This window comes from Salminus brasiliensis, chromosome 13, assembly GCF_030463535.1.
Source record: "Salminus brasiliensis chromosome 13, fSalBra1.hap2, whole genome shotgun sequence".
NCBI lineage: Eukaryota > Metazoa > Chordata > Actinopteri > Characiformes > Bryconidae > Salminus > Salminus brasiliensis.
The window spans coordinates 19,032,177-19,104,265 of NC_132890.1; positions in this window are offsets into that span (position 1 = coordinate 19,032,177).

Consider the following 72,089-nt stretch of genomic DNA (forward strand, 5'->3'; position numbering starts at 1 on the left):
TTCACTTTGAAAAGACGTTTCCACTGCTTAGAAAGCAGTTAAAACGCTTTCCATTGTATTTCTGCACGGATCAAGACTATACAAACAATGTAAACGAGTTCTTTTTCACAAAAGTGCATCTTTGTTGTTTTTTGTTCAGGTAATATTGTTAAAAGTGTGATAAGATGCTTTGTTGCAGTGTGATAAGGCGTTTCTGCAAACGACAAAGTTGTTCAAACACGTTACATTAGTGTTAAATTTAACAAACCAGCATTTTGACATAAAACATCTATATAGTCTCAAACCTGACTTTATTCACATTACAATATTGTTTTGAACAACGGATCAACACTTAAACATCAACATTGATGTAGTGGGTTCATTAGTCTTCCTTTGCGTCTCTTTCACTTTGAAAAGACGTTTCCACTGCTTAGAAAGCAGTTAAAACGCTTTCAATTGTTTTTCTACATGGATCAAACTATCTAAACAATGTAAACGAGTTTTTTTTACAACAGTGCATTCTTGTAGTTTTTTGTTCTGGTAGTATTGTTAAAAGGGTGATAAGATGCTTTGTTGCAGTGTGATAAGGCGTTTCTGCAAACGACAAAGTGGTTCAAACTCTTTACATTAGTGTTCAATTCAACAAACCAGCATTTTAACTTAAAACCACTATATAGTCTCAATCCTGACTTTATTCACATTACTATATTGTTTTGAACAACGGATCAACACTTAAACATGTTTAAAGCAACATTGATGTAGTGGGTTCATTAGTCTTCCTTTGCGTCTCTTTCACTTTGAAAAGACGTTTCCACTGCTTAGAAAGCAGTTAAAACGCTTTCAATTGTTTTTCTGCACAGATCAAGACTATACAAACAATGTAAACGAGTTCTTTTTCACAAAAGTGCATCTTTGTTGTTTTTTGTTCTGGTAATATTGTTAAAAGGGTGATAAGATGCTTTGTTGCAGTGTGATAAGGCTTTTCTGCAAACGACCAAGTTGTTCAAACACCTTACATTAGGTTGAATTTGTTGAATTCAACAAACCAGCATTTTGACATAAAACATCTATATAGTCTCAAACCTGACTTTATTCACATTACTATATTGTTTTGAACAACGGATCAACACTTAAACATCAACATTGATGTAGTGGGTTCATCAGCCTTCCTTTGTTTCTCTTTCACTTTGAAAAGACGTTTCCACTGCTTAGAAAGCAGTTAAAACGCTTTCCATTGTTTTTCTGCACGGATCAAGACTATACAAACAATGTAAACGAGTTCTTTTTCACAAAAGTGCATCTTTGTTGTTTTTTGTTCAGGTAATATTGTTAAAAGTGTGATAAGATGCTTTGTTGCAGTGTGATAAGGCGTTTCTGCAAACGACAAAGTTGTTCAAACACGTTACATTAGTGTTAAATTTAACAAACCAGCATTTTGACATAAAACATCTATATAGTCTCAAACCTGACTTTATTCACATTACAATATTGTTTTGAACAACGGATCAACACTTAAACATCAACATTGATGTAGTGGGTTCATTAGTCTTCCTTTGTGTCTCTTTCACTTTGAAAAGACGTTTCCACTGCTTAGAAAGCAGTTAAAACGCTTTCAATTGTTTTTCTACATGGATCAAACTATCTAAACAATGTAAACGAGTTTTTTTTACAACAGTGCATTCTTGTAGTTTTTTGTTCTGGTAGTATTGTTAAAAGGGTGATAAGATGCTTTGTTGCAGTGTGATAAGGCGTTTCTGCAAACGACAAAGTGGTTCAAACTCTTTACATTAGTGTTCAATTCAACAAACCAGCATTTTAACTTAAAACCACTATATAGTCTCAATCCTGACTTTATTCACATTACTATATTGTTTTGAACAACGGATCAACACTTAAACATGTTTAAAGCAACATTGATGTAGTGGGTTCATTAGTCTTCCTTTTTGTCTCTTTCACTTTGAAAAGACGTTTCCACTGCTTAGAAAGCAGTTAAAACGCTTTCAATTGTTTTTCTGCACAGATCAAGACTATACAAACAATGTAAACGAGTTCTTTTTCACAAAAGTGCATCTTTGTTGTTTTTTGTTCTGGTAATATTGTTAAAAGGGTGATAAGATGCTTTGTTGCAGTGTGATAAGGCTTTTCTGCAAACGACCAAGTTGTTCAAACACCTTACATTAGGTTGAATTTGTTGAATTCAACAAACCAGCATTTTGACATAAATCATCTATATAGTCTCAAACCTGACTTTATGCACATTACTATATTGTTGTGAACAACGGATCAACACTTAAACATGTTTAAAGCAACATTGATGTAGTGGGTTCATTAGTCTTCCTTTGCGTCTCTTTCACTTTGAAAAGACGTTTCCACTGCTTAGAAAGCAGTTAAAACGCTTTCCATTGTTTTTCTGCACGGATCAAGACTATACAAACAATGTAAACGAGTTCTTTTTCACAAAAGTGCATCTTTGTTGTTTTTTGTTCAGGTAATATTGTTAAATGTGTGATAAGATGCTTTGTTGCAGTGTGATAAAGCGTTTCTGCAAAGGCAAAGTGGTTCAAACTCTTTACATTAGTGTTGAATTCAACAAACCAGCATTTTGACATAAAACATCTATATAGTCTCAAACCTGACTTTATTCACATTACTATATTGTTGTGAACAACGGATCAACACTTAAACATGTTTAAAGCAACATTGATGTAGTGGGTTCATTAGTCTTCCTTTGCGTCTCTTTCACTTTGAAAAGACGTTTCCACTGCTTAGAAAGCAGTTAAAACGCTTTCCATTGTTTTTCTGCACGGATCAAGACTATACAAACAATGTAAACGAGTTCTTTTTCACAAAAGTGCATCTTTGTTGTTTTTTGTTCAGGTAATATTGTTAAAAGTGTGATAAGATGCTTTGTTGCAGTGTGATAAAGCGTTTCTGCAAACGGCAAAGTGGTTCAAACTCTTTACATTAGTGTTGAATTCAACAAACCAGCATTTTGACATAAAACATCTATATAGTCTCAAACCTGACTTTATTCACATTACTATACTGTTTTCAACAACGGATCAACACTTAAACATCTTTAAAGCAACATTGATGTAGTGGGTTCATTAGTCTTCCTTTGTGTCTCTTTCACTTTGAAAAGACGTTTCCACTGCTTAGAAAGCAGTTAAAACGCTGTCAATTGTTTTTCTACATGGATCAAACTATCTAAACAATGTAAAGGAGTTTTTTTTACAACAGTGCATTCTTGTAGTTTTTTGTTCTGGTAGTATTGTTAAAAGGGTGATAAGATGCTTTGTTGCAGTGTGATAAGGCGTTTCTGCAAACGGCAAAGTGGTTCAAACTCTTTACATTAGTGTTGAATTCAACAAACCAGCATTTTGACATAAAACATCTATATAGTCTCAAACCTGACTTTATTCGCATTACTATACTGTTTTCAACAAGGGATCAACACTTAAACATGTTTAAAGCAACATTGATGTAGTGGGTTCATTAGTCTTCCTTTGCGTCTCTTTCACTTTGAAAAGACGTTTCCACTGCTTAGAAAGCAGTTAAAACGCTTTCCATTGTTTTTCTGCACGGATCAAGACTATACAAACAATGTAAACGAGTTCTTTTTCACAAAACTGCATCTTTGTTGTTTTTTGATCTGGTAATATTGTTTAAAGGGTGATAAGATGCTTTGTTGCAGGGTGATAAGGCGTTTCTGCAAACGACAAAGTGGTTCAAACACGTTACATTAGTGTTCAATTCAACAAACCAGCATTTTAACTTAAAACCACTATATAGTCTCAAACCTGACTTTATTCACATTACTATATTGTTTTGAACAACGGATCAACACTTAAACATGTTTAAAGCAACATTGATGTAGTGGGTTCATTAGTCTTCCTTTGCGTCTCTTTCACTTTGAAAAGACGTTTCCACTGCTTAGAAAGCAGTTAAAACGCTTTCAATTGTTTTTCTGCACAGATCAAGACTATACAAACAATGTAAACGAGTTCTTTTTCACAAAAGTGCATCTTTGTTGTTTTTTGTTCTGGTAATATTGTTAAAAGGGTGATAAGATGCTTTGTTGCAGTGTGATAAGGCTTTTCTGCAAACGACCAAGTTGTTCAAACACCTTACATTAGGTTGAATTTGTTGAATTCAACAAACCAGCATTTTGACATAAAACATCTATATAGTCTCAAACCTGACTTTATTCACATTACTATATTGTTTTGAACAACGGATCAACACTTAAACATCAACATTGATGTAGTGGGTTCATCAGCCTTCCTTTGTTTCTCTTTCACTTTGAAAAGACGTTTCCACTGCTTAGAAAGCAGTTAAAACGCTTTCCATTGTTTTTCTGCACGGATCAAGACTATACAAACAATGTAAACGAGTTCTTTTTCACAAAAGTGCATCTTTGTTGTTTTTTGTTCTGGTAATATTGTTAAAAGTGTGATAAGATGCTTTGTTGCAGTGTGATAAAGCGTTTCTGCAAACGGCAAAGTGGTTCAAACTCTTTACATTAGTGTTGAATTCAACAAACCAGCATTTTGACATAAAACATCTATATAGTCTCAAACCTGACTTTATTCACATTACTATACTGTTTTCAACAACGGATCAACACTTAAACATGTTTAAAGCAACATTGATGTAGTGGGTTCATTAGTCTTCCTTTGTGTCTCTTTCACTTTGAAAAGACGTTTCCACTGCTTAGAAAGCAGTTAAAACGCTTTCAATTGTTTTTCTACATGGATCAAACTATCTAAACAATGTAAAGGAGTTTTTTTTACAACAGTGCATTCTTGTAGTTTTTTGTTCTGGTAGTATTGTTAAAAGGGTGATAAGATGCTTTGTTGCAGTGTGATAAGGCGTTTCTGCAAACGACAAAGTGGTTCAAACTCTTTACATTAGTGTTCAATTCAACAAACCAGCATTTTAACTTAAAACCACTATATAGTCTCAATCCTGACTTTATTCACATTACTATATTGTTTTGAACAACGGATCAACACTTAAACATGTTTAAAGCAACACTGATGTAGTGGGTTCATTAGTCTTCCTTTGCGTCTCTTTCACTTTGAAAAGACGTTTCCACTGCTTAGAAAGCAGTTAAAACGCTTTCAATTGTTTTTCTGCACAGATCAAGACTATACAAACAATGTAAACGAGTTCTTTTTCACAAAAGTGCATCTTTGTTGTTTTTTGTTCTGGTAATATTGTTAAAAGGGTGATAAGATGCTTTGTTGCAGTGTGATAAGGCTTTTCTGCAAACGACCAAGTTGTTCAAACACCTTACATTAGGTTGAATTTGTTGAATTCAACAAACCAGCATTTTGACATAAAACATCTATATAGTCTCAAACCTGACTTTATTCACATTACTATATTGTTGTGAACAACGGATCAACACTTAAACATGTTTAAAGCAACATTGATGTAGTGGGTTCATTAGTCTTCCTTTGCGTCTCTTTCACTTTGAAAAGACGTTTCCACTGCTTAGAAAGCAGTTAAAACGCTTTCCATTGTTTTTCTGCACGGATCAAGACTATACAAACAATGTAAACGAGTTCTTTTTCACAAAACTGCATCTTTGTTGTTTTTTGATCTGGTAATATTGTTTAAAGGGTGATAAGATGCTTTGTTGCAGGGTGATAAGGCGTTTCTGCAAACGACAAAGTTATTCAAACACGTTACACATTTGTTGAATTCAACAAACCAGCATTTTGACATAAAACATCTATATAGTCTCAAACCTGACTTTATTCACATTACTATATTGTTTTGAACAACGGATCAACACTTAAACATCAACATTGATGTAGTGGGTTCATTAGCCTTCCTTTGTGTCTCTTTCACTTTGAAAAGACGTTTCCACTGCTTAGAAAGCAGTTAAAACGCTTTCCATTGTTTTTCTGCACGGATCAAGACTATACAAACAATGTAAACGAGTTCTTTTTCACAAAAGTGCATCTTTGTTGTTTTTTGTTCAGGTAATATTGTTAAAAGTGTGATAAGATGCTTTGTTGCAGTGTGATAAAGCGTTTCTGCAAACGGCAAAGTGGTTCAAACTCTTTACATTAGTGTTGAATTCAACAAACCAGCATTTTGACATAAAACATCTATATAGTCTCAAACCTGACTTTATTCACATTACTATACTGTTTTCAACAACGGATCAACACTTAAACATGTTTAAAGCAACATTGATGTAGTGGGTTCATTAGTCTTCCTTTGTGTCTCTTTCACTTTGAAAAGACGTTTCCACTGCTTAGAAAGCAGTTAAAACGCTTTCAATTGTTTTTCTACATGGATCAAACTATCTAAACAATGTAAAGGAGTTTTTTTTACAACAGTGCATTCTTGTAGTTTTTTGTTCTGGTAGTATTGTTAAAAGGGTGATAAGATGCTTTGTTGCAGTGTGATAAGGCGTTTCTGCAAACGACAAAGTGGTTCAAACTCTTTACATTAGTGTTCAATTCAACAAACCAGCATTTTAACTTAAAACCACTATATAGTCTCAATCCTGACTTTATTCACATTACTATATTGTTTTGAACAACGGATCAACACTTAAACATGTTTAAAGCAACACTGATGTAGTGGGTTCATTAGTCTTCCTTTGCGTCTCTTTCACTTTGAAAAGACGTTTCCACTGCTTAGAAAGCAGTTAAAACGCTTTCAATTGTTTTTCTGCACAGATCAAGACTATACAAACAATGTAAACGAGTTCTTTTTCACAAAAGTGCATCTTTGTTGTTTTTTGTTCTGGTAATATTGTTAAAAGGGTGATAAGATGCTTTGTTGCAGTGTGATAAGGCTTTTCTGCAAACGACCAAGTTGTTCAAACACCTTACATTAGGTTGAATTTGTTGAATTCAACAAACCAGCATTTTGACATAAAACATCTATATAGTCTCAAACCTGACTTTATTCACATTACTATATTGTTGTGAACAACGGATCAACACTTAAACATGTTTAAAGCAACATTGATGTAGTGGGTTCATTAGTCTTCCTTTGCGTCTCTTTCACTTTGAAAAGACGTTTCCACTGCTTAGAAAGCAGTTAAAACGCTTTCCATTGTTTTTCTGCACGGATCAAGACTATACAAACAATGTAAACGAGTTCTTTTTCACAAAACTGCATCTTTGTTGTTTTTTGATCTGGTAATATTGTTTAAAGGGTGATAAGATGCTTTGTTGCAGGGTGATAAGGCGTTTCTGCAAACGACAAAGTTATTCAAACACGTTACATTAGTGTTCAATTCAACAAACCAGCATTTTAACTTAAAACCACTATATAGTCTCAAACCTGACTTTATTCACATTACTATATTGTTTTGAACAACGGATCAACACTTAAACATGTTTAAAGCAACATTGATGTAGTGGGTTCATTAGTCTTCCTTTGCGTCTCTTTCACTTTGAAAAGACGTTTCCACTGCTTAGAAAGCAGTTAAAACGCTTTCCATTGTTTTTCTGCACGGATCAAGACTATACAAACAATGTAAACGAGTTCTTTTTCACAAAAGTGCATCTTTGTTGTTTTTTGTTCAGGTAATATTGTTAAAAGGGTGATAAGATGCTTTGTTGCAGTGTGATAAAGCGTTTCTGCAAAGGCAAAGTGGTTCAAACTCTTTACATTAGTGTTGAATTCAGCAAACCAGCATTTTGACATAAAACATCTATATAGTCTCAAACCTGACTTTATTCACATTACTATATTGTTTTGAACAACGGATCAACACTTAAACATCAACATTGATGTAGTGGGTTCATTAGCCTTCCTTTGTGTCTCTTTCACTTTGAAAAGACGTTTCCACTGCTTAGAAAGCAGTTAAAACGCTTTCCATTGTTTTTCTGCACGGATCAAGACTATACAAACAATGTAAACGAGTTCTTTTTCACAAAAGTGCATCTTTGTTGTTTTTTGTTCAGGTAATATTGTTAAAAGTGTGATAAGATGCTTTGTTGCAGTGTGATAAAGCGTTTCTGCAAACGGCAAAGTGGTTCAAACTCTTTACATTAGTGTTGAATTCAACAAACCAGCATTTTGACATAAAACATCTATATAGTCTCAAACCTGACTTTATTCACATTACTATACTGTTTTCAACAACGGATCAACACTTAAACATGTTTAAAGCAACATTGATGTAGTGGGTTCATGAGTCTTCCTTTGCGTCTCTTTCACTTTGAAAAGACGTTTCCACTGCATAGAAAGCAGTTAAAACGCTTTCCACTCTTTTTCTGCACGGATCAAGACTATCTAAACAATGTAAACGAGTTTTTTTTCACAACAGTGCATTCTTGTAGTTTTTTTGTTCTGGTAATATTGTTTAAAGGGTGATAAGATGCTTTGTTGCAGTGTGATAAGGCGTTTCTGTAAACGGCAAAGTGGTTCAAACTCTTTACATTAGTCTTCAATTCAACAAACCAGCATTTTGACTTAAAACCACTAAATAGTCTCAAATCTGACTTTATTCACATTACTATATTGTTTTGAACAACGGATCAACACTTAAACATGTTTAAAGCAACATTGATGTAGTGGGTTCATTAGTCTTCCTTTGCGTCTCTTTCACTTTGAAAAGACGTTTCCACTGCTTAGAAAGCAGTTAAAACGCTTTCCATTGTTTTTCTGCACGGATCAAGACTATACAAACAATGTAAACGAGTTCTTTTTCACAAAAGTGCATCTTTGTTGTTTTTTGTTCTGGTAATATTGTTAAAAGTGTGATAAGATGTTTTGTTGCAGTGTGATAAAGCGTTTCTGCAAACGGCAAAGTGGTTCAAACTCTTTACATTAGTGTTGAATTCAACAAACCAGCATTTTGACATAAAACATCTATATAGTCTCAAACCTGACTTTATTCACATTACTATACTGTTTTCAACAACGGATCAACACTTAAACATGTTTAAAGCAACATTGATGTAGTGGGTTCATTAGTCTTCCTTTGTGTCTCTTTCACTTTGAAAAGACGTTTCCACTGCTTAGAAAGCAGTTAAAACGCTTTCAATTGTTTTTCTACATGGATCAAACTATCTAAACAATGTAAAGGAGTTTTTTTTACAACAGTGCATTCTTGTAGTTTTTTGTTCTGGTAGTATTGTTAAAAGGGTGATAAGATGCTTTGTTGCAGTGTGATAAGGCGTTTCTGCAAACGACAAAGTGGTTCAAACTCTTTACATTAGTGTTCAATTCAACAAACCAGCATTTTAACTTAAAACCACTATATAGTCTCAATCCTGACTTTATTCACATTACTATATTGTTTTGAACAACGGATCAACACTTAAACATGTTTAAAGCAACACTGATGTAGTGGGTTCATTAGTCTTCCTTTGCGTCTCTTTCACTTTGAAAAGACGTTTCCACTGCTTAGAAAGCAGTTAAAACGCTTTCAATTGTTTTTCTGCACAGATCAAGACTATACAAACAATGTAAACGAGTTCTTTTTCACAAAAGTGCATCTTTGTTGTTTTTTGTTCTGGTAATATTGTTAAAAGGGTGATAAGATGCTTTGTTGCAGTGTGATAAGGCTTTTCTGCAAACGACCAAGTTGTTCAAACACCTTACATTAGGTTGAATTTGTTGAATTCAACAAACCAGCATTTTGACATAAAACATCTATATAGTCTCAAACCTGACTTTATTCACATTACTATACTGTTTTCAACAACGGATCAACACTTAAACATGTTTAAAGCAACATTGATTCATGAGTCTTCCTTTGCGTCTCTTTCACTTTGAAAAGACGTTTCCACTGCTTAGAAAGCAGTTAAAACGCTGTCAATTGTTTTTCTACATGGATCAAACTATCTAAAAAATGTAAACGAGTTTTTTTTCACAACAGTGCATTCTTGTAGTTTTTTGTTCTGGTAATATTGTTAAAAGGGTGATAAGATGCTTTGTTGCAGTGTGATAAGGCGTTTCTGCAAACGACAAAGTGGTTCAAACTCCTTACATTAGTGTTCAATTCAACAAACCAGCACTTTAACTTAAAACCACTATATAGTCTCAAACCTGACTTTATTCACATTACTATATTGTTTTGAACAACGGATCAACACTTAAACATGTTTAAAGCAACATTGATGTAGTGGGTTCATTAGTCTTCCTTTGCGTCTCTTTCACTTTGAAAAGACGTTTCCACTGCTTAGAAAGCAGTTAAAACGCTTTCCATTGTTTTTCTGCACGGATCAAGACTATACAAACAATGTAAACGAGTTCTTTTTCACAAAAGTGCATCTTTGTTGTTTTTTGTTCTGGTAATATTGTTAAAAGTGTGATAAGATGTTTTGTTGCAGTGTGATAAAGCGTTTCTGCAAACGGCAAAGTGGTTCAAACTCTTTACATTAGTGTTGAATTCAACAAACCAGCATTTTGACATAAAACATCTATATAGTCGCAAACCTGACTTTATTCACATTACTATATTGTTTTGAACAACGGATCAACACTTAAACATCAACATTGATGTAGTGGGTTCATTAGTCTTCCTTTGTGTCTCTTTCACTTTGAAAAGACGTTTCCACTGCTTAGAAAGCAGTTAAAACGCTTTCCATTGTTTTTCTGCACGGATCAAGACTATATAAACAATGTAAACGAGTTCTTTTTCACAGAAGTGCATCTTTGTTGTTTTCTGTTCTGGTAATATTGTTTAAAGGGTGATAAGATGCTTTGTTGCAGTGTGATAAGGCGTTTCTGTAAACGTCAAAGTGGTTCAAACTCTTTACATTAGTGTTAAATTCAACAAACCAGCATTTTGACTTAAAACCACTAAATAGTCTCAAATCTGACTTTATTCACATTACTATATTGTTTTGAACAACGGATCAACACTTAAACATGTTTAAAGCAACATTGATGTAGTGGGTTCATTAGTCTTCCTTTGCGTCTCTTTCACTTTGAAAAGACGTTTCCACTGCTTAGAAAGCAGTTAAAACGCTTTCCATTGTTTTTCTGCACGGATCAAGACTATATAAACAATGTAAACGAGTTCTTTTTCACAAAAGTGCATCTTTGTTGTTTTCTGTTCTGGTAATATTTTTTAAAGGGTGATAAGATGCGTTGCTGCAGTGTGATAAGGCGTTTCTGCAAACGACAAAGTTGTTCAAACACGTTACATTAGTGTTAAATTTAACAAACTAGCATTTTGACATAAAACATCTATATAGTCTCAAACCTGACTTTATTCACATTACTATACTGTTTTCAACAACGGATCAACACTTAAACATGTTTAAAGCAACATTGATGTAGTGGGTTCATGAGTCTTCCTTTGCGTCTCTTTCACTTTGAAAAGACGTTTCCACTGCTTAGAAAGCAGTTAAAACGCTGTCAATTGTTTTTCTACATGGATCAAACTATCTAAAAAATGTAAACGAGTTTTTTTTCACAACAGTGCATTCTTGTAGTTTTTTGTTCTGGTAATATTGTTAAAAGGGTGATAAGATGCTTTGTTGCAGTGTGATAAGGCGTTTCTGCAAACGACAAAGTTGTTCAAACACCTTACATTAGATTGAATTTGTTGAATTCAACAAACCAGCATTTTGACATAAAACATCTATATAGTCTCAAACCTGACTTTATTCACATTACTATATTGTTGTGAACAACGGATCAACACTTAAACATGTTTAAAGCAACATTGATGTAGTGGGTTCATGAGTCTTCCTTTGCGTCTCTTTCACTTTGAAAAGACGTTTCCACTGCTTAGAAAGCAGTTAAAACGCTTTCCATTGTTTTTCTGCACGGATCAAGACTATACAAACAATGTAAACGAGTTCTTTTTCACAAAAGTGCATCTTTGTTGTTTTTTGTTCAGGTAATATTGTTAAAAGTGTGATAAGATGCTTTGTTGCAGTGTGATAAAGCGTTTCTGCAAACGGCAAAGTGGTTCAAACTCTTTACATTAGTGTTGAATTCAACAAACCAGCATTTTGACATAAAACATCTATATAGTCTCAAACCTGACTTTATTCACATTACTATATTGTTTTGAACAACGGATCAACACTTAAACATCAACATTGATGTAGTGGGTTCATTAGTCTTCCTTTGTGTCTCTTTCACTTTGAAAAGACGTTTGCACTGCTTAGAAAGCAGTTAAAACGCTTTCCATTGTTTTTCTGCACGGATCAAGACTATACAAACAATGTAAACGAGTTCTTTTTCACAAAAGTGCATCTTTGTTGTTTTCTGTTCTGTTAATATTTTTCAAAGTGGTTCAAACTCTTTACATTAGTGTTGAATTCAACAAACCAGCATTTTGACATAAAACATCTATATAGTCGCAAACCTGACTTTATTCACATTACTATATTGTTTTGAACAACGGATCAACACTTAAACATCAACATTGATGTAGTGGGTTCATTAGTCTTCCTTTGTGTCTCTTTCACTTTGAAAAGACGTTTCCACTGCTTAGAAAGCAGTTAAAACGCTTTCCATTGTTTTTCTGCACGGATCAAGACTATATAAACAATGTAAACGAGTTCTTTTTCACAGAAGTGCATCTTTGTTGTTTTCTGTTCTGGTAATATTGTTTAAAGGGTGATAAGATGCTTTGTTGCAGTGTGATAAGGCGTTTCTGTAAACGTCAAAGTGGTTCAAACTCTTTACATTAGTGTTAAATTCAACAAACCAGCATTTTGACTTAAAACCACTAAATAGTCTCAAATCTGACTTTATTCACATTACTATATTGTTTTGAACAACGGATCAACACTTAAACATGTTTAAAGCAACATTGATGTAGTGGGTTCATTAGTCTTCCTTTGCGTCTCTTTCACTTTGAAAAGACGTTTCCACTGCTTAGAAAGCAGTTAAAACGCTTTCCATTGTTTTTCTGCACGGATCAAGACTATATAAACAATGTAAACGAGTTCTTTTTCACAAAAGTGCATCTTTGTTGTTTTCTGTTCTGGTAATATTTTTTAAAGGGTGATAAGATGCGTTGCTGCAGTGTGATAAGGCGTTTCTGCAAACGACAAAGTTGTTCAAACACGTTACATTAGTGTTAAATTTAACAAACTAGCATTTTGACATAAAACATCTATATAGTCTCAAACCTGACTTTATTCACATTACTATACTGTTTTCAACAACGGATCAACACTTAAACATGTTTAAAGCAACATTGATTCATGAGTCTTCCTTTGCGTCTCTTTCACTTTGAAAAGACGTTTCCACTGCTTAGAAAGCAGTTAAAACGCTGTCAATTGTTTTTCTACATGGATCAAACTATCTAAAAAATGTAAACGAGTTTTTTTTCACAACAGTGCATTCTTGTAGTTTTTTGTTCTGGTAATATTGTTAAAAGGGTGATAAGATGCTTTGTTGCAGTGTGATAAGGCGTTTCTGCAAACGACAAAGTGGTTCAAACTCCTTACATTAGTGTTCAATTCAACAAACCAGCACTTTAACTTAAAACCACTATATAGTCTCAAACCTGACTTTATTCACATTACTATATTGTTTTGAACAACGGATCAACACTTAAACATGTTTAAAGCAACATTGATGTAGTGGGTTCATTAGTCTTCCTTTGCGTCTCTTTCACTTTGAAAAGACGTTTCCACTGCTTAGAAAGCAGTTAAAACGCTTTCAATTGTTTTTCTGCACGGATCAAGACTATCTAAACAATGTAAACGAGTTTTTTTTCACAACAGTGCATTCTTGTTGTTTTTTGTTCTGGTAATATTGTTAAAAGTGTGAAAAGATGCTTTGTTGCAGTGTGATAAAGCGTTTCTGCAAACGGCAAAGTGGTTCAAACTCTTTACATTAGTGTTGAATTCAACAAACCAGCATTTTGACATAAAACATCTACATAGTCTCAAACCTGACTTTATTCACATTACTATATTGTTTTGAACAACGGATCAACACTTAAACATCAACATTGATGTAGTGGGTTCATTAGCCTTCCTTTGCGTCTCTTTCACTTTGAAAAGACGTTTCCACTGCTTAGAAAGCAGTTAAAACGCTTTCCATTGTTTTTCTGCACGGATCAAGACTATACAAACAATGTAAACGAGTTCTTTTTCACAAAAGTGCATCTTTGTTGTTTTTTGTTCAGGTAATATTGTTAAAAGTGTGATAAGATGCTTTGTTGCAGTGTGATAAGGCGTTTCTGCAAACGGCAAAGTGGTTCAAACTATTTACATTAGTGTTGAATTCAACAAACCAGCATTTTGACATAAAACATCTATATAGTCTCAAACCTGACTTTATTCACATTACTATATTGTTTTGAACAACGGATCAACACTTAAACATCAACATTGATGTAGTGGGTTCATTAGTCTTCCTTTGTGTCTCTTTCACTTTGAAAAGACGTTTCCACTGCTTAGAAAGCAGTTAAAACGCTTTCCATTGTTTTTCTGCACGGATCAAGACTATCTAAACAATGTAAACGAGTTCTTTTTCACAAAAGTGCATCTTTGTTGTTTTTTGTTCAGGTAATATTGTTAAAAGTGTGAAAAGATGCTTTGTTGCAGTGTGATAAAGCGTTTCTGCAAACGGCAAAGTGTTTTAAACTCTTTACATTAGTGTTGAATTCAACAAACCAGCATTTTGACATAAAACATCTATATAGTCTCACACCTGACTTTATTCACATTACTATACTGTTTTCAACAACGGATCAACACTTAAACATGTTTAAAGCAACATTGATGTAGTTGGTTCATTAGACTTCCTTTGCGTCTCTTTGACTTTGAAAAGACGTTTCCACTGCTCAGAAAGCAGTTAAAACGCTTTCAATTGTTTTTCTGCACGGATCAAGACTATACAAACAATGTAAACGAGTTCTTTTTCACAAAAGTGCATCTTTGTTGTTTTTTGTTCTGGTAATATTGTTAAAAGGGTGATAAGATGCTTTGTTGCAGTGTGATAAGGCGTTTCTGCAAACGACAAAGTTGTTCAAACACCTTACATTAGGTTGAATTTGTTGAATTCAACAAACCAGCATTTTGACATAAAACATCTATATAGTCTCAAACCTGACTTTATTCACATTACTATATTGTTGTGAACAACGGATCAACACTTAAACATGTTTAAAGCAACATTGATGTAGTGGGTTCATTAGTCTTCCTTTGCGTCTCTTTCACTTTGAAAAGACGTTTCCACTGCTTAGAAAGCAGTTAAAACGCTTTCCATTGTTTTTCTGCACGGATCAAGACTATACAAAAATTGTAAACGAGTTCTTTTTCACAAAAGTGCATCTTTGTTGTTTTTTGTTCAGGTAATATTGTTAAAAGTGTGATAAGATGCTTTGTTGCAGTGTGATAAGGCGTTTCTGCAAACGACAAAGTGGTTCAAACTCTTTACATTAGTGTTGAATTCAACAAACCAGCATTTTGACATAAAACATCTATATAGTCGCAAACCTGACTTTATTCACATTACTATATTGTTTTGAACAACGGATCAACACTTAAACATCAACATTGATGTAGTGGGTTCATTAGTCTTCCTTTGTGTCTCTTTCACTTTGAAAAGACGTTTCCACTGCTTAGAAAGCAGTTAAAACGCTTTCCATTGTTTTTCTGCACGGATCAAGACTATATAAACAATGTAAACGAGTTCTTTTTCACAGAAGTGCATCTTTGTTGTTTTCTGTTCTGGTAATATTGTTTAAAGGGTGATAAGATGCTTTGTTGCAGTGTGATAAGGCGTTTCTGTAAACGTCAAAGTGGTTCAAACTCTTTACATTAGTGTTAAATTCAACAAACCAGCATTTTGACTTAAAACCACTAAATAGTCTCAAATCTGACTTTATTCACATTACTATATTGTTTTGAACAACGGATCAACACTTAAACATGTTTAAAGCAACATTGATGTAGTGGGTTCATTAGTCTTCCTTTGCGTCTCTTTCACTTTGAAAAGACGTTTCCACTGCTTAGAAAGCAGTTAAAACGCTTTCCATTGTTTTTCTGCACGGATCAAGACTATATAAACAATGTAAACGAGTTCTTTTTCACAAAAGTGCATCTTTGTTGTTTTCTGTTCTGGTAATATTTTTTAAAGGGTGATAAGATGCGTTGCTGCAGTGTGATAAGGCGTTTCTGCAAACGACAAAGTTGTTCAAACACGTTACATTAGTGTTAAATTTAACAAACTAGCATTTTGACATAAAACATCTATATAGTCTCAAACCTGACTTTATTCACATTACTATACTGTTTTCAACAACGGATCAACACTTAAACATGTTTAAAGCAACATTGATTCATGAGTCTTCCTTTGCGTCTCTTTCACTTTGAAAAGACGTTTCCACTGCTTAGAAAGCAGTTAAAACGCTGTCAATTGTTTTTCTACATGGATCAAACTATCTAAAAAATGTAAACGAGTTTTTTTTCACAACAGTGCATTCTTGTAGTTTTTTGTTCTGGTAATATTGTTAAAAGGGTGATAAGATGCTTTGTTGCAGTGTGATAAGGCGTTTCTGCAAACGACAAAGTGGTTCAAACTCCTTACATTAGTGTTCAATTCAACAAACCAGCACTTTAACTTAAAACCACTATATAGTCTCAAACCTGACTTTATTCACATTACTATATTGTTTTGAACAACGGATCAACACTTAAACATGTTTAAAGCAACATTGATGTAGTGGGTTCATTAGTCTTCCTTTGCGTCTCTTTCACTTTGAAAAGACGTTTCCACTGCTTAGAAAGCAGTTAAAACGCTTTCAATTGTTTTTCTGCACGGATCAAGACTATCTAAACAATGTAAACGAGTTTTTTTTCACAACAGTGCATTCTTGTTGTTTTTTGTTCTGGTAATATTGTTAAAAGTGTGAAAAGATGCTTTGTTGCAGTGTGATAAAGCGTTTCTGCAAACGGCAAAGTGGTTCAAACTCTTTACATTAGTGTTGAATTCAACAAACCAGCATTTTGACATAAAACATCTACATAGTCTCAAACCTGACTTTATTCACATTACTATATTGTTTTGAACAACGGATCAACACTTAAACATCAACATTGATGTAGTGGGTTCATTAGCCTTCCTTTGCGTCTCTTTCACTTTGAAAAGACGTTTCCACTGCTTAGAAAGCAGTTAAAACGCTTTCCATTGTTTTTCTGCACGGATCAAGACTATACAAACAATGTAAACGAGTTCTTTTTCACAAAAGTGCATCTTTGTTGTTTTTTGTTCAGGTAATATTGTTAAAAGTGTGATAAGATGCTTTGTTGCAGTGTGATAAGGCGTTTCTGCAAACGGCAAAGTGGTTCAAACTATTTACATTAGTGTTGAATTCAACAAACCAGCATTTTGACATAAAACATCTATATAGTCTCAAACCTGACTTTATTCACATTACTATATTGTTTTGAACAACGGATCAACACTTAAACATCAACATTGATGTAGTGGGTTCATTAGTCTTCCTTTGTGTCTCTTTCACTTTGAAAAGACGTTTCCACTGCTTAGAAAGCAGTTAAAACGCTTTCCATTGTTTTTCTGCACGGATCAAGACTATCTAAACAATGTAAACGAGTTCTTTTTCACAAAAGTGCATCTTTGTTGTTTTTTGTTCAGGTAATATTGTTAAAAGTGTGAAAAGATGCTTTGTTGCAGTGTGATAAAGCGTTTCTGCAAACGGCAAAGTGTTTTAAACTCTTTACATTAGTGTTGAATTCAACAAACCAGCATTTTGACATAAAACATCTATATAGTCTCACACCTGACTTTATTCACATTACTATACTGTTTTCAACAACGGATCAACACTTAAACATGTTTAAAGCAACATTGATGTAGTTGGTTCATTAGACTTCCTTTGCGTCTCTTTGACTTTGAAAAGACGTTTCCACTGCTCAGAAAGCAGTTAAAACGCTTTCAATTGTTTTTCTGCACGGATCAAGACTATACAAACAATGTAAACGAGTTCTTTTTCACAAAAGTGCATCTTTGTTGTTTTTTGTTCTGGTAATATTGTTAAAAGGGTGATAAGATGCTTTGTTGCAGTGTGATAAGGCGTTTCTGCAAACGACAAAGTTGTTCAAACACCTTACATTAGGTTGAATTTGTTGAATTCAACAAACCAGCATTTTGACATAAAACATCTATATAGTCTCAAACCTGACTTTATTCACATTACTATATTGTTGTGAACAACGGATCAACACTTAAACATGTTTAAAGCAACATTGATGTAGTGGGTTCATTAGTCTTCCTTTGCGTCTCTTTCACTTTGAAAAGACGTTTCCACTGCTTAGAAAGCAGTTAAAACGCTTTCCATTGTTTTTCTGCACGGATCAAGACTATACAAAAATTGTAAACGAGTTCTTTTTCACAAAAGTGCATCTTTGTTGTTTTTTGTTCAGGTAATATTGTTAAAAGTGTGATAAGATGCTTTGTTGCAGTGTGATAAGGCGTTTCTGCAAACGACAAAGTGGTTCAAACTCTTTACATTAGTGTTGAATTCAACAAACCAGCATTTTGACATAAAACATCTATATAGTCGCAAACCTGACTTTATTCACATTACTATATTGTTTTGAACAACGGATCAACACTTAAACATCAACATTGATGTAGTGGGTTCATTAGTCTTCCTTTGTGTCTCTTTCACTTTGAAAAGACGTTTCCACTGCTTAGAAAGCAGTTAAAACGCTTTCCATTGTTTTTCTGCACGGATCAAGACTATATAAACAATGTAAACGAGTTCTTTTTCACAGAAGTGCATCTTTGTTGTTTTCTGTTCTGGTAATATTGTTTAAAGGGTGATAAGATGCTTTGTTGCAGTGTGATAAGGCGTTTCTGTAAACGTCAAAGTGGTTCAAACTCTTTACATTAGTGTTAAATTCAACAAACCAGCATTTTGACTTAAAACCACTAAATAGTCTCAAATCTGACTTTATTCACATTACTATATTGTTTTGAACAACGGATCAACACTTAAACATGTTTAAAGCAACATTGATGTAGTGGGTTCATTAGTCTTCCTTTGCGTCTCTTTCACTTTGAAAAGACGTTTCCACTGCTTAGAAAGCAGTTAAAACGCTTTCCATTGTTTTTCTGCACGGATCAAGACTATATAAACAATGTAAACGAGTTCTTTTTCACAAAAGTGCATCTTTGTTGTTTTCTGTTCTGGTAATATTTTTTAAAGGGTGATAAGATGCGTTGCTGCAGTGTGATAAGGCGTTTCTGCAAACGACAAAGTTGTTCAAACACGTTACATTAGTGTTAAATTTAACAAACTAGCATTTTGACATAAAACATCTATATAGTCTCAAACCTGACTTTATTCACATTACTATACTGTTTTCAACAACGGATCAACACTTAAACATGTTTAAAGCAACATTGATTCATGAGTCTTCCTTTGCGTCTCTTTCACTTTGAAAAGACGTTTCCACTGCTTAGAAAGCAGTTAAAACGCTGTCAATTGTTTTTCTACATGGATCAAACTATCTAAAAAATGTAAACGAGTTTTTTTTCACAACAGTGCATTCTTGTAGTTTTTTGTTCTGGTAATATTGTTAAAAGGGTGATAAGATGCTTTGTTGCAGTGTGATAAGGCGTTTCTGCAAACGACAAAGTGGTTCAAACTCCTTACATTAGTGTTCAATTCAACAAACCAGCACTTTAACTTAAAACCACTATATAGTCTCAAACCTGACTTTATTCACATTACTATATTGTTTTGAACAACGGATCAACACTTAAACATGTTTAAAGCAACATTGATGTAGTGGGTTCATTAGTCTTCCTTTGCGTCTCTTTCACTTTGAAAAGACGTTTCCACTGCTTAGAAAGCAGTTAAAACGCTTTCAATTGTTTTTCTGCACGGATCAAGACTATCTAAACAATGTAAACGAGTTTTTTTTCACAACAGTGCATTCTTGTTGTTTTTTGTTCTGGTAATATTGTTAAAAGTGTGAAAAGATGCTTTGTTGCAGTGTGATAAAGCGTTTCTGCAAACGGCAAAGTGGTTCAAACTCTTTACATTAGTGTTCAATTCAACAAACCAGCATTTTGACATAAAACATCTACATAGTCTCAAACCTGACTTTATTCACATTACTATATTGTTTTGAACAACGGATCAACACTTAAACATCAACATTGATGTAGTGGGTTCATTAGCCTTCCTTTGCGTCTCTTTCACTTTGAAAAGACGTTTCCACTGCTTAGAAAGCAGTTAAAACGCTTTCCATTGTTTTTCTGCACGGATCAAGACTATACAAACAATGTAAACGAGTTCTTTTTCACAAAAGTGCATCTTTGTTGTTTTTTGTTCAGGTAATATTGTTAAAAGTGTGATAAGATGCTTTGTTGCAGTGTGATAAGGCGTTTCTGCAAACGGCAAAGTGGTTCAAACTATTTACATTAGTGTTGAATTCAACAAACCAGCATTTTGACATAAAACATCTATATAGTCTCAAACCTGACTTTATTCACATTACTATATTGTTTTGAACAACGGATCAACACTTAAACATCAACATTGATGTAGTGGGTTCATTAGTCTTCCTTTGTGTCTCTTTCACTTTGAAAAGACGTTTCCACTGCTTAGAAAGCAGTTAAAACGCTTTCCATTGTTTTTCTGCACGGATCAAGACTATCTAAACAATGTAAACGAGTTCTTTTTCACAAAAGTGCATCTTTGTTGTTTTTTGTTCAGGTAATATTGTTAAAAGTGTGAAAAGATGCTTTGTTGCAGTGTGATAAAGCGTTTCTGCAAACGGCAAAGTGTTTTAAACTCTTTACATTAGTGTTGAATTCAACAAACCAGCATTTTGACATAAAACATCTATATAGTCTCACACCTGACTTTATTCACATTACTATACTGTTTTCAACAACGGATCAACACTTAAACATGTTTAAAGCAACATTGATGTAGTTGGTTCATTAGACTTCCTTTGCGTCTCTTTGACTTTGAAAAGACGTTTCCACTGCTCAGAAAGCAGTTAAAACGCTTTCAATTGTTTTTCTGCACGGATCAAGACTATACAAACAATGTAAACGAGTTCTTTTTCACAAAAGTGCATCTTTGTTGTTTTTTGTTCTGGTAATATTGTTAAAAGGGTGATAAGATGCTTTGTTGCAGTGTGATAAGGCGTTTCTGCAAACGACAAAGTTGTTCAAACACCTTACATTAGGTTGAATTTGTTGAATTCAACAAACCAGCATTTTGACATAAAACATCTATATAGTCTCAAACCTGACTTTATTCACATTACTATATTGTTGTGAACAACGGATCAACACTTAAACATGTTTAAAGCAACATTGATGTAGTGGGTTCATTAGTCTTCCTTTGCGTCTCTTTCACTTTGAAAAGACGTTTCCACTGCTTAGAAAGCAGTTAAAACGCTTTCCATTGTTTTTCTGCACGGATCAAGACTATACAAAAATTGTAAACGAGTTCTTTTTCACAAAAGTGCATCTTTGTTGTTTTTTGTTCAGGTAATATTGTTAAAAGTGTGATAAGATGCTTTGTTGCAGTGTGATAAAGCGTTTCTGCAAACGGCAAAGTGGTTCAAACTCTTTACATTAGTGTTGAATTCAACAAACCAGCATTTTGACATAAAACATCTATATAGTCTCAAACCTGACTTTATTCACATTACTATATTGTTTTGAACAACGGATCAACACTTAAACATCAACATTGTTGTAGTGGGTTCATTAGTCTTCCTTTGTGTCTCTTTCACTTTGAAAAGACGTTTCCACTGCTTAGAAAGCAGTTAAAACGCTTTCCATTGTTTTTCTGCACGGATCAAGACTATATAAACAATGTAAACGAGTTCTTTTTCACAAAAGTGCATCTTTGTTGTTTTCTGTTCTGGTAATATTGTTTAAAGGGTGATAAGATGCTTTGTTGCAGTGTGATAAGGCGTTTCTGCAAACAACAAAGTTGTTCAAACACGTTACATTAGTGTTAAATTTAACAAACCAGCATTTTGACATAAAACATCTATATAGTCTCAAACCTGACTTTATTCACATTACTATACTGTTTTCAACAACGGATCAACACTTAAACATGTTTAAAGCAACAATGATGTAGTGGGTTCATTAGACTTCCTTTGCGTCTCTTTGACTTTGAAAAGACGTTTCCACTGCTCAGAAAGCAGTTAAAACGCTTTCAATTGTTTTTCTGCACGGATCAAGACTATACAAACAATGTAAACGAGTTCTTTTTCACAAAAGTGCATCTTTGTTGTTTTTTGTTCTGGTAATATTGTTAAAAGGGTGATAAGATGCTTTGTTGCAGTGTGATAAGGCGTTTCTGCAAACGACAAAGTTGTTCAAACACCTTACATTAGGTTGAATTTGTTGAATTCAACAAACCAGCATTTTGACATAAAACATCTATATAGTCTCAAACCTGACTTTATTCACATTACTATATTGTTGTGAACAACGGATCAACACTTAAACATGTTTAAAGCAACATTGATCTAGTGGGTTCATTAGTCTTCCTTTGCGTCTCTTTCACTTTGAAAAGACGTTTCCACTGCTTAGAAAGCAGTTAAAACGCTTTCCATTGTTTTTCTGCACGGATCAAGACTATCTAAACAATGTAAACGAGTTTTTTTTTCCAAAAAAATGCATTCTTGTTGTTTTTTGTTCTGGTAATATTGTTAAAAGTGTGATAAGATGCTTTGTTGCAGTGTGATAAAGCGTTTCTGCAAACGGCAAAGTGGTTCAAACTCTTTATATTAGTGTTGAATTCAACAAACCAGCATTTTGACATAAAACATCTATATAGTCTCAAACCTGACTTTATTCACATTACTATATTGTTTTGAACAACGGATCAACACTTAAACATCAACATTGTTGTAGTGGGTTCATTAGTCTTCCTTTGTGTCTCTTTCACTTTGAAAAGACGTTTCCACTGCTTAGAAAGCAGTTAAAACGCTTTCCATTGTTTTTCTGCACGGATCAAGACTATATAAACAATGTAAACGAGTTCTTTTTCACAAAAGTGCATCTTTGTTGTTTTCTGTTCTGGTAATATTGTTAAAAGGGTGATAAGATGCTTTGTTGCAGTGTGATAAGGCGTTTCTGCAAACGACAAAGTGTTTTAAACTCTTTACATTAGTGTTGAATTCAACAAACCAGCATTTTGACATAAAACATCTATATAGTCTCACACCTGACTTTATTCACATTACTATACTGTTTTCAACAACGGATCAACACTTAAACATGTTTAAAGCAACATTGATGTAGTGGGTTCATTAGACTTCCTTTGCGTCTCTTTGACTTTGAAAAGACGTTTCCACTGCTCAGAAAGCAGTTAAAACGCTTTCAATTGTTTTTCTGCACGGATCAAGACTATACAAACAATGTAAACGAGTTCTTTTTCACAAAAGTGCATCTTTGTTGTTTTTTGTTCTGGTAATATTGTTAAAAGGGTGATAAGATGCTTTGTTGCAGTGTGATAAGGCGTTTCTGCAAACGACAAAGTTGTTCAAACACCTTACATTAGGTTGAATTTGTTGAATTCAACAAACCAGCATTTTGACATAAAACATCTATATAGTCTCAAACCTGACTTTATTCACATTACTATATTGTTGTGAACAACGGATCAACACTTAAACATGTTTAAAGCAACATTGATCTAGTGGGTTCATTAGTCTTCCTTTGCGTCTCTTTCACTTTGAAAAGACGTTTCCACTGCTTAGAAAGCAGTTAAAACGCTTTCCATTGTTTTTCTGCACGGATCAAGACTATCTAAACAATGTAAACGAGTTTTTTTTTCCAAAAAAATGCATTCTTGTTGTTTTTTGTTCTGGTAATATTGTTAAAAGTGTGATAAGATGCTTTGTTGCAGTGTGATAAAGCGTTTCTGCAAACGGCAAAGTGGTTCAAACTCTTTATATTACTGTTGAATTCAACAAACCAGCATTTTGACATAAAACATCTATATAGTCTCAAACCTGACTTTATTCACATTACTATATTGTTTTGAACAACGGATCAACACTTAAACATCAACATTGTTGTAGTGGGTTCATTAGTCTTCCTTTGTGTCTCTTTCACTTTGAAAAGACGTTTCCACTGCTTAGAAAGCAGTTAAAACGCTTTCCATTGTTTTTCTGCACGGATCAAGACTATATAAACAATGTAAACGAGTTCTTTTTCACAAAAGTGCATCTTTGTTGTTTTCTGTTCTGGTAATATTGTTAAAAGGGTGATAAGATGCTTTGTTGCAGTGTGATAAGGCGTTTCTGCAAACGACAAAGTTGTTCAAACACCTTACATTAGGTTGAATTTGTTGAATTCAACAAACCAGCATTTTGACATAAAACATCTATATAGTCTCAAACCTGACTTTATTCACATTACTATATTGTTGTGAACAACGGATCAACACTTAAACATGTTTAAAGCAACATTGATGTAGTGGGTTCATTAGTCTTCCTTTGCGTCTCTTTCACTTTGAAAAGACGTTTCCACTGCTTAGAAAGCAGTTAAAACGCTTTCCATTGTTTTTCTGCACGGATCAAGACTATACAAAAATTGTAAACGAGTTCTTTTTCACAAAAGTGCATCTTTGTTGTTTTTTGTTCAGGTAATATTGTTAAAAGTGTGATAAGATGCTTTGTTGCAGTGTGATAAAGCGTTTCTGCAAACGGCAAAGTGGTTCAAACTCTTTACATTAGTGTTGAATTCAACAAACCAGCATTTTGACATAAAACATCTATATAGTCTCAAACCTGACTTTATTCACATTACTATATTGTTTTGAACAACGGATCAACACTTAAACATCAACATTGATGTAGTGGGTTCATTAGTCTTCCTTTGTGTCTCTTTCACTTTGAAAAGACGTTTCCACTGCTTAGAAAGCAGTTAAAACGCTTTCCATTGTTTTTCTGCACGGATCAAGACTATCTAAACAATGTAAACGAGTTCTTTTTCACAAAAGTGCATCTTTGTTGTTTTTTGTTCAGGTAATATTGTTAAAAGTGTGAAAAGATGCTTTGTTGCAGTGTGATAAAGCGTTTCTGCAAACGGCAAAGTGTTTTAAACTCTTTACATTAGTGTTGAATTCAACAAACCAGCATTTTGACATAAAACATCTATATAGTCTCACACCTGACTTTATTCACATTACTATACTGTTTTCAACAACGGATCAACACTTAAACATGTTTAAAGCAACATTGATGTAGTGGGTTCATTAGACTTCCTTTGCGTCTCTTTGACTTTGAAAAGACGTTTCCACTGCTCAGAAAGCAGTTAAAACGCTTTCAATTGTTTTTCTGCACGGATCAAGACTATACAAACAATGTAAACGAGTTCTTTTTCACAAAAGTGCATCTTTGTTGTTTTTTGTTCTGGTAATATTGTTAAAAGGGTGATAAGATGCTTTGTTGCAGTGTGATAAGGCGTTTCTGCAAACGACAAAGTTGTTCAAACACCTTACATTAGGTTGAATTTGTTGAATTCAACAAACCAGCATTTTGACATAAAACATCTATATAGTCTCAAACCTGACTTTATTCACATTACTATATTGTTGTGAACAACGGATCAACACTTAAACATGTTTAAAGCAACATTGATCTAGTGGGTTCATTAGTCTTCCTTTGCGTCTCTTTCACTTTGAAAAGACGTTTCCACTGCTTAGAAAGCAGTTAAAACGCTTTCCATTGTTTTTCTGCACGGATCAAGACTATCTAAACAATGTAAACGAGTTTTTTTTTCCAAAAAAATGCATTCTTGTTGTTTTTTGTTCTGGTAATATTGTTAAAAGTGTGATAAGATGCTTTGTTGCAGTGTGATAAAGCGTTTCTGCAAACGGCAAAGTGGTTCAAACTCTTTATATTAGTGTTGAATTCAACAAACCAGCATTTTGACATAAAACATCTATATAGTCTCAAACCTGACTTTATTCACATTACTATATTGTTTTGAACAACGGATCAACACTTAAACATCAACATTGTTGTAGTGGGTTCATTAGTCTTCCTTTGTGTCTCTTTCACTTTGAAAAGACGTTTCCACTGCTTAGAAAGCAGTTAAAACGCTTTCCATTGTTTTTCTGCACGGATCAAGACTATATAAACAATGTAAACGAGTTCTTTTTCACAAAAGTGCATCTTTGTTGTTTTCTGTTCTGGTAATATTGTTAAAAGGGTGATAAGATGCTTTGTTGCAGTGTGATAAGGCGTTTCTGCAAACGACAAAGTTGTTCAAACACCTTACATTAGGTTGAATTTGTTGAATTCAACAAACCAGCATTTTGACATAAAACATCTATATAGTCTCAAACCTGACTTTATTCACATTACTATATTGTTGTGAACAACGGATCAACACTTAAACATGTTTAAAGCAACATTGATGTAGTGGGTTCATTAGTCTTCCTTTGCGTCTCTTTCACTTTGAAAAGACGTTTCCACTGCTTAGAAAGCAGTTAAAACGCTTTCCATTGTTTTTCTGCACGGATCAAGACTATACAAAAATTGTAAACGAGTTCTTTTTCACAAAAGTGCATCTTTGTTGTTTTTTGTTCAGGTAATATTGTTAAAAGTGTGATAAGATGCTTTGTTGCAGTGTGATAAAGCGTTTCTGCAAACGGCAAAGTGGTTCAAACTCTTTACATTAGTGTTGAATTCAACAAACCAGCATTTTGACATAAAACATCTATATAGTCTCAAACCTGACTTTATTCACATTACTATATTGTTTTGAACAACGGATCAACACTTAAACATCAACATTGTTGTAGTGGGTTCATTAGTCTTCCTTTGTGTCTCTTTCACTTTGAAAAGACGTTTCCACTGCTTAGAAAGCAGTTAAAACGCTTTCCATTGTTTTTCTGCACGGATCAAGACTATATAAACAATGTAAACGAGTTCTTTTTCACAAAAGTGCATCTTTGTTGTTTTCTGTTCTGGTAATATTGTTTAAAGGGTGATAAGATGCTTTGTTGCAGTGTGATAAGGCGTTTCTGCAAACAACAAAGTTGTTCAAACACGTTACATTAGTGTTAAATTTAACAAACCAGCATTTTGACATAAAACATCTATATAGTCTCAAACCTGACTTTATTCACATTACTATACTGTTTTCAACAACGGATCAACACTTAAACATGTTTAAAGCAACAATGATGTAGTGGGTTCATTAGTCTTCCTTTGCGTCTCTTTCACTTTGAAAAGACGTTTCCACTGCTTAGAAAGCAGTTAAAACGCTTTCCACTGTTTTTCTGCACGGATCAAGACTATCTAAACAATGTAAACGAGTTTTTTTTCACAACAGTGCATTCTTGTAGTTTTTTGTTCTGGTAATATTGTTAAAAGGGTGATAAGATGCTTTGTTGCAGTGTGATAAGGCGTTTCTGCAAACGACAAAGTTCTTCAAACACCTTACATTAGGTTGAATTTGTTGAATTCAACAAACCAGCATTTTGACATAAAACATCTATATAGTCTCAAACCTGACTTTATTCACATTACTATATTGTTGTGAACAACGGATCAACACTTAAACATGTTTAAAGCAACATTGATGTAGTGGGTTCATTAGTCTTCCTTTGCGTCTCTTTCACTTTGAAAAGACGTTTCCACTGCTTAGAAAGCAGTTAAAACGCTTTCCATTGTTTTTCTGCACGGATCAAGACTATACAAAAATTGTAAACGAGTTCTTTTTCACAAAAGTGCATCTTTGTTGTTTTTTGTTCAGGTAATATTGTTAAAAGTGTGATAAGATGCTTTGTTGCAGTGTGATAAAGCGTTTCTGCAAACGGCAAAGTGGTTCAAACTCTTTACATTAGTGTTGAATTCAACAAACCAGCATTTTGACATAAAACATCTATATAGTCTCAAACCTGACTTTATTCACATTACTATATTGTTTTGAACAACGGATCAACACTTAAACATCAACATTGTTGTAGTGGGTTCATTAGTCTTCCTTTGTGTCTCTTTCACTTTGAAAAGACGTTTCCACTGCTTAGAAAGCAGTTAAAACGCTTTCCATTGTTTTTCTGCACGGATCAAGACTATATAAACAATGTAAACGAGTTCTTTTTCACAAAAGTGCATCTTTGTTGTTTTCTGTTCTGGTAATATTGTTTAAAGGGTGATAAGATGCTTTGTTGCAGTGTGATAAGGCGTTTCTGCAAACAACAAAGTTGTTCAAACACGTTACATTAGTGTTAAATTTAACAAACCAGCATTTTGACATAAAACATCTATATAGTCTCAAACCTGACTTTATTCACATTACTATACTGTTTTCAACAACGGATCAACACTTAAACATGTTTAAAGCAACAATGATGTAGTGGGTTCATTAGTCTTCCTTTGCGTCTCTTTCACTTTGAAAAGACGTTTCCACTGCTTAGAAAGCAGTTAAAACGCTTTCCACTGTTTTTCTGCACGGATCAAGACTATCTAAACAATGTAAACGAGTTTTTTTTCACAACAGTGCATTCTTGTAGTTTTTTGTTCTGGTAATATTGTTAAAAGGGTGATAAGATGCTTTGTTGCAGTGTGATAAGGCGTTTCTGCAAACGACAAAGTTCTTCAAACACCTTACATTAGGTTGAATTTGTTGAATTCAACAAACCAGCATTTTGACATAAAACATCTATATAGTCTCAAACCTGACTTTATTCACATTACTATATTGTTGTGAACAACGGATCAACACTTAAACATGTTTAAAGCAACATTGATGTAGTGGGTTCATTAGTCTTCCTTTGCGTCTCTTTCACTTTGAAAAGACGTTTCCACTGCTTAGAAAGCAGTTAAAACGCTTTCCATTGTTTTTCTGCACGGATCAAGACTATCTAAACAATGTAAACGAGTTTTTTTTTCCAAAAAAATGCATTCTTGTTGTTTTTTGTTCTGGTAATATTGTTAAAAGTGTGATAAGATGCTTTGTTGCAGTGTGATAAAGCGTTTCTGCAAACGGCAAAGTGGTTCAAACTCTTTATATTAGTGTTGAATTCAACAAACCAGCATTTTGACATAAAACATCTATATAGTCTCAAACCTGACTTTATTCACATTACTATATTGTTTTGAACAACGGATCAACACTTAAACATCAACATTGTTGTAGTGGGTTCATTAGTCTTCCTTTGTGTCTCTTTCACTTTGAAAAGACGTTTCCACTGCTTAGAAAGCAGTTAAAACGCTTTCCATTGTTTTTCTGCACGGATCAAGACTATATAAACAATGTAAACGAGTTCTTTTTCACAAAAGTGCATCTTTGTTGTTTTCTGTTCTGGTAATATTGTTAAAAGGGTGATAAGATGCTTTGTTGCAGTGTGATAAGGCGTTTCTGCAAACGACAAAGTTGTTCAAACACCTTACATTAGGTTGAATTTGTTGAATTCAACAAACCAGCATTTTGACATAAAACATCTATATAGTCTCAAACCTGACTTTATTCACATTACTATATTGTTGTGAACAACGGATCAACACTTAAACATGTTTAAAGCAACATTGATGTAGTGGGTTCATTAGTCTTCCTTTGCGTCTCTTTCACTTTGAAAAGACGTTTCCACTGCTTAGAAAGCAGTTAAAACGCTTTCCATTGTTTTTCTGCACGGATCAAGACTATACAAAAATTGTAAACGAGTTCTTTTTCACAAAAGTGCATCTTTGTTGTTTTTTGTTCAGGTAATATTGTTAAAAGTGTGATAAGATGCTTTGTTGCAGTGTGATAAAGCGTTTCTGCAAACGGCAAAGTGGTTCAAACTCTTTACATTAGTGTTGAATTCAACAAACCAGCATTTTGACATAAAACATCTATATAGTCTCAAACCTGACTTTATTCACATTACTATATTGTTTTGAACAACGGATCAACACTTAAACATCAACATTGTTGTAGTGGGTTCATTAGTCTTCCTTTGTGTCTCTTTCACTTTGAAAAGACGTTTCCACTGCTTAGAAAGCAGTTAAAACGCTTTCCATTGTTTTTCTGCACGGATCAAGACTATATAAACAATGTAAACGAGTTCTTTTTCACAAAAGTGCATCTTTGTTGTTTTCTGTTCTGGTAATATTGTTTAAAGGGTGATAAGATGCTTTGTTGCAGTGTGATAAGGCGTTTCTGCAAACAACAAAGTTGTTCAAACACGTTACATTAGTGTTAAATTTAACAAACCAGCATTTTGACATAAAACATCTATATAGTCTCAAACCTGACTTTATTCACATTACTATACTGTTTTCAACAACGGATCAACACTTAAACATGTTTAAAGCAACAATGATGTAGTGGGTTCATTAGTCTTCCTTTGCGTCTCTTTCACTTTGAAACGACGTTTCCACTGCTTAGAAAGCAGTTAAAACGCTTTCCACTGTTTTTCTGCACGGATCAAGACTATCTAAACAATGTAAACGAGTTTTTTTTCACAACAGTGCATTCTTGTAGTTTTTTGTTCTGGTAATATTGTTAAAAGGGTGATAAGATGCTTTGTTGCAGTGTGATAAGGCGTTTCTGCAAACGACAAAGTTCTTCAAACACCTTACATTAGGTTGAATTTGTTGAATTCAACAAACCAGCATTTTGACATAAAACATCTATATAGTCTCAAACCTGACTTTATTCACATTACTATATTGTTGTGAACAACGGATCAACACTTAAACATGTTTAAAGCAACATTGATGTAGTGGGTTCATTAGTCTTCCTTTGCGTCTCTTTCACTTTGAAAAGACGTTTCCACTGCTTAGAAAGCAGTTAAAACGCTTTCCATTGTTTTTCTGCACGGATCAAGACTATCTAAACAATGTAAACGAGTTTTTTTTTCCAAAAAAATGCATTCTTGTTGTTTTTTGTTCTGGTAATATTGTTAAAAGTGTGATAAGATGCTTTGTTGCAGTGTGATAAAGCGTTTCTGCAAACGGCAAAGTGGTTCAAACTCTTTACATTAGTGTTCAATTCAACAAACCAGCATTTTGACATAAAACATCTATATAGTCTCAAACCTGACTTTATTCACATTACTATATTGTTTTGAACAACGGATCAACACTTAAACATCAACATTGTTGTAGTGGGTTCATTAGTCTTCCTTTGTGTCTCTTTCACTTTGAAAAGACGTTTCCACTGCTTAGAAAGCAGTTAAAACGCTTTCCATTGTTTTTCTGCACGGATCAAGACTATATAAACAATGTAAACGAGTTCTTTTTCGCAAAAGTGCATCTTTGTTGTTTTCTGTTCTGGTAATATTGTTTAAAGGGTGATAAGATGCTTTGTTGCAGTGTGATAAGGCGTTTCTGCAAACAACAAAGTTGTTCAAACACGTTACATTAGTGTTAAATTTAACAAACCAGCATTTTGACATAAAACATCTATATAGTCTCAAACCTGACTTTATTCACATTACTATACTGTTTTCAACAACGGATCAACACTTAAACATGTTTAAAGCAACATTGATGTAGTGGGTTCATTAGACTTCCTTTGCGTCTCTTTGACTTTGAAAAGACGTTTCCACTGCTCAGAAAGCAGTTAAAACGCTTTCAATTGTTTTTCTGCACGGATCAAGACTATACAAACAATGTAAACGAGTTCTTTTTCACAAAAGTGCATCTTTGTTGTTTTTTGTTCTGGTAATATTGTTAAAAGGGTGATAAGATGCTTTGTTGCAGTGTGATAAGGCGTTTCTGCAAACGACAAAGTTGTTCAAACACCTTACATTAGGTTGAATTTGTTGAATTCAACAAACCAGCATTTTGACATAAAACATCTATATAGTCTCAAACCTGACTTTATTCACATTACTATATTGTTGTGAACAACGGATCAACACTTAAACATGTTTAAAGCAACATTGATCTAGTGGGTTCATTAGTCTTCCTTTGCGTCTCTTTCACTTTGAAAAGACGTTTCCACTGCTTAGAAAGCAGTTAAAACGCTTTCCATTGTTTTTCTGCACGGATCAAGACTATCTAAACAATGTAAACGAGTTTTTTTTTCCAAAAAAATGCATTCTTGTTGTTTTTTGTTCTGGTAATATTGTTAAAAGTGTGATAAGATGCTTTGTTGCAGTGTGATAAAGCGTTTCTGCAAACGGCAAAGTGGTTCAAACTCTTTACATTAGTGTTCAATTCAACAAACCAGCATTTTGACATAAAACATCTATATAGTCTCAAACCTGACTTTATTCACATTACTATATTGTTTTGAACAACGGATCAACACTTAAACATCAACATTGTTGTAGTGGGTTCATTAGTCTTCCTTTGTGTCTCTTTCACTTTGAAAAGACGTTTCCACTGCTTAGAAAGCAGTTAAAACGCTTTCCATTGTTTTTCTGCACGGATCAAGACTATATAAACAATGTAAAGGAGTTCTTTTTCACAAAAGTGCATCTTTGTTGTTTTCTGTTCTGGTAATATTGTTTAAAGGGTGATAAGATGCTTTGTTGCAGTGTGATAAGGCATTTCTGCAAACAACAAAGTTGTTCAAACACGTTACATTAGTGTTAAATTTAACAAACCAGCATTTTGACATAAAACATCTATATAGTCTCAAACCTGACTTTATTCACATTACTATACTGTTTTCAACAACGGATCAACACTTAAACATGTTTAAAGCAACAATGATGTAGTGGGTTCATTAGTCTTCCTTTGCGTCTCTTTCACTTTGAAAAGACGTTTCCACTGCTTAGAAAGCAGTTAAAACGCTTTCCACTGTTTTTCTGCACGGATCAAGACTATCTAAACAATGTAAACGAGTTTTTTTTCACAACAGTGCATTCTTGTAGTTTTTTGTTCTGGTAATATTGTTAAAAGGGTGATAAGATGCTTTGTTGCAGTGTGATAAGGCGTTTCTGCAAACGACAAAGTTCTTCAAACATCTTACATTAGGTTGAATTTGTTGAATTCAACAAACCAGCATTTTGACATAAAACATCTATATAGTCTCAAACCTGACTTTATTCACATTACTATATTGTTGTGAACAACGGATCAACACTTAAACATGTTTAAAGCAACATTGATGTAGTGGGTTCATTAGTCTTCCTTTGCGTCTCTTTCACTTTGAAAAGACGTTTCCACTGCTTAGAAAGCAGTTAAAACGCTTTCCATTGTTTTTCTGCACGGATCAAGACTATCTAAACAATGTAAACGAGTTTTTTTTCCAAAAAAATGCATTCTTGTTGTTTTTTGTTCTGGTAATATTGTTAAAAGTGTGATAAGATGCTTTGTTGCAGTGTGATAAAGCGTTTCTGCAAACGGCAAAGTGGTTCAAACTCTTTACATTAGTGTTCAATTCAACAAACCAGCATTTTAACTTAAAACCACTATATAGTCTCAAACCTGACTTTATTCACATTACTATATTGTTTTGAACAACGGATCAACACTTAAACATATTTAAAGCAACATTGATGTAGTGGGTTCATTAGTCTTCCTTTGTGTCTCTTTCACTTTGAAAAGACGTTTCCACTGCTTAGAAAGCAGTTAAAACGCTTTCCATTGTTTTTCTGCACGGATCAAGACTATACAAACAATGTAAACGAGTTCTTTTTCACAAAAGTGCATCTTTGTTGTTTTTTGTTCAGGTAATATTGTTAAAAGTGTGATAAGATGCTTTGTTGCAGTGTGATAAAGCGTTTCTGTAAACGGCAAAGTGGTTCAAACTCTTTACATTAGTGTTAAATTCAACAAACCAGCATTTTGACATAAAACATCTATATAGTCTCAAACCTGACTTTATTCACATTACTATATTGTTTTGAACAACGGATCAACACTTAAACATCAACATTGATGTAGTGGGTTCATTAGTCTTCCTTTGTGTCTCTTTCACTTTGAAAAGACGTTTCCACTGCTTAGAAAGCAGTTAAAACGCTTTCCATTGTTTTTCTGCACGGATCAAGACTATCTAAACAATGTAAACGAGTTTTTTTTTCCAAAAAAATGCATTCTTGTTGTTTTTTGTTCTGGTAATATTGTTAAAAGTGTGAAAAGATGCTTTGTTGCAGTGTGATAAAGCGTTTCTGCAAACGGCAAAGTGGTTCAAACTCTTTACATTAGTGTTCAATTCAACAAACCAGCATTTTGACATAAAACATCTACATAGTCTCAAACCTGACTTTATTCACATTACTATATTGTTTTGAACAACGGATCAACACTTAAACATCAACATTGATGTAGTGGCTTCATTAGCCTTCCTTTGCGTCTCTTTCACTTTGAAAAGACGTTTCCACTGCTTAGAAAGCAGTTAAAACGCTTTCCATTGTTTTTCTGCACGGATCAAGACTATACAAACAATGTAAACGAGTTCTTTTTCACAAAAGTGCATCTTTGTTGTTTTTTTGATCTGGTAATATTGTTTAAAGGGTGATAAGATGCTTTGTTGCAGTGTGATAAGGCGTTTCTGCAAACGACAAAGTTGTTCAAACACGTTACATTAGTGTTCAATTCAACAAACCAGCATTTTAACTTAAAACCACTATATAGTCTCAAACCTGACTTTATTCACATTACTATATTGTTTTGAACAACGGATCAACACTTAAACATATTTAAAGCAACATTGATGTAGTGGGTTCATTAGTCTTCCTTTGTGTCTCTTTCACTTTGAAAAGACGTTTCCACTGCTTAGAAAGCAGTTAAAACGCTTTCCATTGTTTTTCTGCACGGATCAAGACTATACAAACAATATAAACGAGTTCTTTTTCACAAAAGTGCATCTTTGTTGTTTTTTGTTCTGGTAATATTGTTTAAAGGGTGATAAGATGCTTTGTTGCAGTGTGATAAGGCGTTTCTGTAAACGGCAAAGTGGTTCAAACTCTTTACATTAGTGTTAAATTCAAGAAACCAGCATTTTGACTTAAAACCACTAAATAGTCTCAAATCTGACTTTATTCACATTACTATATTGTTTTGAACAACGGAACAACACTTAAAATCAACATTGATGTAGTGGGTTCATTAGCCTTCCTTTGCGTCTCTTTCACTTTGAAAAGACGTTTCCACTGCTTAGAAAGCAGTTAAAACGCTTTCCATTGTTTTTCTGCACGGATCAAGACTATATAAACAATGTAAACGAGTTCTTTTTCACAAAAGTACATCTTTGTTGTTTTCTGTTCTGGTAATATTGTTTAAAGGGTGATAAGATGCTTTGTTGCAGTGTGATAAAGCGTTTCTGCAAACGGCAAAGTGGTTCAAACTCTTTACATTAGTGTTCAATTCAACAAACCAGCATTTTAACTTAAAACCACTATATAGTCTCAAACCTGACTTTATTCACATTACTATATTGTTTTGAACAACGGATCAACACTTAAACATATTTAAAGCAACATTGATGTAGTGGGTTCATTAGTCTTCCTTTGTGTCTCTTTCACTTTGAAAAGACGTTTCCACTGCTTAGAAAGCAGTTAAAACGCTTTCCATTGTTTTTCTGCACGGATCAAGACTATACAAACAATGTAAACGAGTTCTTTTTCACAAAAGTGCATCTTTGTTGTTTTTTGTTCAGGTAATATTGTTAAAAGTGTGATAAGATGCTTTGTTGCAGTGTGATAAAGCGTTTCTGTAAACGGCAAAGTGGTTCAAACTCTTTACATTAGTGTTAAATTCAACAAACCAGCATTTTGACATAAAACATCTATATAGTCTCAAACCTGACTTTATTCACATTACTATATTGTTTTGAACAACGGATCAACACTTAAACATCAACATTGATGTAGTGGGTTCATTAGTCTTCCTTTGTGTCTCTTTCACTTTGAAAAGACGTTTCCACTGCTTAGAAAGCAGTTAAAACGCTTTCCATTGTTTTTCTGCACGGATCAAGACTATCTAAACAATGTAAACGAGTTTTTTTTTCCAAAAAAATGCATTCTTGTTGTTTTTTGTTCTGGTAATATTGTTAAAAGTGTGAAAAGATGCTTTGTTGCAGTGTGATAAAGCGTTTCTGCAAACGGCAAAGTGGTTCAAACTCTTTACATTAGTGTTCAATTCAACAAACCAGCATTTTGACATAAAACATCTACATAGTCTCAAACCTGACTTTATTCACATTACTATATTGTTTTGAACAACGGATCAACACTTAAACATCAACATTGATGTAGTGGCTTCATTAGCCTTCCTTTGCGTCTCTTTCACTTTGAAAAGACGTTTCCACTGCTTAGAAAGCAGTTAAAACGCTTTCCATTGTTTTTCTGCACGGATCAAGACTATACAAACAATGTAAACGAGTTCTTTTTCACAAAAGTGCATCTTTGTTGTTTTTTTGATCTGGTAATATTGTTTAAAGGGTGATAAGATGCTTTGTTGCAGTGTGATAAGGCGTTTCTGCAAACGACAAAGTTGTTCAAACACGTTACATTAGTGTTCAATTCAACAAACCAGCATTTTAACTTAAAACCACTATATAGTCTCAAACCTGACTTTATTCACATTACTATATTGTTTTGAACAACGGATCAACACTTAAACATATTTAAAGCAACATTGATGTAGTGGGTTCATTAGTCTTCCTTTGTGTCTCTTTCACTTTGAAAAGACGTTTCCACTGCTTAGAAAGCAGTTAAAACGCTTTCCATTGTTTTTCTGCACGGATCAAGACTATACAAACAATATAAACGAGTTCTTTTTCACAAAAGTGCATCTTTGTTGTTTTTTGTTCTGGTAATATTGTTTAAAGGGTGATAAGATGCTTTGTTGCAGTGTGATAAGGCGTTTCTGTAAACGGCAAAGTGGTTCAAACTCTTTACATTAGTGTTAAATTCAAGAAACCAGCATTTTGACTTAAAACCACTAAATAGTCTCAAATCTGACTTTATTCACATTACTATATTGTTTTGAACAACGGAACAACACTTAAAATCAACATTGATGTAGTGGGTTCATTAGCCTTCCTTTGCGTCTCTTTCACTTTGAAAAGACGTTTCCACTGCTTAGAAAGCAGTTAAAACGCTTTCCATTGTTTTTCTGCACGGATCAAGACTATACAAACAATGTAAACGAGTTCTTTTTCACAAAAGTGCATCTTTGTTGTTTTTTTGATCTGGTAATATTGTTAAAAGTGTGATAAGATGCTTTGTTGCAGTGTGATAAGGCGTTTCTGCAAACGACAAAGTTGTTCAAACTCTTTACATTAGTGTTCAATTCAACAAACCAGCATTTTGATATACAACATCTATATAGTCTCAAACCTGACTTTATTCACATTACTATATTGTTTTGAACAACGGATCAACACTTAAACATCAACATTGATGCAGTGGGTTCATTAGTCTTCCATTGTGTCTCTTTCACTTTGAAAAGACGTTTCCACTTCTTAGAAAGCAGTTAAAACGCTTTCCATTGTTTTTCTGCATGGATCAAGACTATACAAACAATGTAAACGAGTTCTTTTTCACAAAAGTGCATCTTTGTTGTTTTTTTGATCTGGTAATATTGTTAAAAGTGTGATAAGATGCTTTGTTACAGTGTGATAAGGCGTTTCTGCAAACGACAAAGTTGTTCAAACACGTTACATTAGTGTTCAATTCAACAAACCAGCATTTTAACTTAAAACCACTATATAGTCTCAAACCTGACTTTATTCACATTACTATATTGTTTTGAACAACGGATCAACACTTAAACATGTTTAAAGCAATATTGATGTAGTGGGTTCATTAGTCTTCCTTTGCGTCTCTTTCACTTTGAAAAGACGTTTCCACTGCTTAGAAAGCAGTTAAAACGCTTTCCATTGTTTTTCTGCACGGATCAAGACTATCTAAACAATGTAAACGAGTTTTTTTTCCAAAAAAATGCATTCTTGTTGTTTTTTGTTCTGGTAATATTGTTAAAAGTGTGATAAGATGCTTTGTTGCAGTGTGATAAAGCGTTTCTGCAAACGGCAAAGTGGTTCAAACTCTTTACATTAGTGTTCAATTCAACAAACCAGCATTTTAACTTAAAACCACTATATAGTCTCAAACCTGACTTTATTCACATTACTATATTGTTTTGAACAACGGATCAACACTTAAACATATTTAAAGCAACATTGATGTAGTGGGTTCATTAGTCTTCCTTTGTGTCTCTTTCACTTTGAAAAGACGTTTCCACTGCTTAGAAAGCAGTTAAAACGCTTTCCATTGTTTTTCTGCACGGATCAAGACTATACAAACAATGTAAACGAGTTCTTTTTCACAAAAGTGCATCTTTGTTGTTTTTTGTTCAGGTAATATTGTTAAAAGTGTGATAAGATGCTTTGTTGCAGTGTGATAAAGCGTTTCTGTAAACGGCAAAGTGGTTCAAACTCTTTACATTAGTGTTAAATTCAACAAACCAGCATTTTGACATAAAACATCTATATAGTCTCAAACCTGACTTTATTCACATTACTATATTGTTTTGAACAACGGATCAACACTTAAACATCAACATTGATGTAGTGGGTTCATTAGTCTTCCTTTGTGTCTCTTTCACTTTGAAAAGACGTTTCCACTGCTTAGAAAGCAGTTAAAACGCTTTCCATTGTTTTTCTGCACGGATCAAGACTATCTAAACAATGTAAACGAGTTTTTTTTTCCAAAAAAATGCATTCTTGTTGTTTTTTGTTCTGGTAATATTGTTAAAAGTGTGAAAAGATGCTTTGTTGCAGTGTGATAAAGCGTTTCTGCAAACGGCAAAGTGGTTCAAACTCTTTACATTAGTGTTCAATTCAACAAACCAGCATTTTGACATAAAACATCTACATAGTCTCAAACCTGACTTTATTCACATTACTATATTGTTTTGAACAACGGATCAACACTTAAACATCAACATTGATGTAGTGGCTTCATTAGCCTTCCTTTGCGTCTCTTTCACTTTGAAAAGACGTTTCCACTGCTTAGAAAGCAGTTAAAACGCTTTCCATTGTTTTTCTGCACGGATCAAGACTATACAAACAATGTAAACGAGTTCTTTTTCACAAAAGTGCATCTTTGTTGTTTTTTTGATCTGGTAATATTGTTTAAAGGGTGATAAGATGCTTTGTTGCAGTGTGATAAGGCGTTTCTGCAAACGACAAAGTTGTTCAAACACGTTACATTAGTGTTCAATTCAACAAACCAGCATTTTAACTTAAAACCACTATATAGTCTCAAACCTGACTTTATTCACATTACTATATTGTTTTGAACAACGGATCAACACTTAAACATATTTAAAGCAACATTGATGTAGTGGGTTCATTAGTCTTCCTTTGTGTCTCTTTCACTTTGAAAAGACGTTTCCACTGCTTAGAAAGCAGTTAAAACGCTTTCCATTGTTTTTCTGCACGGATCAAGACTATACAAACAATATAAACGAGTTCTTTTTCACAAAAGTGCATCTTTGTTGTTTTTTGTTCTGGTAATATTGTTTAAAGGGTGATAAGATGCTTTGTTGCAGTGTGATAAGGCGTTTCTGTAAACGGCAAAGTGGTTCAAACTCTTTACATTAGTGTTAAATTCAAGAAACCAGCATTTTGACTTAAAACCACTAAATAGTCTCAAATCTGACTTTATTCACATTACTATATTGTTTTGAACAACGGAACAACACTTAAAATCAACATTGATGTAGTGGGTTCATTAGCCTTCCTTTGCGTCTCTTTCACTTTGAAAAGACGTTTCCACTGCTTAGAAAGCAGTTAAAACGCTTTCCATTGTTTTTCTGCACGGATCAAGACTATATAAACAATGTAAACGAGTTCTTTTTCACAAAAGTGCATCTTTGTTGTTTTCTGTTCTGGTAATATTGTTTAAAGGGTGATAAGATGCTTTGTTGCAGTGTGATAAAGCGTTTCTGCAAACGGCAAAGTGGTTCAAACTCTTTACATTAGTGTTCAATTCAACAAACCAGCATTTTAACTTAAAACCACTATATAGTCTCAAACCTGACTTTATTCACATTACTATATTGTTTTGAACAACGGATCAACACTTAAACATATTTAAAGCAACATTGATGTAGTGGGTTCATTAGTCTTCCTTTGTGTCTCTTTCACTTTGAAAAGACGTTTCCACTGCTTAGAAAGCAGTTAAAACGCTTTCCATTGTTTTTCTGCACGGATCAAGACTATACAAACAATGTAAACGAGTTCTTTTTCACAAAAGTGCATCTTTGTTGTTTTTTGTTCAGGTAATATTGTTAAAAGTGTGATAAGATGCTTTGTTGCAGTGTGATAAAGCGTTTCTGTAAACGGCAAAGTGGTTCAAACTCTTTACATTAGTGTTAAATTCAACAAACCAGCATTTTGACATAAAACATCTATATAGTCTCAAACCTGACTTTATTCACATTACTATATTGTTTTGAACAACGGATCAACACTTAAACATCAACATTGATGTAGTGGGTTCATTAGTCTTCCTTTGTGTCTCTTTCACTTTGAAAAGACGTTTCCACTGCTTAGAAAGCAGTTAAAACGCTTTCCATTGTTTTTCTGCACGGATCAAGACTATCTAAACAATGTAAACGAGTTTTTTTTTCCAAAAAAATGCATTCTTGTTGTTTTTTGTTCTGGTAATATTGTTAAAAGTGTGAAAAGATGCTTTGTTGCAGTGTGATAAAGCGTTTCTGCAAACGGCAAAGTGGTTCAAACTCTTTACATTAGTGTTCAATTCAACAAACCAGCATTTTGACATAAAACATCTACATAGTCTCAAACCTGACTTTATTCACATTACTATATTGTTTTGAACAACGGATCAACACTTAAACATCAACATTGATGTAGTGGCTTCATTAGCCTTCCTTTGCGTCTCTTTCACTTTGAAAAGACGTTTCCACTGCTTAGAAAGCAGTTAAAACGCTTTCCATTGTTTTTCTGCACGGATCAAGACTATACAAACAATGTAAACGAGTTCTTTTTCACAAAAGTGCATCTTTGTTGTTTTTTTGATCTGGTAATATTGTTTAAAGGGTGATAAGATGCTTTGTTGCAGTGTGATAAGGCGTTTCTGCAAACGACAAAGTTGTTCAAACACGTTACATTAGTGTTCAATTCAACAAACCAGCATTTTAACTTAAAACCACTATATAGTCTCAAACCTGACTTTATTCACATTACTATATTGTTTTGAACAACGGATCAACACTTAAACATATTTAAAGCAACATTGATGTAGTGGGTTCATTAGTCTTCCTTTGTGTCTCTTTCACTTTGAAAAGACGTTTCCACTGCTTAGAAAGCAGTTAAAACGCTTTCCATTGTTTTTCTGCACGGATCAAGACTATACAAACAATATAAACGAGTTCTTTTTCACAAAAGTGCATCTTTGTTGTTTTTTGTTCTGGTAATATTGTTTAAAGGGTGATAAGATGCTTTGTTGCAGTGTGATAAGGCGTTTCTGTAAACGGCAAAGTGGTTCAAACTCTTTACATTAGTGTTAAATTCAAGAAACCAGCATTTTGACTTAAAACCACTAAATAGTCTCAAATCTGACTTTATTCACATTACTATATTGTTTTGAACAACGGAACAACACTTAAAATCAACATTGATGTAGTGGGTTCATTAGCCTTCCTTTGCGTCTCTTTCACTTTGAAAAGACGTTTCCACTGCTTAGAAAGCAGTTAAAACGCTTTCCATTGTTTTTCTGCACGGATCAAGACTATACAAACAATGTAAACGAGTTCTTTTTCACAAAAGTGCATCTTTGTTGTTTTTTTGATCTGGTAATATTGTTAAAAGTGTGATAAGATGCTTTGTTGCAGTGTGATAAGGCGTTTCTGCAAACGACAAAGTTGTTCAAACTCTTTACATTAGTGTTCAATTCAACAAACCAGCATTTTGATATACAACATCTATATAGTCTCAAACCTGACTTTATTCACATTACTATATTGTTTTGAACAACGGATCAACACTTAAACATCAACATTGATGCAGTGGGTTCATTAGTCTTCCATTGTGTCTCTTTCACTTTGAAAAGACGTTTCCACTTCTTAGAAAGCAGTTAAAACGCTTTCCATTGTTTTTCTGCATGGATCAAGACTATACAAACAATGTAAACGAGTTCTTTTTCACAAAAGTGCATCTTTGTTGTTTTTTTGATCTGGTAATATTGTTAAAAGTGTGATAAGATGCTTTGTTGCAGTGTGATAAGGCGTTTCTGCAAACGACAAAGTTGTTCAAACACGTTACATTAGTGTTCAATTCAACAAACCAGCATTTTAACTTAAAACCACTATATAGTCTCAAACCTGACTTTATTCACATTACTATATTGTTTTGAACAACGGATCAACACTTAAACATGTTTAAAGCAATATTGATGTAGTGGGTTCATTAGTCTTCCTTTGCGTCTCTTTCACTTTGAAAAGACGTTTCCACTGCTTAGAAAGCAGTTAAAACGCTTTCAATTGTTTTTCTGCATGGATCAAGACTATACAAACAATGTAAACGAGTTCTTTTTCACAAAAGTGCATCTTTGTTGTTTTTTGTTCAGGTAATATTGTTAAAAGTGTGATAAGATGCTTTGTTGCAGTGTGATAAAGCGTTTCTGCAAACGGCAAAGTGGTTCAAACTCTTTACATTAGTGTTCAATTCAACAAACCAGCATTTTGATATACAACATCTATATAGTCTCAAACCTGACTTTATTCACATTACTATATTGTTTTGAACAACGGATCAACACTTAAACATCAACATTGATGCAGTGGGTTCATTAGTCTTCCATTGTGTCTCTTTCACTTTGAAAAGACGTTTCCACTGCTTAGAAAGCAGTTAAAACGCTTTCCATTGTTTTTCTGCACGGATCAAGACTATACAAACAATATAAACGAGTTCTTTTTCACAAAAGTGCATCTTTGTTGTTTTTTGTTCTGGTAATATTGTTTAAAGGGTGATAAGATGCTTTGTTGCAGTGTGATAAGGCGTTTCTGTAAACGGCAAAGTGGTTCAAACTCTTTACATTAGTGTTAAATTCAAGAAACCAGCATTTTGACTTAAAACCACTAAATAGTCTCAAATCTGACTTTATTCACATTACTATATTGTTTTGAACAACGGAACAACACTTAAAATCAACATTGATGTAGTGGGTTCATTAGCCTTCCTTTGCGTCTCTTTCACTTTGAAAAGACGTTTCCACTGCTTAGAAAGCAGTTAAAACGCTTTCCATTGTTTTTCTGCACGGATCAAGACTATACAAACAATGTAAACGAGTTCTTTTTCACAAAAGTGCATCTTTGTTGTTTTTTTGATCTGGTAATATTGTTTAAAGGGTGATAAGATGCTTTGTTGCAGTGTGATAAGGCGTTTCTGCAAACGACAAAGTTGTTCAAACACCTTACATTAGTGTTCAATTCAACAAACCAGCATTTTAACTTAAAACCACTATATAGTCTCAAACCTGACTTTATTCACATTACTATATTGTTTTGAACAACGGATCAACACTTAAACATGTTTAAAGCAACAATGATGTAGTGGGTTCATTAGTCTTCCTTTGCGTCTCTTTCACTTTGAAAAGACGTTTCCACTGCTTAGAAAGCAGTTAAAACGCTTTCAATTGTTTTTCTGCACGGATCAAGACTATACAAACAATGTAAACGAGTTCTTTTACACAAAAATGCATGTTTGTTGTTTTTTAATCAGGTAATATTGTTAAAAGTGTGATAAGATGCTTTGTTGCAGTGTGATAAAGCGTTTCTGCAAACGGCAAAGTGGTTTAAACTCTTTACATTAGTGTTCAATTCAACAAACCAGCATTTTGACATAAAACATCTACATAGTCTCAAACCTGACTTTATTCACATTACTATATTATTTTGAACAACGGATCAACACTTAAACATCAACATTGATGTAGTGGGTTCATTAGCCTTCCTTTGCGTCTCTTTCACTTTGAAAAGACGTTTCCACTGCTTAGAAACCAGTTAAAACGCTTTCCATTGTTTTTCTGCACGGATCAAGACTATACAAACAATGTAAACGAGTTCTTTTTCACAAAAGTGCATCTTTGTTGTTTTTTTGATCTGGTAATATTGTTAAAAGTGTGATAAGATGCTTTGTTGCAGTGTGATAAGGCGTTTCTGCAAACGACAAAGTTGTTCAAACACGTTACATTAGTGTTCAATTCAACAAACCAGCATTTTAACTTAAAACCACTATATAGTCTCAAACCTGACTTTATTCACATTACTATATTGTTTTGAACAACGGATCAACACTTAAACATGTTTAAAGCAATATTGATGTAGTGGGTTCATTAGTCTTCCTTTGCGTCTCTTTCACTTTGAAAAGACGTTTCCACTGCTTAGAAAGCAGTTAAAACGCTTTCAATTGTTTTTCTGCATGGATCAAGACTATACAAACAATGTAAACGAGTTCTTTTTCACAAAAGTGCATCTTTGTTGTTTTTTGTTCAGGTAATATTGTTAAAAGTGTGATAAGATGCTTTGTTGCAGTGTGATAAAGCGTTTCTGCAAACGGCAAAGTGGTTCAAACTCTTTACATTAGTGTTCAATTCAACAAACCAGCATTTTGATATACAACATCTATATAGTCTCAAACCTGACTTTATTCACATTACTATATTGTTTTGAACAACGGATCAACACTTAAACATCAACATTGATGCAGTGGGTTCATTAGTCTTCCATTGTGTCTCTTTCACTTTGAAAAGACGTTTCCACTGCTTAGAAAGCAGTTAAAACGCTTTCCATTGTTTTTCTGCATGGATCAAGACTATACAAACAATGTAAACGAGTTCTTTTTCACAAAAGTGCATCTTTGTTGTTTTTTTGATCTGGTAATATTGTTAAAAGTGTGATAAGATGCTTTGTTGCAGTGTGATAAGGCGTTTCTGCAAACGACAAAGTTGTTCAAACACGTTACATTAGTGTTCAATTCAACAAACCAGCATTTTAACTTAAAACCACTATATAGTCTCAAACCTGACTTTATTCACATTACTATATTGTTTTGAACAACGGATCAACACTTAAACATGTTTAAAGCAATATTGATGTAGTGGGTTCATTAGTCTTCCTTTGCGTCTCTTTCACTTTGAAAAGACGTTTCCACTGCTTAGAAAGCAGTTAAAACGCTTTCAATTGTTTTTCTGCATGGATCAAGACTATACAAACAATGTAAACGAGTTCTTTTTCACAAAAGTGCATCTTTGTTGTTTTTTGTTCAGGTAATATTGTTAAAAGTGTGATAAGATGCTTTGTTGCAGTGTGATAAAGCGTTTCTGCAAACGGCAAAGTGGTTCAAACTCTTTACATTAGTGTTCAATTCAACAAACCAGCATTTTGATATACAACATCTATATAGTCTCAAACCTGACTTTATTCACATTACTATATTGTTTTGAACAACGGATCAACACTTAAACATCAACATTGATGCAGTGGGTTCATTAGTCTTCCATTGTGTCTCTTTCACTTTGAAAAGACGTTTCCACTGCTTAGAAAGCAGTTAAAACGCTTTCCATTGTTTTTCTGCATGGATCAAGACTATACAAACAATGTAAACGAGTTCTTTTTCACAAAAGTGCATCTTTGTTGTTTTTTTGATCTGGTAATATTGTTTAAAGGGTGATAAGATGCTTTGTTGCAGTGTGATAAGGCGTTTCTGCAAACGACAAAGTTGTTCAAACACCTTACATTAGTGTTCAATTCAACAAACCAGCATTTTAACTTAAAACCACTATATAGTCTCAAACCTGACTTTATTCACATTACTATATTGTTTTGAACAACGGATCAACACTTAAACATATTTAAAGCAACATTGATGTAGTGGGTTCATTAGTCTTCCTTTGTGTCTCTTTCACTTTGAAAAGACGTTTCCACTGCTTAGAAAGCAGTTAAAACGCTTTCCATTGTTTTTCTGCACGGATCAAGACTATACAAACAATATAAACGAGTTCTTTTTCACAAAAGTGCATCTTTGTTGTTTTTTGTTCTGGTAATATTGTTTAAAGGGTGATAAGATGCTTTGTTGCAGTGTGATAAGGCGTTTCTGTAAACGGCAAAGTGGTTCAAACTCTTTACATTAGTGTTAAATTCAAGAAACCAGCATTTTGACTTAAAACCACTAAATAGTCTCAAATCTGACTTTATTCACATTACTATATTGTTTTGAACAACGGAACAACACTTAAAATCAACATTGATGTAGTGGGTTCATTAGCCTTCCTTTGCGTCTCTTTCACTTTGAAAAGACGTTTCCACTGCTTAGAAAGCAGTTAAAACGCTTTCCATTGTTTTTCTGCACGGATCAAGACTATACAAACAATGTAAACGAGTTCTTTTTCACAAAAGTGCATCTTTGTTGTTTTTTTGATCTGGTAATATTGTTAAAAGTGTGATAAGATGCTTTGTTGCAGTGTGATAAGGCGTTTCTGCAAACGACAAAGTTGTTCAAACTCTTTACATTAGTGTTCAATTCAACAAACCAGCATTTTGATATACAACATCTATATAGTCTCAAACCTGACTTTATTCACATTACTATATTGTTTTGAACAACGGATCAACACTTAAACATCAACATTGATGCAGTGGGTTCATTAGTCTTCCATTGTGTCTCTTTCACTTTGAAAAGACGTTTCCACTTCTTAGAAAGCAGTTAAAACGCTTTCCATTGTTTTTCTGCATGGATCAAGACTATACAAACAATGTAAACGAGTTCTTTTTCACAAAAGTGCATCTTTGTTGTTTTTTTGATCTGGTAATATTGTTAAAAGTGTGATAAGATGCTTTGTTGCAGTGTGATAAGGCGTTTCTGCAAACGACAAAGTTGTTCAAACACGTTACATTAGTGTTCAATTCAACAAACCAGCATTTTAACTTAAAACCACTATATAGTCTCAAACCTGACTTTATTCACATTACTATATTGTTTTGAACAACGGATCAACACTTAAACATGTTTAAAGCAATATTGATGTAGTGGGTTCATTAGTCTTCCTTTGCGTCTCTTTCACTTTGAAAAGACGTTTCCACTGCTTAGAAAGCAGTTAAAACGCTTTCAATTGTTTTTCTGCATGGATCAAGACTATACAAACAATGTAAACGAGTTCTTTTTCAAAAAAGTGCATCTTTGTTGTTTTTTGTTCAGGTAATATTGTTAAAAGTGTGATAAGATGCTTTGTTGCAGTGTGATAAAGCGTTTCTGCAAACGGCAAAGTGGTTCAAACTCTTTACATTAGTGTTCAATTCAACAAACCAGCATTTTGATATACAACATCTATATAGTCTCAAACCTGACTTTATTCACATTACTATATTGTTTTGAACAACGGATCAACACTTAAACATCAACATTGATGCAGTGGGTTCATTAGTCTTCCATTGTGTCTCTTTCACTTTGAAAAGACGTTTCCACTGCTTAGAAAGCAGTTAAAACGCTTTCCATTGTTTTTCTGCACGGATCAAGACTATACAAACAATATAAACGAGTTCTTTTTCACAAAAGTGCATCTTTGTTGTTTTTTGTTCTGGTAATATTGTTTAAAGGGTGATAAGATGCTTTGTTGCAGTGTGATAAGGCGTTTCTGTAAACGGCAAAGTGGTTCAAACTCTTCACATTAGTGTTAAATTCAAGAAACCAGCATTTTGACTTAAAACCACTAAATAGTCTCAAATCTGACTTTATTCACATTACTATATTGTTTTGAACAACGGAACAACACTTAAAATCAACATTGATGTAGTGGGTTCATTAGCCTTCCTTTGCGTCTCTTTCACTTTGAAAAGACGTTTCCACTGCTTAGAAAGCAGTTAAAACGCTTTCCATTGTTTTTCTGCACGGATCAAGACTATACAAACAATGTAAACGAGTTCTTTTTCACAAAAGTGCATCTTTGTTGTTTTTTTGATCTGGTAATATTGTTTAAAGGGTGATAAGATGCTTTGTTGCAGTGTGATAAGGCGTTTCTGCAAACGACAAAGTTGTTCAAACACCTTACATTAGTGTTCAATTCAACAAACCAGCATTTTAACTTAAAACCACTATATAGTCTCAAACCTGACTTTATTCACATTACTATATTGTTTTGAACAACGGATCAACACTTAAACATGTTTAAAGCAACAATGATGTAGTGGGTTCATTAGTCTTCCTTTGCGTCTCTTTCACTTTGAAAAGACGTTTCCACTGCTTAGAAAGCAGTTAAAACGCTTTCAATTGTTTTTCTGCACGGATCAAGACTATACAAACAATGTAAACGAGTTCTTTTTCACAAAAATGCATGTTTGTTGTTTTTTAATCAGGTAATATTGTTAAAAGTGTGATAAGATGCTTTGTTGCAGTGTGATAAAGCGTTTCTGCAAACGGCAAAGTGGTTTAAACTCTTTACATTAGTGTTCAATTCAACAAACCAGCATTTTGACATAAAACATCTACATAGTCTCAAACCTGACTTTATTCACATTACTATATTATTTTGAACAACGGATCAACACTTAAACATCAACATTGATGTAGTGGGTTCATTAGCCTTCCTTTGCGTCTCTTTCACTTTGAAAAGACGTTTCCACTGCTTAGAAACCAGTTAAAACGCTTTCCATTGTTTTTCTGCACGGATCAAGACTATACAAACAATGTAAACGAGTTCTTTTTCACAAAAGTGCATCTTTGTTGTTTTTTTGATCTGGTAATATTGTTAAAAGTGTGATAAGATGCTTTGTTGCAGTGTGATAAGGCGTTTCTGCAAACGACAAAGTTGTTCAAACACGTTACATTAGTGTTCAATTCAACAAACCAGCATTTTAACTTAAAACCACTATATAGTCTCAAACCTGACTTTATTCACATTACTATATTGTTTTGAACAACGGATCAACACTTAAACATGTTTAAAGCAATATTGATGTAGTGGGTTCATTAGTCTTCCTTTGCGTCTCTTTCACTTTGAAAAGACGTTTCCACTGCTTAGAAAGCAGTTAAAACGCTTTCAATTGTTTTTCTGCATGGATCAAGACTATACAAACAATGTAAACGAGTTCTTTTTCACAAAAGTGCATCTTTGTTGTTTTTTGTTCAGGTAATATTGTTAAAAGTGTGATAAGATGCTTTGTTGCAGTGTGATAAAGCGTTTCTGCAAACGGCAAAGTGGTTCAAACTCTTTACATTAGTGTTCAATTCAACAAACCAGCATTTTGATATACAACATCTATATAGTCTCAAACCTGACTTTATTCACATTACTATATTGTTTTGAACAACGGATCAACACTTAAACATCAACATTGATGCAGTGGGTTCATTAGTCTTCCATTGTGTCTCTTTCACTTTGAAAAGACGTTTCCACTGCTTAGAAAGCAGTTAAAACGCTTTCCATTGTTTTTCTGCATGGATCAAGACTATACAAACAATGTAAACGAGTTCTTTTTCACAAAAGTGCATCTTTGTTGTTTTTTTGATCTGGTAATATTGTTAAAAGTGTGATAAGATGCTTTGTTGCAGTGTGATAAGGCGTTTCTGCAAACGACAAAGTTGTTCAAACACGTTACATTAGTGTTCAATTCAACAAACCAGCATTTTAACTTAAAACCACTATATAGTCTCAAACCTGACTTTATTCACATTACTATATTGTTTTGAACAACGGATCAACACTTAAACATGTTTAAAGCAACATTGATGTAGTGGGTTCATTAGTCTTCCTTTGTGTCTCTTTCACTTTGAAAAGACGTTTCCACTGCTTAGAAAGCAGTTAAAACGCTTTCCATTGTTTTTCTGCATGGATCAAGACTATATAAACAATGTAAACGAGTTCTTTTTCACAAAAGTGAATCTTTGTTGTTTTCTGTTCTGGTAATATTTTTTAAAGGGTGATAAGATGCTTTGTTGCAGTGTGATAAGGCGTTTCTGTAAACGGCAAAGTGGTTCAAACTCTTTACATTAGTGTTAAATTCAACAAACCAGCATTTTGACTTAAAACCACTAAAAAGTCTCAAATCTGACTTTATTCACATTACTACATTGTTTTGAACAACGGATCAACACTTAAACATGTTTAAAGCAACATTGATGTAGTGGGTTCATTAGTCTTCCTTTGCGTCTCTTTCACTTTGAAAAGACGTTTCCACTGCTTAGAAAGCAGTTAAAACGCTTTCAATTGTTTTTCTGCACGGATCAAGACTATACAAACAATGTAAACGAGTTCTTTTTCACAAAAGTGCATCTTTGTTGGTTTTTGTTCTGGTAATATTGTTAAAAGGGTGATAAGATGCTTTGTTGCAGTGTGATAAGGCGTTTTTGCAAACGACAAAGTTGTTCAAACACCTTACATTAGGTTGAATTTGTTGAATTCAACAAACCAGCATTTTGACATAAAACATCTATATAGTCTCAAACCTGACTTTATTCACATTACTATATTGTTGTGAACAACGGATCAACACTTAAACATGTTTAAAGCAACATTGATGTAGTGGGTTCATTAGTCTTCCTTTGCGTCTCTTTCACTTTGAAAAGACGTTTCCACTGCTTAGAAAGCAGTTAAAACGCTTTCCATTGTTTTTCTGCACGGATCAAGACTATACAAACAATGTAAACGAGTTCTTTTTCACAAAAGTGCATCTTTGTTGTTTTTTTGTTCAGGTAATATTGTTAAAAGTGTGATAAGATGCTTTGTTGCAGTGTGATAAAGCGTTTCTGCAAAACGGCAAAGTGGTTCAAACTCTTTACATTAGTGTTGAATTCAACAAACCAGCATTTTGACATAAAACATCTATATAGTCTCAAACCTGACTTTATTCACATTACTATATTGTTTTGAACAACGGATCAACACTTAAACATGTTTAAAGCAACATTGATGTAGTGGGTGTTCATTAGTCTTCCTTTGCGTCTCTTTCACTTTGAAAAGACGTTTCCACTGCTTAGAAAGCAGTTAAAACGCTTTCCATTGTTTTTCTGCACGGATCAAGACTATACAAACAATGTAAACGAGTTCTTTTTCACAAAAGTGCATCTTTGTTGTTTTTTTGTTCAGGTAATATTGTTAAAAGTGTGATAAGATGTTTTGTTGCAGTGTGATAAGCCGTTTCTGCATACGACAAAGTGGTTCAAAGTCTTTACATTAGTGTTCAATTCAACAAACCAGCATTTTAACTTAAATCCACTATATAGTCTCAAACCTGACTTTATTCACATTACTATATTGTTTTGAACAACGGATCAACACTTAAACATCAACATTGATGTAGTGGGTTCATTAGTCTTCCTTTGCGTCTCTTTCACTTTGAAAAGACGTTTCCACTGTTTAGAAAGCAGTTAAAACTCTTTCCATTGTTTTTCTGCACGGATCAAGACTATCTAAACAATGTAAACGAGTTTTTTTTCCAAAAAAATGCATTCTTGTTGTTTTTTTGTTCTGGTAATATTGTTAAAAGTGTGAAAAGATGCTTTGTTGCAGTGTGATAAAGCGTTTCTGCAAACGGCAAAGTGGTTCAAACTCCTTATATTAGTGTTCAATTCAACAAACCAGCATTTTGACATAAAACATCTACATAGTCTCAAACCTGACTTTATTCACATTACTATATTGTTTTGAACAACGGATCAACACTTAAACATCAACATTGATGTAGTGGGTTCATTAGCCTTCCTTTGCGTCTCTTTCACTTTGAAAAGACGTTTCCACTGCTTAGAAAGCAGTTAAAACGCTTTCAATTGTTTTTCTGCACGGATCAAGACTATACAAACAATGTAAACGAGTTCTTTTTCACAAAAGTGCATCTTTGTTGTTTTTTGTTCTGGTAATATTGTTTAAAGGGTGATAAGATGCTTTGTTGCAGTGTGATAAGGCGTTTCTGCAAACGACAAAGTTGTTCAAACACATTACATTAGGTTGAATTTGTTGAATTCAACAAACCAGCATTTTGACATAAAACATCTATTTAGTCTCAAACCTGACTTTATTCACATTTCTATATTGTTGTGAACAACGGATCAACACTTAAACATGTTTAAAGCAACATTGATGTAGTGGGTTCATTAGTCTTCCTTTGCATCTCTTTCACTTTGAAAAGACGTTTCCACTGCTTAGAAAGCAGTTAAAACGCTTTCCATTGTTTTTCTGCACGGATCAAGACTATCTAAACAATGTAAACGAGTTTTTTTCCAAAAAAATGCATTCTTGTTGTTTTTTGTTCTGGTAATATTGTTAAAAGTGTGATAAGATGTTTTGTTGCAGTGTGATAAGCCGTTTCTGCATACGACAAAGTGGTTCAAAGTCTTTACATTAGTGTTCAATTCAACAAACCAGCATTTTAACTTAAATCCACTATATAGTCTCAAACCTGACTTTATTCACATTACTATATTGTTTTGACAACGGATCAACACTTAAACATCAACATTGATGTAGTGGGTTCATTAGTCTTCCTTTGCGTCTCTTTCACTTTGAAAAGACGTTTCCACTGTTTAGAAAGCAGTTAAAACGCTTTCCATTGTTTTTCTGCACGGATCAAGACTATCTAAACAATGTAAACGAGTTTTTTTTCCAAAAAAATGCATTCTTGTTGTTTTTTTGTTCTGGTAATATTGTTAAAAGTGTGAAAAGATGCTTTGTTGCAGTGTGATAAAGCGTTTCTGCAAACGGCAAAGTGGTTCAAACTCCTTATATTAGTGTTCAATTCAACAAACCAGCATTTTGACATAAAACATCTACATAGTCTCAAACCTGACTTTATTCACATTACTATATTGTTTTGAACAACGGATCAACACTTAAACATCAACATTGATGTAGTGGGTTCATTAGCCTTCCTTTGCGTCTCTTTCACTTTGAAAAGACGTTTCCACTGCTTAGAAAGCAGTTAAAACGCTTTCCATTGTTTTTCTGCACGGATCAAGACTATGCAAAGAATGTAAACGAGTTCTTTTTCACAAATGTGCATCTTTGATGTTTTTTTGATCTGGTAATATTGTTTAAAGGGTGATAAGATGCTTTGTTGCAGTGTGATAAGGCGTTTCTGCAAACGACAAAGTTGTTCAAACACGTTACATTAGTGTTCAATTCAACAAACCAGCATTTTAACTTAAAACCACTAAATAGTCTCAAACCTGACTTTATTCACATTACTATATTGTTTTGAACAACGGATCAACACTTAAACATGTTTAAAGCAACATTGATGTAGTGGGTTCATTAGTCTTCCTTTGTGTCTCTTTCACTTTGAAAAGACGTTTCCACTGCTTCGAAAGCAGTTAAAACGCTTTCCATTGTTTTTCTGCACGGATCAAGACTATATAAACAATGTAAACGAGTTCTTTTTCACAAAAGTGCATCTTTGTTGTTTTCTGTTCTGGTAATATTGTTTAAAGGGTGATAAGATGCTTTGTTGCAGTGTGATAAGGCGTTTCTGCAAACGACAAAGTTGTTCAAACACATTACATTAGGTTGAATTTTTTGAATTCAACAAACCAGCATTTTGACATAAAACATCTATTTAGTCTCAAACCTGACTTTATTCACATTTCTATATTGTTGTGAACAACGGATCAACACTTAAACATGTTTAAAGCAACATTGATGTAGTGGGTTCATTAGTCTTCCTTTGCATATCTTTCACTTTGAAAAGACGTTTCCACTGCTTAGAAAGCAGTTAAAACGCTTTCTATTGTATTTCTGCACGGATCAAGACTATCTAAACAATGTAAACGAGTTTTTTTCCAAAAAAATGCATTCTTGTTGTTTTTTGTTCTGGTAATATTGTTAAAAGTGTGATAAGATGTTTTGTTGCAGTGTGATAAGGCGTTTCTGCATACGACAAAGTGGTTCAAAGTCTTTACATTAGTGTTCAATTCAACAAACCAGCATTTTAACTTAAATCCACTATATAGTCTCAAACCTGACTTTATTCACATTACTATATTGTTTTGAACAACGGATCAACACTTAAACATCAACATTGATGTAGTGGGTTCATTAGTCTTCCTTTGCGTCTCTTTCACTTTGAAAAGACGTTTCCACTGCCTAGAAAGCAGTTAAAACGCTTTCCATTGTTTTTCTGCACGGATCAAGACTATCTAAACAATGTAAACGAGTTTTTTTTCCAAAAAAATGCATTCTTGTTGTTTTTTGTTCTGGTAATATTGTTAAAAGTGTGAAAAGATGCTTTGTTGCAGTGTGATAAAGCGTTTCTGCAAACTGCAAAGTGGTTCAAACTCCTTATATTAGTGTTCAATTCAACAAACCAGCATTTTGACATAAAACATCTATATAGTCTCAAACCTGACTTTATTCACATTACTATATTATTTTGAACAACGGATCAACACTTAAACTTCAACATTGATGTAGTGGGTTCATTAATCTTCCTTTGTGTCTCTTTCACTTTGAAAAGACGTTTCCACTGCTTAGAAAGCAGTTAAAACGCTTTCCATTGTTTTTCTACATGGATCAAGACTATACAAATAATGTAAACGAGTTCTTTTTCACAAAAGTGCATCTTTGTTGTTTTTTGTTCTGGTAAAATTGTTAAAAGGGTGATAAGATGCTTTGTTGCAGTGTGATAAGGCGTTTCTGCATACGACAAAGTGGTTCAAAGTCTTTACATTAGTGTTCAATTCAACAAACCAGCATTTTAACTTAAATCCACTATATAGTCTCAAACCTGACTTTATTCACATTACTATATTGTTTTGAACAACGGATCAACACTTAAACATCAACATTGATGTAGTGGGTTCATTAGTCTTCCTTTGCGTCTCTTTCACTTTGAAAAGACGTTTCCACTGCTTAGAAAGCAGTTAAAACGCTTTCCATTGTTTTTCTGCACGGATCAAGACTATATAAACAATGTAAACGAGTTTTTTTTCACAACAGTGCATTCTTGTAGTTATTTGTTCTGTTAATATTGTTAAAAGGGTGATAAGATGCTTTGTTGCAGTGTGATAAGGCGTTTCTGCAAACGACAAAGTGGTTCAAACTCTTTACATTAGTGTTAAATTCAACAAACCAGCATTTTAACTTAAAATCACTATATAGTCTCAAACCTGACTTTATTCACATTACTATATTGTTTTGAACAACGGATCAACACTTAAACATGTTTAAAGCAACATTGATGTAGTGGGTTCATTAGTCTTCCTTTGCGTCTCTTTCACTTTGAAAAGACGTTTTCACTGCTTAGAAAGCAGTTAAAACGCTTTCCATTGTTTTTCTGCACGGATCAAGACTATACAAACAATGTAAACGAGTTCTTTTTCACAAAATTGCATCTTTGTTGTTTTTTGTTCAGGTAATATTGTTAAAAGTGTGATGAGATGCTTTGTTGCAGTGTGATAAAGCGTTTCTGCAAACGGCAAAGTGGTTCAAACTCTTTACATTAGTGTTGAATTCAACAAACCAGCATTTTGACATAAAACATCTATATAGTCTCAAACCTGACTTTATTCACATTACTATATTGTTTTGAACAACGGATCAACACTTAAACATGTTTAAAGTAACATTGATGTAGTGGGTTCATTAGTCTTCTTTTGCGCCTCTTTCACTTTGAAAAGACGTTTCCACTGCTTAGAAAGAAGTTAAAAAGCTTTCCATATAGGTTCGGCACAGAGTAAAACTATCTAAACAATGTAAACGAGTTTTTTTCACATTTTCAACAATGTTCAACAATGTTTTCAACTATTGTGCATCCTTGTTGTTTTTTGTTCTGGTAATAGTGTTTAACGGGTGATAAGATGCTTTGTTGCAGTGTGATAAGGCGTTTCTTCAAACGGCAAAGTGGTTCAAACACGTTACATTAGTGTTGGATTCAACCCACTAGCATTTTGACATAAAACAACTCTTTAGTCTCAGAACTGACTTTATTTGCATTATCATAAAGTTTTGAACAACTAATCAACACGTAGAACATTTTTGAAGCAACATTGAGGTAGTGGATTCATTAGTCTTCTTTTCCTTCTCTTTCACTTTGAAAAGACGTTTGCACTGCTTAGAAAGAAGTTAAAAAGCTTTCCATATTGGTTCTGCACAGAGTAAAACTATCTAAACAATGTAAATTAGTTTTTTTCATATTTTCAACCATGTTCAACAATGTTTTCAACTATTGAGCATCCTTGTTGTTTCTTGTTCTGGTAATATTGTTGAAAGGGTGATAAGATGTTTTGTTGCAGTGTGATAAGGCGTCAAAGCAAAACTATCTAAATAGTTTAAACGAGTTTTTTTCTCAAAGGTGCATACTTGTTATTTTTTTGTTCTGGTAATATTGTTGAACGGGTGATAAGATGCCTTGTTGCAGTGTGATAAGGCGTTTTTGCAAACGGCAAAGTGGTTCAAACACGTTACATTAGTTTTGAATTCAACAAACTAGCATTTTGTCAAAAAAAAAACCTATATATAGTCTCAAGATCGACTTTATTTCCATTAATATAATGTTTTGAACAAGGAATCAACACTTAAACATGTTTTAAGCAACACTGATGTATTGGGTTCGCAATATTGATGTAGTGGGTTCATTAGTCTTCTTTTGCGCCTCTTTCACTTTGAAAAGACGTTTCCACTGCTTAGAAAGAAGTTTTCCATTGTTTTTCTGCACGGATCAACACTATATAAACAATGTAAACGAGTTTATTTTTCACAAAAGTGCATACTTGTTGTTTTTTGTTCTGGTAATATTGTTTAAAGGGTGATAAGATGCTTTTTTGCAGTGTGATAAGGCGTTTCTGCAAACGACAAAGTTGTTCAAACACATTACATTAGGTTGAATTTGTTGAATTCAACAAACCAGCATTTTGACATAAAACATCTATTTAGTCTCAAACCTGACTTTATTCACATTTCTATATTGTTGTGAACAACGGATCAACACTTAAACATGTTTAAAGCAACATTGATGTAGTGGGTTCATTAGTCTTCCTTTGCATCTCTTTCACTTTGAAAAGACGTTTCCACTGCTTAGAAAGCAGTTAAAACGCTTTCCATTGTTTTTCTGCACGGATCAAGACTATCTAAACAATGTAAACGAGTTTTTTTCCAAAAAAATGCATTCTTGTTGTTTTTTGTTCTGGTAATATTGTTAAAAGTGTGATAAGATGCTTTGTTGCAGTGTGATAAAGCGTTTCTGCAAACTGCAAAGTGGTTCAAACTCTTTACATTAGTGTTGAATTCAACAAACCAGTATTTTGACATAAAACATCTATATAGTCTCAAACCTGACTTTATTCACATTACTATATTATTTTGAACAACGGATCAACACTTAAACATCAACATTGATGTAGTGGGTTCATTAGTCTTCCTTTGCGTCTCTTTCACTTTGAAAAGACGTTTCCACTGCTTAGAAAGCAGTTAAAACGCTTTCCATTGTTTTTCTGCACGGATCAAGACTATATAAACAATGTAAACGAGTTCTTTTTCACAAAAGTGCATTCTTGTTGTTTTTTGTTCTGGTAATATTGTTTAAAGGGTGATAAGATGCTTTGTTGCAGTGTGATGAGGCCTTTCTGCAAACGACAAAGTTGTTCAAACACCTTACATTAGGTTGAATTTGTTGAATTCAACAAAGCAGCATTTTGACATAAAACATCTATATAGTCTCAAACCTGACTTTATTCACATTACTATATTGTTTTGAACAACGGATCAACACTTAAATATGTTTAAAGCAACATTGATGTAGTGGGTTCATTAGTCTTCCTTTGCGTCTCTTTCACTTTGAAAAGACGTTTCCACTGCTTAGAAAGCAGTTAAAACGCTTTCCATTGTTTTTCTGCACGGATCAAGACTATACAAACAATGTAAATGAGTTCTTTTTCACAAAAGTGCATCTTTGTTGTTTTTTGTTCAGGTAAAATTGTTAAAAGTGTGATAAGATGCTTTGTTGCAGTGTGATAAAGCGTTTCTGCAAACGGCAAAGTGGTTCAAACTCTTTACATTAGTGTTGAATTAAACAAACCAGCATTTTGACATAAAACATTTATATAGTCTCAAACCTGACTTTATTCACATTACTATATTGTTTTGAACAACGGATCAACACTTAAACATGTTTAAAGCAACACTGATGTAGTGGGTTCATTAGTCTTCTTTTGCATCTCTTTCACTTTGAAAAGATGTTTCCATTGCTTAGAAAGCAGTTAATATGCTTTCCATATTGGTTCCTCATGGAGCAAAACTATCTAAATAGTTTAAACGATTTTTTTTCACAAAGGTGCATCCTTGTTATTTTTTTTGTTCTGGTAATATTGTTGAAAGGGTGATAAGATGCCTTGTTGCAGTGTGATAAGGCGTTTCTGCCAATGGCAAAGTGGTTCAAACACGTTACATTAGTGTTGAATTCAATAAACTAGCATTTTGACATAAAACAACTATATAGTCTCAGAACTGACTTTATTTGCATTATCATAAAGTTTTGAACAACGAATCAACACGTAGAACAGTTTTGAAGCAACATTGATTTAGTGGGTTTATTAGTCTTCTTTTGCATCTCTTACACTTTGAAAAGACGTTTCCACTGCTTAGAAAGAAGTTAAAAAGCTTTCCATATTGGTTCTGCACAGAGTAAAACTATCTAAACAATGTAAACGAGTTCTTTTCACATTTTCAACAATGTTCAACAATGTTTTCAACTATTGTGCATCCTTGTTGTTTTTTGTTCTGGTAATATTGTTGAAAGGGTGATAAGATACCTTGTTGCAGTGTGAAAAGGCGTTTCTGCCAACGGCAAAGTGGTTCAAACACGTTACATTAGTGTTGAATTCAACAAACTAGCATTTTGACATAAAACAACAATATATAGTCTCAGGACCGACTTTATTTCCATTACCATAATGTTTTGATCAAGGAATCAACACTTAAACATGTTTAAAGCAACATTGATGTAGTGGGTTCATTAGTCTTCTTTTGCGCCTCTTTGACTTTGAAAAGACGTTTCCACTGCTTAGAAAGAAGTTAAAAAGCTTTCCATATTGGTTCGGCACAGAGTAAAACTATCTAAACAATGTAAACGAGTTTTTTTCACATTTTCAACAATATTCAACAATGTTTTCAACTATTGTGCATCCTTGTTGTTTTTTGTTCTGGTAATATTGTTGAAAGGGTGATAAGATGCTTTGTTGCAGTGTGATAAGGCGTTTCCGCAAACGGTAAAGTGGTTCAAACATGTTACATTAGTGTTGAATTCAACAAACAAGCATTTTGACATAAAAAAAACACTATATAGTCTCAGACCTGAGTTTTTTGACATTACTATATTGTTTTGAACTACAGACCAACACTTAAACATGTTTAAAGCAACATTGATGTAGTGGGTTCATTAGTCTTCTTTTGCATCTCTTTCACTTTGAAAAGACATTTCCACTGCTTAGAAAGAAGTTAAAAAGCTTTCCATATTGGTTCTGCACAGAGTAAAACTATCTAAACAATGTAAACGAGTTTTTTTCACATTTTCAACCATGTTCAACAATGCTTTCAACTATTGTGCATGCTTGTTGTTTTTTGTTCTGGTAATATTATTGAAAGGGTGATAAGATGCTTTCTTGCAGTGTGATAAGGCGTTTCTGCAAACGGTAAAGTGGTTCAAACACGTTACATTAGTGTTGAATTCAACAAACTAGCATTTTGACATAAAAAAACACTATATAGTGTCAAACCTGACTTTTTTCACATTACTATATTGTTTTGAACTACAGACCAACACTTAAACGTGTTTAAAGCAACATTGATGTAGTGGGATCATTAGTCTTCTTTTGCGCCTCTTTCACCTTGAAAAGATGTTTCCATTGCTTAGAAAGCAGTTAATACGCTTTCCATCTTGGTTCCTCACGGAGCAAAACTATCTAAATAGTTTAAACGAGTTTTTTTCACAAAGGTGCATCCTTGTTTTTTTTTTTGTTCTGGTAATATTGTTGAAAGGGTGATAAGATGCCTTGTTGCAGTGTGATAAGGCGTTTCTGCCAACGGCAAAGTGGTTCAAACATTTTACATTAGTGTTGAATTCAACAAACTAGCATTTTGACATAAAAAAAACACTATATAGTCTCAGGACCGACTTTATTTCCATAACCATAATGTTTTGAACAAGAAATCAACACTTAAACATGTTTAAAGCAACATTGATGTGGTGGGTTCATTAGTCTTCTTTTGCGCATCTTTTACTTTGAAAAGACGTTTCCACTGCTTAGAAAGAAGTTAAAAAGCTTTCCATATTGGTTCTGCACAGAGTAAAACTATCTAAACAATGTAAACGAGTTTTTTTCACATTTTCAACCATGTTCAACTATTGTGCATCCTTGTTTTTTGTTCTGGTAATATTGTTGAAAGGGTGAAAAGATGCCTTGTTGCAGTGTGATAAGGCGTTTCTGCAAACGGTAAAGTGCTTGAAACACGTTACATTAGTGTTGAATTCAACAAACCAGTATTTTGACATAAAAAAACACTTTATAGTCTCAGACCTGATTTTTTTCACATTACTATATTGTTTTGAAAAACGGACCAACACTTAAACATGTTTAAAGCAACATTGATGTAGTGGGTTCACAATATTGATGTATAGAGTTCATCATTCCTCTTTTGCGCCTCTTTCACTTTGAAAAGACGTTTCCACTGCTTAGAAAGAAGTAAAAAAGCTTTCCATATTGGTTCTGCACAGAGTAAAACTATCTAAACAATGTAAACGAGTTTTGTTTCACATTTTCAACAATGTTCAACAATGTTTTCAACTATTGTGCATCCTTGTTGTTTTTTGTTCTGGTAATATTGTTGAAAGGGTGATAAGATGCTTTGTTGCAGTGTGATAAGGCGTTTCTGCAAACGGTAAAGTGGTTTAAACACGTTACATTAGTGTTGAATTCAACAAACTAGCATTTTGACATAAAAAAAACACTATATAGTCTCAGGACCGACTTTATTTCCATAACCATAATGTTTTGAACAAGAAATCAACACTTAAACATGTTTAAAGCAACATTGATGTGGTGGGTTCATTAGTCTTCTATTGCGCATCTTTTACTTTGAAAAGACGTTTCCACTGCTTAGAAAGAAGTTAAAAAGCTTTCCATATTGGTTCTGCACAGAGTAAAACTATCTAAACAATGTAAACGAGTTTTTTTCACATTTTCAACCATGTTCAACTATTGTGCATCCTTGTTGTTTTTTGTTCCGGTAATATTGTTGAAAGTGTCATAAGATGTCTTGTTGCAGTGTTATAAGGCGTTTCTGCAAACGGTAAAGTGCTTGAAACACGTTACATTAGTGTTGAATTCAACAAACTAGCATTTTGACATAAAAAAACACTTTATAGTCTCAGACCTGATTTTTTTCACATTACTATATTGTTTTGAACAACGGACCAACACTTAAACATGTTTAAAGCAACATTGATGTAGTGGGTTCACAATATTGATGTATAGGGTTCATCATTCTTCTTTTGCGCCTCTTTCACTTTGAAAAGACGTTTCCACTGCTTAGAAAGAAGTAAAAAAGCTTTCCATATTGGTTCTGCACAGAGTAAAACTATCTAAACAACGTAAACGACTTTTTTTTCACATTTTCAACAATGTTCAACAATGTTTTCAACTATTGTGCATCCTTGTTGTTTTTTGTTCTGGTAATATTGTTGAAAGGGTGATAAGATGCTTTGTTGCAGTGTGATAAGGCGTTTCTGCAAACGGTAAAGTGGTTCAAACACGTTACATTAGTGTTGAATTCAACAAACAAGCATTTTGACATAAAAAAAAACACTATATAGTCTCAGACCTGAGTTTTTTCACATTACTATATTGTTTTGAACTACACACCAACACTTAAACATGTTTAAAGCAACATTGATGTAGTGGGTTCATTCGTCTTCTTTTGCATCTCTTTCACTTTGAAAAGACATTTCCACTGCTTAGAAAGAAGTTAAAAAGCTTTCCATATTGGTTCTGCACAGAGTAAAACTATCTAAACAATGTAAACGAGTTTTTTTCACATTTTCAACCATGTTCAACAATGCTTTCAACTATTGTGCATGGTTGTTGTTTTTTGTTCTGGTAATATTATTGAAAGGATGATAAGATGCTTTCTTGCAGTGTGATAAGGCGTTTCTGCAAACGGTAAAGTGGTTCAAACACGTTACATTAGTGTTGAATTCAACAAACTAGCATTTTGAAATAAAAAAAAACACTATATAGTGTCAAACCTGACTTTTTTCACATTACTATATTGTTTTGAACAACTGACCAACACGTAAACGTGTTTAAAGCAACATTGATGTAGTGGGTTCATTAGTCTTCTTTTGCGTCTCTTTCACTTTGAATAGATGTTTCCATTGCTTAGAAAGCAGTTAATACGCTTTCCATATTGGTTCCTCACAGAGCAAAACTATATAAATAGTTTAAAGAGTTTTTTTCACAAAGGTGCATCCTTGTTATTTTTTTTGTTCTGGTAATATTGTTGAAAGGGTGATAAGATGCCTTGTTGCAGTATGATAAGGCGTTTCTGCCAACGGCAAAGTGGTTCAAACACGTTACATTAGTGTTGAATTCAACAAACTAGCATTTTGACATAAAACAACAATATATAGTCTCAGGACCGACTTTATTTCCATTACCATAATGTTTTGAACAAGGAATCAACACTTAAACATGTTTAAAGCAACATTGATGTAGTGGGTTCATTATTCTTCTTTTGCGCCTATTTTACTTTGAAAAGACGTTTCCACTGCTTAGAAAGAAGTTAAAAAGCTTTCCATATTGGTTCGGCACAGAGTAAATCTAAACAATGTAAACGAGTTTTTTTCACATTTTCAACAATGTTCAACAATGTTTTCAACTATTGTGCATCCTTGTTGTTTTTTGTTCAGGTAATATTGTTAAAAGTGTGATAAGATGCTTTGTTGCAGTGTGATAAAGCGTTTCTTCAAACGGCAAAGTGGTTCAAACTCTTTACATTAGTGTTGAATTCAACAAACCAGCATTTTGACATAAAACATCTATATAGTCTCAAACCTGACTTTATTCACATTACTATATTGTTTTGAACAACGGATCAACACTTAAACATCAACATTGATGTAGTGGGTTCAATAGTCTTCCTTTGCGTCTTTTTCACTTTGAAAAGACGTTTCCACTGCTTAGAAAGCAGTTAAAACGCTTTCTATTGTTTTTCTGCACGGATCAAGACTATATAAACAATGTAAACGAATTCTTTTTCACAAAAGTGCATCTTTGTTGTTTTCTGTTCTGGTAATATTGTTTAAAGGGTGATAAGATGCTTTGTTGCAGTGTGATAAGGCGTTTCTGTAAACGGCAAAGTGGTTCAAACTCTATATTAGTGTTAAATTCAACAAACCAGCATTTTGACTTAAAACCAATAAATAGTCTCAAATCTGACTTTATTCACATTACTATATTTTTTTGAACAACGGATCAACACTTAAACATGTTTAAAGCAACATTGATGTAGTGGGTTCATTAGACTTCCTTTGCGTCTCTTTCACTTTGAAAAGACGTTTCCACTGCTTAGAAAGCAGTTAAAACGCTTTCCATTGTTTTTCTGCACGGATCAAGACTATATAAACAATGTAAACGAGTTCTTTTTCACAAAAGTGCATCTTTGTTCTTTTTTGATCTGGTAATATTGTTAAAAGGGTGATAAGATCCTTTGTTGCAGTGTGATCAGGCGTTTCTGCAAACGACAAAGTGGTTCAAACACCTTACATTAGGTTGAATTTGTTGAATTCAACAAACCAGCATTTTGACATAAAACATCTATATAGTCTCAAACCTGACTTTATTCACATTACTGTACTGTTTTCAACAACGGATCAACACTTAAACATGTTTAAAGCAACATTGATGTAGTGGGTTCATTAGTCTTCCTTTGCGTCTCTTTCACTTTGAAAAGACGTTTCCACTGCTTAGAAAGCAGTTAAAACGCTTTCCACTGTTTTTCTGCACGGATCAAGACTATATAAACAATGTAAACGAGTTTTCTTTTCACAAAAGTGCATACTTGTTGTTTTTTGTTCTGGTAATATTGTTTAAAGGGTGAAAAGATGCTTTGTTGCAGTGTGATAAGGCGTTTCTGCAAACGACAAAGTTGTTCAAACACCTTACATTAGTGTTGAATTCAACAAAGCAGCATTTTGAAATAAAACATCTATATAGTCTCAAACCTGACTTTATTCACATTACTATATTGTTTTGAACAACGGATCAACACTTAAACATGTTTAAAGCAACATTGATGTAGTGGGTTCATTAGTCTTCCTTTGCGTCTCTTTCACTTTGAAAAGACGTTTCCACTGCTTAGAAAGCAGTTAAAACGCTTTCCACTGTTTTTCTGCACGGATCAAGACTATATAAACAATGTAAACCAGTTTTTTTTTCACAAAAGTGCATACTTGTTGTTTTTTGTTCTGGTAATATTGTTTAAAGGGTGAAAAGATGCTTTGCTGCAGTGTGATAAGGCGTTTCTGCAAACGACAAAGTTGTTCAAACACCTTACATTAGTGTTGAATTCAACAAAGCAGCATTTTGAAATAAAACATCTATATAGTCTCAAACCTGACTTTATTCACATTACTATATTGTTTTGAACAACGGATCAACACTTAAACATGTTTAAAGCAACATTGATGTAGTGGGTTCATTAGTCTTCCTTTGCGTCTCTTTCACTTTGAAAAGACGTTTCCACTGCTTAGAAAGCAGTTAAAACGCTTTCCACTGTTTTTCTGCACGGATCAAGACTATATAAACAATGTAAACGAGTTTTTTTTTCACAAAAGTGCATACTTGTTGTTTTTTGTTCTGGTAATATTGTTTAAAGGGTGAAAAGATGCTTTGCTGCAGTGTGATAAGGCGTTTCTGCAAACGACAAAGTTGTTCAAACACCTTACATTAGTGTTGAATTCAACAAAGCAGCATTTTGAAATAAAACATCTATATAGTCTCAAACCTGACTTTATTCATATTACTATATTGTTTTAAACAACGGATCAACACTTAAACATCAACATTGATGTAGTGGGTTCATTAGTCTTCCTTTGCGTCTCTTTCACTTTGAAAAGACGTTTCCACTGCTTAGAAAGCAGTTAAAACGCTTTCCATTGTTTTTCTGTACGGATCAAGACTATACAAACAATGTAAACGAGTTCTTTTTCACAAAAGTGCATCTTTGTTGTTTTTTGATCTGGTAATATTGTTTAAAGGGTGATAAGATGCTTTGTTGCAGTGTGATAAGGCGTTTCTGTAAACGGCAAAGTGGTTCAAACTCTATATTAGTGTTAAATTCAACAAACCAGCATTTTGACTTAAAACCAATAAATAGTCTCAAATCTGACTTTATTCACATTACTATATTTTTTTGAACAACGGATCAACACTTAAACATGTTTAAAGCAACATTGATGTAGTGGGTTCATTAGACTTCCTTTGCGTCTCTTTCACTTTGAAAAGACGTTTCCACTGCTTAGAAAGCAGTTAAAACGCTTTCCATTGTTTTTCTGCACGGATCAAGACTATATAAACAATGTAAACGAGTTCTTTTTCACAAAAGTGCATCTTTGTTCTTTTTTGATCTGGTAATATTGTTAAAAGGGTGATAAGATCCTTTGTTGCAGTGTGATCAGGCGTTTCTGCAAACGACAAAGTGGTTCAAACACCTTACATTAGGTTGAATTTGTTGAATTCAACAAACCAGCATTTTGACATAAAACATCTATATAGTCTCAAACCTGACTTTATTCACGTTACTATACTGTTTTGAACAACGGATCAACACTTAAACATGTTTAAAGCAACATTGATGTAGTGGGTTCATTAGTCTTCTTTTGCGCCTCTTTCACTTTGAAAAGACGTTTCCTCTGCTTAGAAAGTAGTTAAAACGCTTTCCATTGTTTTTCTGCACGAATCAAGACTATACAAACAATGTAAACGAGTTCTTTTTCACAAAAGTGCATCTTTGTTGTTTTTTGTTCAGGTAATATTGTTAAAAGTGTGATAAGATGCTTTGTTGCAGTGTGATAAAGCGTTTCTGCAAACGGCAAAGTGGTTCAAACTCTTTACATTAGTGTTCAATTCAACAAACCAGCATTTTGACATAAAACATCTATATAGTCTCAAACCTGACTTTATTCACATTACTATATTGTTGTTGTTAACGACTTAAACATCTTTAAAGCAACATTGATGTAGTGGGTTCATTAGTCTTCCTTTGCGTCTCTTTCACTTTGAAAAGACGTTTCCACTGCTTAGAAAGCAGTTAAAACGCTTTCCATTGTTTTTCTGCACGGATCAAAACTATACAAATAATGTAAACGAGTTCTTTTTCACAAAAGTGCATTTTTGTTGTTTTTTGATCTGGTAATATTGTTTAAAGGGTGATAAGATGCTTTGTTGCAGTGTGATAAAGCGTTTCTGCAAACGGCAAAGTGGTTCAAACTCTTTATATTAGTGTTGAATTCAACAAACCAGCATTTTGACATAAAACATCTATATAGTCTCAAACCTGACTTTATTCACATTACTATATTGTTTTGAACAACGGATCAACACTTAAAAATCAACTTTGATGTAGTGGGTTCATTAGTCTTCCTTTGCTTCTCTTTCACTTTGAAAAGACGTTTCCACTGCTTAGAAAGCAGTTAAAACGCTTTCCACTGTTTTTCTGCACGGATCAAGACTATATAAACAATGTAAACGAGTTTTTTTTCACAAAAGTGCATCTTTGTTGTTTTCTGTTCTGCTAATATTGTTTAAAGGGTGAAAAGATGCTTTGTTGCAGTGTGATAAGGCGTTTCTGCTAACGACAAAGTTGTTCAAACACCTTACATTAGTGTTGAATTCAACAAAGCAGCATTTTGAAATAAAACATCTATATAGTCTCAAACCTGACTTTATTCACATTACTATGTTGTTTTGAACAACGGATCAACACTTAAACATCAACATTGATGTAGTGGGTTCATTAGTCTTCCTTTGCGTCTCTTTCACTTTGAAAAGACGTTTCCACTGCTTAGAAAGCAGTTAAAACGCTTTCTATTGTTTTTCTGCACGGATCAAGACTATACAAACAATGTAAACGAGTTCTTTTTCACAAAAGTGCGTCTTTGTTGTTTTTTGATCTGGTAATATTGTTTAAAGGGTGATAAGATGCTTTGTTGCAGTGTGATAAAGCGTTTCTGCAAACGGCAAAGTGGTTCAAACTCTTTATATTAGTGTTCAATTCAACAAAACAGCATTTTGACATAAAACATTTATATAGTCTCAAACCTGACTTTATTCACATTACTATATTGTTTTGAACAAAGGATCAACACTTAAACATCAACATTGATGTAGTGGGTTCATTAGTCTTCCTTTGCTTCTCTTTCACTTTGAAAAGACGTTTCCACTGCTTAGAAAGCAGTTAAAATGCTTTCCATTGTTTTTCTGCACGGATCAAGACTATATAAACAATGTAAACGAGTTCTTTTTCACAAAAGTGCATCTTTGTTGTTTTCTGTTCTGGTAATATTTTTTAAAGGGTGATAAGATGCGTTGCTGCAGTGTGATAAGGCGTTTCTGCAAACGACAAAGTTGTTCAAACACGTTACATTAGTGTTAAATTTAACAAACCAGCATTTTGACATAAAACATCTATATAGTCTCAAACCTGACTTTATTCACATTACTATATTGTTTTGAACAACGGATCAACACTTAAACATCAACATTGATGTAGTGGGTTCATTAGTCTTCCTTTGCGTCTCTTTCACTTTGAAAAGACGTTTCCACTGCTTAGAAAGCAGTTAAAACGCTTTCCATTGTTTTTCTGCACGGATCAAGGCTATCTAAACAATATAAACGAGTTTTTTTTTCCAAAAAAATGCATTCTTGTTGTTTTTTTGTTCTGATAATATTGTTAAAAGTGTGATAAGATGCTTTGTTGCAGTGTGATAAAGTGTTTCTGCAAACGGCAAAGGGGTTCAAACTCTTTACATTAGTGTTCAATTCAACAAACCAGCATTTTGACATAAAAGATCTATATAGTCTCAAACCTGACTTTATTCACATTACTATATTGTTGTGAACAACGAATCAACACTTAAACATCTTTAAAGCAACATTGATGTAGTGGGTTCATTAGTCTTCCTTTGTGTCTCTTTCACTTTGAAAAGACGTTTCCACTGCTTAGAAAGCAGTTAAAACGCTTTCCATTGTTTTTCTGCACGGATCAAGACTATATAAACAATGTAAACGAGTTCTTTTTCACAAAAGTGCATCTTTGTTGTTTTTTTTCTGGTAATATTGTTTAAAGGGTGATAAGATGCTTTGTTGCAGTGTGATAAAGCGTTTCTGCAAACGGCAAAGTGGTTCAAACTCTTTATATTAGTGTTGAATTTAACAAACCAGCATTTTGACATAAAACATCTATATAGTCTCAAACCTGACTTTATTCACATTACTATATTGTTTTGAACAACGGATCAACACTTAAACATCAACATTGATGTAGTGGGTTCATTAGTCTTCCTTTGCGTCTCTTTCACTTTGAAAAGACGTTTCCACTGCTTAGAAAGCAGTTAAAACGCTTTCTATTGTTTTTCTGCACGGATCAAGGCTATCTAAACAATATAAACGAGTTTTTTTTTTCCAAAAAAAATGCATTCTTGTTGTTTTTTTGTTCTGATAATATTGTTAAAAGTGTGATAAGATGCTTTGTTGCAGTGTGATAAAGCGTTTCTGCAAACGGCAAAGTGGTTCAAACTCTTTACATTAGTGTTCAATTCAACAAACCAGCATTTTGACATAAAACATCTATATAGTCTCAAACCTGACTTTATTCACATTACTATATTGTTGTGAACAACGGATCAACACTTAAACTACTTTAAAGCAACATTGATGTAGTGGGTTCATTAGTCTTCCTTTGTGTCTCTTTCACTTTGAAAAGACGTTTCCACTGCTTAGAAAGCAGTTAAAACGCTTTCCATTGTTTTTCTGCACGGATCAAGACTATATAAACAATGTAAACGAGTTCTTTTTCACAGAAGTGCATCTTTGTTGTTTTTTTTCTGGTAATATTGTTTAAAGGGTGATAAGATGCTTTGTTGCAGTGTGATAAAGCGTTTCTGCAAACGGCAAAGTGGTTCAAACTCTTTATATTAGTGTTGAATTTAACAAACCAGCATTTTGACATAAAACATCTATATAGTCTCAAACCTGACTTTATTCACATTACTATATTGTTTTGAACAACGGATCAACACTTAAACATCAACATTGATGTAGTGGGTTCATTAGTCTTCCTTTGCGTCTCTTTCACTTTGAAAAGACGTTTCCACTGCTTAGAAAGCAGTTAAAACGCTTTCTATTGTTTTTCTGCACGGATCAAGGCTATCTAAACAATATAAACGAGTTTTTTTTTTCCAAAAAAATGCATTCTTGTTGTTTTTTTGTTCTGATAATATTGTTAAAAGTGTGATAAGATGCTTTGTTGCAGTGTGATAAAGCGTTTCTGCAAACGGCAAAGTGGTTCAAACTCTTTATATTAGTGTTGAATTTAACAAACCAGCATTTTGACATAAAACATCTATATAGTCTCAAACCTGACTTTATTCACATTACTATATTGTTGTGAACAACGGATCAACACTTAAACATCTTTAAAGCAACATTGATGTAGTGGGTTCATTAGTCTTCCTTTGGTTCTCTTTCACTTTGAAAAGACGTTTCCACTGCTTAGAAAGCAGTTAAAACGCTTTCCATTGTTTTTCTGCACGGATCAAGACTATATAAACAATGTAAACGAGTTCTTTTTCACAGAAGTGCATCTTTGTTGTTTTTTTTCTGGTAATATTGTTTAAAGGGTGATAAGACGCTTTGTTGCAGTGTGATAAAGCGTTTCTGCAAACGGCAAAGTGGTTCAAACTCTTTATATTAGTGTTGAATTTAACAAACCAGCATTTTGACATAAAACATCTATATAGTCTCAAACCTGACTTTATTCACATTACTATATTGTTTTGAACAACGGATCAACACTTAAACATCAACATTGATGTAGTGGGTTCATTAGTCTTCCTTTGCGTCTCTTTCACTTTGAAAAGACGTTTCCACTGCTTAGAAAGCAGTTAAAACGCTTTCTATTGTTTTTCTGCACGGATCAAGGTATCTAAACAATATAAACGAGTTTTTTTTTTCCAAAAAAATGCATTCTTGTTGTTTTTTTGTTCTGATAATATTGTTAAAAGTGTGATAAGATGCTTTGTTGCAGTGTGATAAAGCGTTTCTGCAAACGGCAAAGTGGTTCAAACTCTTTACATTAGTGTTCAATTCAACAAACCAGCATTTTGACATAAAACATCTATATAGTCTCAAACCTGACTTTATTCACATTACTATATTGTTGTGAACAACGGATCAACACTTAAACATCTTTAAAGCAACATTGATGTAGTGGGTTCATTAGTCTTCCTTTGTGTCTCTTTCACTTTGAAAAGACGTTTCCACTGCTTAGAAAGCAGTTAAAACGCTTTCCATTGTTTTTCTGCACGGATCAAGACTATATAAACAATGTAAACGAGTTCTTTTTCACAGAAGTGCATCTTTGTTGTTTTTTTTCTGGTAATATTGTTTAAAGGGTGATAAGACGCTTTGTTGCAGTGTGATAAAGCGTTTCTGCAAACGGCAAAGTGGTTCAAACTCTTTATATTAGTGTTGAATTTAACAAACCAGCATTTTGACATAAAACATCTATATAGTCTCAAACCTGACTTTATTCACATTACTATATTGTTTTGAACAACGGATCAACACTTAAACATCAACATTGATGTAGTGGGTTCATTAGTCTTCCTTTGCGTCTCTTTCACTTTGAAAAGACGTTTCCACTGCTTAGAAAGCAGTTAAAACGCTTTCTATTGTTTTTCTGCACGGATCAAGACTATACAAACAATGTAAACGAGTTCTTTTTCACAAAAGTGCATCTTTGTTGTTTTTTGATCTGGTAATATTGTTTAAAGGGTGATAAGATGCTTTGTTGCAGTGTGATAAAGCGTTTCTGCAAACGGCAAAGTGGTTCAAACTCTTTATATTAGTGTTCAATTCAACAAACCAGCATTTTGACATAAAACATCTATATAGTCTCAAACCTGACTTTATTCACATTACTATATTGTTTTGAACAAAGGATCAACACTTAAACATCAACATTGATGTAGTGGGTTCATTAGTCTTCCTTTGCTTCTCTTTCACTTTGAAAAGACGTTTCCACTGCTTAGAAAGCAGTTAAAATGCTTTCCATTGTTTTTCTGCACGGATCAAGACTATATAAACAATGTAAACGAGTTCTTTTTCACAAAAGTGCATCTTTGTTGTTTTCTGTTCTGGTAATATTTTTTAAAGGGTGATAAGATGCGTTGCTGCAGTGTGATAAGGCGTTTCTGCAAACGACAAAGTTGTTCAAACACGTTACATTAGTGTTAAATTTAACAAACCAGCATTTTGACATAAAACATCTATATAGTCTCAAACCTGACTTTATTCACATTACTATATTGTTTTGAACAACGGATCAACACTTAAACATCAACATTGATGTAGTGGGTTCATTAGTCTTCCTTTGCGTCTCTTTCACTTTGAAAAGACGTTTCCACTGCTTAGAAAGCAGTTAAAACGCTTTCCATTGTTTTTCTGCACGGATCAAGGCTATCTAAACAATATAAACGAGTTTTTTTTTCCAAAAAAATGCATTCTTGTTGTTTTTTGTTCTGATAATATTGTTAAAAGTGTGATAAGATGCTTTGTTGCAGTGTGATAAAGCGTTTCTGCAAACGGCAAAGTGGTTCAAACTCTTTACATTAGTGTTCAATTCAACAAACCAGCATTTTGACATAAAACATCTATATAGTCTCAAACCTGACTTTATTCACATTACTATATTGTTGTTGTTAACGACTTAAACATCTTTAAAGCAACATTGATGTAGTGGGTTCATTAGTCTTCCTTTGCGTCTCTTTCACTTTGAAAAGACGTTTCCACTGCTTAGAAAGCAGTTAAAACGCTTTCCATTGTTTTTCTGCACGGATCAAGGCTATCTAAACAATGTAAACGAGTTTTTTTTTCCAAAAAAATGCATTCTTGTTATTTTTTGTTCTGATAATATTGTTAAAAGTGTGATAAGATGCTTTGTTGCAGTGTGATAAAGCGTTTCTGCAAACGGCAAAGTGGTTCAAACTCTTTATATTAGTGTT